Consider the following 72,089-nt stretch of genomic DNA (forward strand, 5'->3'; position numbering starts at 1 on the left):
GTACACAACAAATCAGGTTTTTAAATTAAGTTTTTTGCTAAAGGTTGTCTTAATATATGTAGTATTTCTGTATTCTAGCCCATGTGCAAAGTAATTTTCACATTAAGATTAAAAGTACTTTTCTTTGTTTTAAAAATCTAAAATTCTATTTGCATAATCTCTAAAACCTCCTAAATAAAGTTCAGAACTTTTTTTTTCAGTAAAACTATATCCTACTTGTTATTTTCTTTATTTTAAATTTGTCCAAGGTTGATCAATTTGACTGACCTCTTAACCACCAGTAAAAAAATTGAAATCTAAATACCCCTTTTGTTTATAGTGTGGCTTCAAATTGTAATATGGCCCTGTATTTGTGTATCATAAATAGCTTTAAAATCATACATATAATTACACTTACATCTTATTGATTTTTGCCTTTCAAATCCTGTTACTACTATTCATGTCATTGTAAGGTTTAATTCACTTGGCAAATGTGCAGCTTACATTACACTATTAAGTTACATTACAAACAAACAGTTTGGGAATATACCATTTGAAAACATTTTATTATTTTTTATTTTATCTGATTTAACCTTAATGAGCATAAAAAGTTTCCCATTTAATTAGTTTTATAATAACAAAGAAGGAATACACATGAAGAACAATAAAGTTCTTACCTGGGTTGTTCTTTTCTCTCAACTTTTGAGATATCAACGATATCATAATGAGTAGTTTATGTTACATTTTGTAATTCTTTGAGTGATGGTAAATGGAATTAGAGAAGAGGAGATGCCTAGAGAGTAAACGTCACAATTCACATACAAGGAGAAATCAAAGTTGTTTTCAATATTGTCTTATAAAAATAACAACTTAACACTCATATACTATTAAAATATGTATTTATTAGCTACATTTTTGTTATACTTATTGGCATGCCATGAAAACAGAAGTTTAAGTTTTGAATGTAACTCACTAAATCCTCACGAACTACAGAAAGTCATGCTGAGAAGGAAGGTTTAATGTTTAAAGTGAATTACATTCTGTTATTATTAATCTTTTTTTTTTTCTTTTTCATTCTTAATGAATCAGTGGTCAGTTTGAAGGCTTATAATGCTAAAACCCAGTTACTGATACCAGTGGTGGGCATAGATAATGCACTGGAATGTTCCCAGCTGTTGTAACCTGTTAAATGAATGTTTGTGTTATAAATGTTGGTTTTATAAAACACGACTGTTTATCTACTTTTACTGATACTTTCTTCTTTCTCTTTCAGGAAATCATAAACTTTGTGAATGAGTCATAAAAGAAGCTGAAGTGAAAACATATGTTATGATAAACGTACAGATAAAATTTGGGGTTGACCTTTCACTCAAATAAGAAATCAATTTATGTTTAATTATAAATTGTTTTTTGATTTATTGTGTTAACATTTGTGCTCTAATTTCTACCTTGCTGAATTAGAAGTTTGTAACACAAAAACAGTTTGTTAATTTCTGTCTGAAAGTAAAAATACAGAGTTTGATAATTTGAAGGATGTTACTACAACAGTCATAAGATGTGGGAAAAAACAAAATGGGTAACATTATTTTTCTAGTAAACTGTTTAGTTAGAAAGTTCTTAGACAATAATAAAGTACACCACACAGCTCACTGTAATTTAAGATCAGTTAATATAAACCTTTAGATATTTTAATATGAAACTGGTTGGAGAAATTACAGATAAGTGTTTGAAGAAACACTTATTTTGAATAACACTCAGGTTATTGTTCCTAAACATAAAGTATTTTCAAAATGTTTGTATTGTGATTTATAATTCAGAAATTTTTGTTAGATCATATCAAATTTAAATCATAGTTGAATAATGTCACAATATATGTATTACAATATAAAGTATTCTGAACTATAATTATCAGGTTTCTGAAGTTTTTCCTAAATTTAATACATTTTTATGTAGTTTTAAATTTCAGTACAATAATGAATTTATTTTTCATTAAATTGAAAATGAAGTCAATACTTTGTGTGGGATGAATACTTCCTGAATTATAAGATTATATTCTTATTTTTTTGCTGTTTTCTGGTTAACAGTATTTGAAATATAATCAAGTTGAAAGCTTTAGTAAATAAAAGGAAAACAAATCGAATTTATCTGCTTAATTTTTTTTACCATATTAGAAAATTATAGCATATGGATTTTTATGGTATAAGATTTTATTACACTTGGATCTCATTTAGAAGTTTCATATTTTACCACGACATGTTTTTTGAAACTTCAAGAGAAATGAATTTTTGTATGACAAATAGAGTATTTTTTCTAGAATAAAATATTTTCTCTAAATGCTGCTGTATGTTTGTGTTTTGAAATAAGTATTTGCTCAGTCTCATAAATTTAGGGTCCATCACAACTTGCTGATGTTATGATTCATAAACTATTACGCCAATCAAAGAAAATGTATTATATTTTTAATGTTATTTGAGAAATAACTATTGTTAATGTCATTTTTAATTATCAACAAGTTGCAACAGTAATTTATAAACAAAAATCCTAGACATAGAACATTGTTAAGCCTAATAGCTTAGGACTAGAATTATATAAATTAGTTGTTCTTGGTCCAAGTGTTTCATGTAAACCTGAGGATCACTTAAGTTCTGATCAAAGGAAGCTACAAACCCAGATCACAATTAAATTAAAAAATATACAATTCAGTAAAGATCACAGTTAATTAGATACAACATTCAAAGTACACTATTAATAAAGATTAGAATTTACTTGTTCATTAGTTGACTACATTCATCATTAAAGATATTTCTGGCCTCAAATACAATAATACATGTATCTCATAAGAGTTAGCCAGATCTGGAAGTTTAGCTGACAACGTATGATTTACAATAATACCTTTCTTGTGCTTTTACCTATCAAGATAAGAATGTGTTGTTTCATCAGTTGTGAACAATTATTGTTATGACATTTTCAACCATAAAAGATAAACATAAAACTTCATCCTACAATCTTGGTGCCCTTTTGTAGTCTAATGAATCATGTCTATCAGACAGGTCAAAACAGCTTCACACAAGACATGACAGTAAAGAAGACATCACATTAACACCTATATTATATATACTACACAACTGTGTTGTATTGCAAGGTTTGTGTTTGTAAACATCTGCAATTTACTACAGATAATTACAAGAATAAAATCACAGTGAACTGAAATAAAGTTTTGTTGTATAAAATTATACACAGACTGTTCTCTATGTTAAAATACTCTTATGTTATGGTTTTGACCCCATAACCTATGCCTTCATTGAGCAATACATAAAAGTCAATCTGTACCACTTGGTAAATTACTGCCTGGTGAAGAGTTGGGTAAGGTGGCTGAAACTGCCTATGTATAATTCTACATACTAAGTTGTGTATTGTGTGAGACAAACTACCTATGTATAATTCTACATACTAAGTTGTGTATTGTGTGAGACAAACTACCTATGTATAATTCTACATACTAAGTTGTGTATTGTGTGAGACAAACTATGTATAATTCTACATACTAAGTTGTGTATTGTGTGAGACAAACTACCTATGTATAATTCTACATACTAAGTTGTGTATTGTGTGAGACAAACTACCTATGTATAATTCTACATACTAAGTTGTGTATTGTGTGAGACAAACTACCTATGTATAATTCTACATACTAAGTTGTGTATTGTGAGAGACAAACCACCTACATATAATTCTACATACTAAGTTGTGTATTGTGTGAGACAAACTACCTATGTATAATTCTACATACTAAGTTGTGTATTGTGTGAGACAAACTACCTATGTATAATTCTACATACTAAGTTGTGTATTGTGAGAGACAAACTACCTACATATAATTCTACATACTAAGTTGTGTATTGTGTAAGACAAACTACCTATGTATAATTCTACATACTAAGTTGTGTATTGTGTGAGACAAACTATGTATAATTCTACATACTAAATTGTGTATTGTGTGAGACAAACTACCTATGTATAATTCTACATACTAAGTTGTGTATTGTGTGAGACAAACTGCCTATGTATAATTCTACATACTAAGTTGTGTATTGTGAGAGACAAACTACCTATGTATAATTCTACATACTAAGTTGTGTATTGTGTAAGACAAACTACCTACGTATAATTCTACATACTAAGTTGTGTATTGTGTAAGACAAACTACCTACGTATAATTCTACATACTAAGTTGTGTATTGTGTGAGACAAACTGCCTATGTATAATTCTACATACTAAGTTGTGTATTGTGTGAGACAAACTACCTATGTATAATTCTACATACTAAGTTGTGTATTGTGTGAGACAAACTACCTATGTATAATTCTACATACTAAGTTGTGTATTGTGTGAGACAAACTATGTATAATTCTACATACTAAGTTGTGTATTGTGTGAGACAAACTACCTATGTATAATTCTACATACTAAGTTGTGTATTGTGTGAGACAAACTACCTATGTATAATTCTACATACTAAGTTGTGTATTGTGAGAGACAAACTACCTACATATAATTCTACATACTAAGTTGTGTATTGTGTGAGACAAACTATGTATAATTCTACATACTAAGTTGTGTATTGTGTGAGACAAACTATGTATAATTCTACATACTAAGTTGTGTATTGTGAGAGACAAACTACCTACATATAATTCTACATACTAAGTTGTGTATTGTGTGAGACAAACTATGTATAATTCTACATACTAAGTTGTGTATTGTGTGAGACAAACTACCTACGTATAATTCTACATACTAAGTTGTGTATTGTGAGAGACAAACTGCCTACGTATAATTCTACATACTAAGTTGTGTATTGTGTGAGACAAACTACCTATGTATAATTCTACATACTAAGTTGTGTATTGTGTGAGACAAACTGCCTATGTATAATTCTACATACTAAGTTGTGTATTGTGTGAGACAAACTACCAATGTATAATTCTACATACTAAGTTGTGTATTGTGTGAGACAAACTACCTATGTATAATTCTACATACTAAGTTGTGTATTGTGAGAGACAAACTACCTACATATAATTCTACATACTAAGTTGTGTATTGTGTGAGACAAACTATGTATAATTCTACATACTAAGTTGTGTATTGTGTGAGACAAACTACCTACGTATAATTCTACATACTAAGTTGTGTATTGTGAGAGACAAACTACCTACATATAATTCTACATACTAAGTTGTGTATTGTGTGAGACAAACTATGTATAATTCTACATACTAAGTTGTGTATTGTGTGAGACAAACTACCCATGTATAATTCTACATACTAAGTTGTGTATTGTGAGAGACAAACTGCCTACGTATAATTCTACATACTAAGTTGTGTATTGTGTGAGACAAACTACCTATGTATAATTCTACATACTAAGTTGTGTATTGTGTGAGACAAACTGCCTATGTATAATTCTACATACTAAGTTGTGTATTGTGTAAGACAAACTACCAATGTATAATTCTACATACTAAGTTGTGTATTGTGTGAGACAAACTACTTACGTATAATTCTACATACTAAGTTGTGTATTGTGTGAGACAAACTGCCTATGTATAATTCTATATACTAAGTTGTGTATTGTGAGAGACAAACTACCTACATATAATTCTACATACTAAGTTGTGTATTGTGTGAGACAAACTATGTATAATTCTACATACTAAGTTGTGTATTGTGTGAGACAAACTATGTATAATTCTACATACTAAGTTGTGTATTGTGTGAGACAAACTACCTACATATAATTCTACATACTAAGTTGTGTATTGTGTGAGACAAACTATGTATAATTCTACATACTAAGTTGTGTATTGTGTGAGACAAACTACCTACGTATAATTCTACATACTAAGTTGTGTATTGTGAGAGACAAACTGCCTACGTATAATTCTACATACTAAGTTGTGTATTGTGTGAGACAAACTGCCTATGTATAATTCTACATACTAAGTTGTGTATTGTGTGAGACAAACTACCTACGTATAATTCTACATACTAAGTTGTGTATTGTGTGAGACAAACTACCTACGTATAATTCTACATACTAAGTTGTGTATTGTGTAAGACAAACTACCTACGTATAATTCTACATACTAAGTTGTGTATTGTGTAAGACAAACTACCAATGTATAATTCTACATACTAAGTTGTGTATTGTGTGAGACAAACTACCTACGTATAATTCTACATACTAAGTTGTGTATTGTGTGAGACAAACTGCCTATGTATAATTCTACATACTAAGTTGTGTATTGTGAGAGACAAACTACCTATGTATAATTCTACATACTAAGTTGTGTATTGTGTAAGACAAACTACCTATGTATAATTCTACATACTAAGTTGTGTATTGTGTGAGACAAACTACCTACGTATAATTCTACATACTAAGTTGTGTATTGTGTGAGACAAACTGCCTATGTATAATTCTACATACTAAGTTGTGTATTGTGTAAGACAAACTACCTACGTATAATTCTACATACTAAGTTGTGTATTGTGTAAGACAAACTACCTACGTATAATTCTACATACTAAGTTGTGTATTGTGTGAGACAAACTGCCTATGTATAATTCTACATACTAAGTTGTGTATTGTGTGAGACAAACTACCTACGTATAATTCTACATACTAAGTTGTGTATTGTGTAAGACAAACTACCTACGTATAATTCTACATACTAAGTTGTGTATTGTGTGAGACAAACTGCCTATGTATAATTCTACATACTAAGTTGTGTATTGTGAGAGACAAACTACCTATGTATAATTCTACATACTAAGTTGTGTATTGTGAGAGACAAACTACCTATGTATAATTCTACATACTAAGTTGTGTATTGTGAGAGACAAACTACCTATGTATAATTCTACATACTAAGTTGTGTATTGTGTGAGACAAACTGCCTATGTATAATTCTACATACTAAGTTGTGTATTGTGAGAGACAAACTGCCTATGTATAATTCTACATACTAAGTTGTGTATTGTGTAAGACAAACTACCTACGTATAATTCTACATACTAAGTTGTGTATTGTGTGAGACAAACTACCTACGTATAATTCTACATACTAAGTTGTGTATTGTGTGAGACAAACTGCCTATGTATAATTCTACATACTAAGTTGTGTATTGTGAGAGACAAACTACCTATGTATAATTCTACATACTAAGTTGTGTATTGTTGAGACAAACTACCTATGTATAATTCTACATACTAAGTTGTGTATTGTGAGAGACAAACTACCTATGTATAATTCTACATACTAAGTTGTGTATTGTGTGAGACAAACTACCTATGTATAATTCTACATACTAAGTTGTGTATTGTGAGAGACAAACTACCTACATATAATTCTACATACTAAGTTGTGTATTGTGTAAGACAAACTACCTATGTATAATTCTACATACTAAGTTGTGTATTGTGTGAGACAAACTATGTATAATTCTACATACTAAGTTGTGTATTGTGTGAGACAAACTACCTACGTATAATTCTACATACTAAGTTGTGTATTGTGAGAGACAAACTGCCTACGTATAATTCTACATACTAAGTTGTGTATTGTGTGAGACAAACTACCTATGTATAATTCTACATACTAAGTTGTGTATTGTGTGAGACAAACTGCCTATGTATAATTCTACATACTAAGTTGTGTATTGTGTAAGACAAACTACCAATGTATAATTCTACATACTAAGTTGTGTATTGTGTGAGACAAACTACTTACGTATAATTCTACATACTAAGTTGTGTATTGTGTGAGACAAACTGCCTATGTATAATTCTATATACTAAGTTGTGTATTGTGAGAGACAAACTACCTACATATAATTCTACATACTAAGTTGTGTATTGTGTGAGACAAACTATGTATAATTCTACATACTAAGTTGTGTATTGTGTGAGACAAACTATGTATAATTCTACATACTAAGTTGTGTATTGTGAGAGACAAACTACCTACATATAATTCTACATACTAAGTTGTGTATTGTGTGAGACAAACTATGTATAATTCTACATACTAAGTTGTGTATTGTGTGAGACAAACTACCTACGTATAATTCTACATACTAAGTTGTGTATTGTGAGAGACAAACTGCCTACGTATAATTCTACATACTAAGTTGTGTATTGTGTGAGACAAACTGCCTATGTATAATTCTACATACTAAGTTGTGTATTGTGTGAGACAAACTACCTACGTATAATTCTACATACTAAGTTGTGTATTGTGTGAGACAAACTACCTAATGTATAATTCTACATACTAAGTTGTGTATTGTGTAAGACAAACTACCTACGTATAATTCTACATACTAAGTTGTGTATTGTGTAAGACAAACTACCAATGTATAATTCTACATACTAAGTTGTGTATTGTGTGAGACAAACTACCTACGTATAATTCTACATACTAAGTTGTGTATTGTGTGAGACAAACTGCCTATGTATAATTCTATATACTAAGTTGTGTATTGTGAGAGACAAACTACCTATGTATAATTCTACATACTAAGTTGTGTATTGTGTAAGACAAACTACCTATGTATAATTCTACATACTAAGTTGTGTATTGTGTGAGACAAACTACCTACGTATAATTCTACATACTAAGTTGTGTATTGTGTGAGACAAACTGCCTATGTATAATTCTACATACTAAGTTGTGTATTGTGTAAGACAAACTACCTACGTATAATTCTACATACTAAGTTGTGTATTGTGTAAGACAAACTACCCATGTATAATTCTACATACTAAGTTGTGTATTGTGTGAGACAAACTGCCTATGTATAATTCTACATACTAAGTTGTGTATTGTGTGAGACAAACTACCTACGTATAATTCTACATACTAAGTTGTGTATTGTGTAAGACAAACTACCTACGTATAATTCTACATACTAAGTTGTGTATAGTGTAAGACAAACTGCCTATGTATAATTCTACATACTAAGTTGTGTATTGTGAGAGACAAACTACCTATGTATAATTCTACATACTAAGTTGTGTATTGTGAGAGACAAACTACCTATGTATAATTCTACATACTAAGTTGTGTATTGTGAGAGACAAACTACCTATGTATAATTCTACATACTAAGTTGTGTATTGTGTGAGACAAACTGCCTATGTATAATTCTACATACTAAGTTGTGTATTGTGAGAGACAAACTGCCTATGTATAATTCTACATACTAAGTTGTGTATTGTGTAAGACAAACTACCTACGTATAATTCTACATACTAAGTTGTGTATTGTGTGAGACAAACTACCTACGTATAATTCTACATACTAAGTTGTGTATTGTGTGAGACAAACTGCCTATGTATAATTCTACATACTAAGTTGTGTATTGTGAGAGACAAACTACCTATGTATAATTCTACATACTAAGTTGTGTATTGTGTGAGACAAACTACCTATGTATAATTCTACATACTAAGTTGTGTATTGTGAGAGACAAACTACCTATGTATAATTCTACATACTAAGTTGTGTATTGTGTGAGACAAACTACCTATGTATAATTCTACATACTAAGTTGTGTATTGTGAGAGACAAACTACCTACATATAATTCTACATACTAAGTTGTGTATTGTGTAAGACAAACTACCTATGTATAATTCTACATACTAAGTTGTGTATTGTGTGAGACAAACTATGTATAATTCTACATACTAAATTGTGTATTGTGTGAGACAAACTACCTATGTATAATTCTACATACTAAGTTGTGTATTGTGTGAGACAAACTGCCTATGTATAATTCTACATACTAAGTTGTGTATTGTGTGAGACAAACTACCTACGTATAATTCTTCATACTAAGTTGTGTATTGTGTGAGACAAACTACCTACATATAATTCTACATACTAAGTTGTGTATTGTGTAAGACAAACTACCTACGTATAATTCTACATACTAAGTTGTGTGAGACAAACTACCTATGTATAATTCTACATACTAAGTTGTGTATTGTGTGAGACAAACTGCCTATGTATAATTCTACATACTAAGTTGTGTATTGTGTGAGACAAACTGCCTATGTATAATTCTACATACTAAGTTGTGTATTGTGTGAGACAAACTACCTACGTATAATTCTTCATACTAAGTTGTGTATTGTGTGAGACAAACTACCTACATATAATTCTACATACTAAGTTGTGTATTGTGTGAGACAAACTACCTACATATAATTCTACATACTAAGTTGTGTATTGTTTAAGACTTAAAAATGTTTTTCTATTCTTGCACATTAACCCTTTTTTTCTTATACTGAAAAGATGTGTAAAATATTGATGAGGCCAGAAAGACATTTGAATAAGGGAACTTAGAAACATTAATGGCCATTTTCTTGGGAAATCAATTTGTTTTCAATATCTAGGAGTCTGGCATGTGAAACAACAAACAGATGCCTATCATATATTTGAAAGAGAATTGACAAACTGAAAAGTATAAATCATGAAAACATTTTTGTTGAGATTTTCCAAAATGAATAACTAGTCTTGCTTCTGGTAAGCAGATGGCCAATCAACTTGTTCTTCTCTGACAGATTTAATCACAACTAGTTTTGGAAACCAAGAATTCTTTACACCCAGGTGACAAGCCTAGGCAGCAGCCACATAGGACAAGCATAGTTGCTGACATCACTAGCCTTCAGCTAGCATTTCATAAAAGCTTCCACAGGAGACCTGTGTATATCTGTGACAAATGTATTACTCTTTCAACATAAAGTACTTTTGTCAAAGTGTTGTTCACCTACTGGGGTACATACTGAAAATTTAACTTCTATTTCTGGAATCTTGTTTTTGTCACTTGGTAATATCCAACATAGTCTGTGTGACCTAGAACTAATTTTTATTAAATATCCCTTTGTGAATGAATGTCCATAAGTTTTATGTTCTACATGTGTAAATTGTCATTCGCAAAACAATTATTGGTACATGCATTGGTTCTGAACTGTTCTAGCCTGGTGTCAACTTTCAGGGTTTATTTCTATAATTTCAAGACATAAATCAATCAACAGTTTGAATTAATTGTTACAGTTAAGCCTGAAATATAAGACACACAAAAGTCTGGAACTGTCACAGGTAATATGCAAGTTATGCATAAACTAAAGCCTCTAGGGATATGAAATCAGTGGTATTTGCTTATCAACGAGCCCATCAATCAGTTACATTCTATAAGTACAAAGTTCCTCAAATCAGTGACAGTAGCCAACAGCCTTAGCATCTGTCATAACAAAAATAGAATGAACAAGTTTAATGGTAATGAGAATCTGACCCAAGAGACATATCATGAAACTTCACCAAACCATCCTAAGATAGTTAGAGTAACTGAAAATAATGAAAACCCTAAATGTGATTAGTTAATTAATTCTGTGACAATTGGTTTAATTATAACATTGAATAATCAATTGTTAGAAGATTTGAAACAACTAATTTCAATTAGTTTATTTTCTTGGCTTTCAATTAATCTATTGTTGAAATAATTAAAAACACTATTAGGAAAATTTTGATTTAATTGGTTATTTTACAGAATATTGATTTAATAGCTGCTCACAGGTAACTGATTGTATAATTAAACTGCCCAGTTCTGAAAGCCACTAAACAATATTTGAATTTTCATCACATAACACAAAACATATACATCAGAACCTAGAATTTATATGTTCCATAGCAAGATTGGTTGTGCTGGTGTGTAGCAGTGATGTTCCATAGCATGTTTGGTTGTGCTGGTGTGTAGCAGTGATGTTCCATTGCAAGATTGGTTGTCCTGGTGTAGCAGTGATGTTCCATAACAAGTTCAGTGGTACTGGTGTATAGCAGTGATGTTCCATAGCAAGATTGGTTGTCCTGGTGTAGCAGTGATGTTCCATAACAAGTTCAGTGGTACTGGTGTATAGCAGTGATGTTCCATAGCAAGTTTGGTTGTCCTGGTGTAACAGTGATGTTCCATAACAAGTTCAGTGGTACTGGTGTGTAGCAGTGATGTTCCATAGCAAGATTGGTTGTCCTGGTGTGTAACAGTGATGTTCCATAACAAGTTCAGTAGTACTGGTGTGTAACAGTGATGTTCCATAACAAGTTCAGTGGTACTGGTGTGTAACAGTGATGTTCCATAGCAAGATTGGTTGTCCTGGTGTGTAACAGTGATGTTCCATAACAAGTTCAGTAGTACTGGTGTGTAACAGTGATGTTCCATAACAAGTTCAGTGGTACTGGTGTGTAACAGTGATGTTCCATAACAAGTTCAGTGGTACTGGTGTGTAACAGTGATGTTCCATAACAAGTTCAGTGGTACTGGTGTATAGCAGTGATGTTCCATAACAAGTTCAGTGGTACTGGTGTGTAACAGTGATGTTCCATAACAAGTTCAGTAGTACTGGTGTGTAACAGTGATGTTCCATAACAAGTTCAGTGGTACTGGTGTGTAACAGTGATGTTCCATAACAAGTTCAGTGGTACTGGTGTGTAACAGTGATGTTCCATAACAAGTTCAGTGGTACTGGTGTGTAGCAGTGATGTTCCATAACAAGTTCAGTGGTACTGGTGTGTAACAGTGATGTTCCATAACAAGTTCAGTGGTACTGGTGTGTAACAGTGATGTTCCATAACAAGTTGGTGGTACTGGTGTGTAACAGTGATGTTCCATAACAAGTTCAGTGGTACTGGTGTGTAACAGTGATGTTCCATAACAAGTTCAGTGGTACTGGTGTGTAGCAGTGATGTTCCATAACAAGTTCAGTGGTACTGGTGTGTAACAGTGATGTTCCATAACAAGTTCAGTGGTACTGGTGTGTAACAGTGATGTTCCATAACAAGTTCAGTGGTAGTGGTGTGTAACAGTGATGTTCCATAACAAGTTCAGTGGTACTGGTGTGTAACAGTGATGTTCCATAACAAGTTCAGTGGTACTGGTGTGTAACAGTGATGTTCCATAACAAGTTCAGTGGTACTGGTGTGTAACAGTGATGTTCCATAACAAGTTCAGTAGTACTGGTGTGTAACAGTGATGTTCCATAACAAGTTCAGTGGTACTGGTGTGTAACAGTGATGTTCCATAACAAGTTCAGTGGTACTGGTGTGTAACAGTGATGTTCCATAACAAGTTCAGTGGTACTGGTGTGTAGCAGTGATGTTCCATAACAAGTTCAGTGGTACTGGTGTGTAACAGTGATGTTCCATAACAAGTTCAGTGGTACTGGTGTGTAACAGTGATGTTCCATAACAAGTTCGGTGGTACTGGTGTGTAACAGTGATGTTCCATAACAAGTTCAGTGGTACTGGTGTGTAACAGTGATGTTCCATAACAAGTTCAGTGGTACTGGTGTGTAGCAGTGATGTTCCATAACAAGTTCAGTGGTACTGGTGTGTAACAGTGATGTTCCATAACAAGTTCAGTGGTACTGGTGTGTAACAGTGATGTTCCATAACAAGTTCAGTGGTAGTGGTGTGTAACAGTGATGTTCCATAACAAGTTCAGTGGTACTGGTGTGTAACAGTGATGTTCCATAACAAGTTCAGTGGTACTGGTGTGTAACAGTGATGTTCCATAACAAGTTCAGTGGTACTAGTGTGTAACAGTGATGTTCCATAACAAGTTCAGTAGTACTGGTGTGTAACAGTGATGTTCCATAACAAGTTCAGTGGTACTGGTGTGTAACAGTGATGTTCCATAACAAGTTCAGTGGTACTGGTGTGTAACAGTGATGTTCCATAACAAGTTCAGTGGTACTGGTGTGTAGCAGTGATGTTCCATAACAAGTTCAGTGGTACTGGTGTGTAACAGTGATGTTCCATAACAAGTTCAGTGGTACTGGTGTGTAACAGTGATGTTCCATAACAAGTTGGTGGTACTGGTGTGTAACAGTGATGTTCCATAACAAGTTCAGTGGTACTGGTGTGTAACAGTGATGTTCCATAACAAGTTCAGTGGTACTGGTGTGTAGCAGTGATGTTCCATAACAAGTTCAGTGGTACTGGTGTGTAACAGTGATGTTCCATAACAAGTTCAGTGGTACTGGTGTGTAACAGTGATGTTCCATAACAAGTTCAGTGGTAGTGGTGTGTAACAGTGATGTTCCATAACAAGTTCAGTGGTACTGGTGTGTAACAGTGATGTTCCATAACAAGTTCAGTGGTACTGGTGTGTAACAGTGATGTTCCATAACAAGTTCAGTGGTACTGGTGTGTAACAGTGATGTTCCATAACAAGTTCAGTAGTACTGGTGTGTAACAGTGATGTTCCATAACAAGTTCAGTGGTACTGGTGTGTAACAGTGCACAAGAAACAATGTTTCCAGTACTTTTAATTCTCAAACTTAGAAACAATAAAATCAGATTGTGAGCTAGTTATTTAATTTTAATATACTACCTAATGAGTTTTAATCACCTTTGTTATAAGATACACCATAAATGCATCACTTCATAATGATTCATAATGGATAACAAAAGGAATATTCATTGAACAATGTTTGGAAGACATTTACTTATCCATGTTCATTACTTGATAAAGAAGCTAACTGAACATGAAATCTTAACTTGACAAATGTTTTCAGATTTAACACTTGTACATACTTTTGATATTATAAAAGCACAGCAGCACCATTTGACATGAACTAACTGGTAATAGTGTTCTAAACAATTTCAATTATAATAGTTCTAACTACATTGATATAATTTTGTATTTTTTAAAAATAGATATAAACCTTCAAATATTGATGACTTGGGTGATGGATATAGACGTGTTTTTGTTTGTTTTTTTTACTTTTGACAAAAAACTTTAACCTAAGGCCAAATTCCCTGTACTGGTATTTCACAAAATTTTGATATGCTAACTCAAATTCTACAAAATATAAATAAAAGACATTCATTCTTTTTTTTCATATAAAGTATTAACAAATAATATTTTGAAATAAGACACTTGTTTGCTGAGTTCCGTGTTTAGTATCTTCACATACCACAAAATGGAATTGTTTTTTCTCACAGTTGATAAAATATGATAACAATTTTGGCAATAAAAGAAACAAAGAAATCACTGTGGAATAAGAAAATTATTTTGTAATTCAAATGATATTTTTAGAAATCTTGTTCCTGAAGTAAAGTATAATTCTGAATCTCAAAGATTATTACCAAATATTACTTGCAACAGCCACAAGGGATGACTTAATACAGAGAAGATTCAATATAAAAAATTGTATACATGATGCACACCTGAAAACTAAGATGCTTTTCTATACAAAATATTTCAATCTACAAACAAAGTCATGTCATAATATATTGCTACTTTTCCTAATTCACATCTCTAGTTTATTCATAAGTGTTTCCAATTCTTTCAACCCATGGGTCTCAATTACCAAAGCTGCACCACAATTCAAAAGCTGTTCTCGAGCACCGGGACAGTTCTGTAGTAAACAACAAAAAAGTCTTTGATAAGTTGACTGAACACTGCTTTCTACAGCATGAGAACTGATCTTCCCCAATGATGAGATAACGTGCTGTGGCCAACCACTTTCTAACAGGAATGTAGCAACCCACGTAGCAGATGAGGAAAGACTGGAAAGTGCTTGAATTCCCAGAAACCAGAGTTCCACAATGTCATTCCAAACTTCACTATATTCTTGCACTACTATTAGAGAAGGTACATCATGTGAATTATCCACCTGATGAGCATCCCAAAGAAATTTCACACTGGCTGACAGAAAGTGTTGAAAGCTTGTCTCACAACTTTGAATCTTTTGAGAATGATGGGTGGCAATGAAGAGTCCCAAAACTATAATATTTGCTTTTAGGGTTATGTGTTCAAATCCTCGAGGTATATGTGATATTGTATCAAGCAGAAATTTTAACAAAGAAAAGAATAGTGTACTTTCAGCCACCATCTTTGCTTCCAAAACCACAAAGTTCATAAAAATTCCACAGAGAGTAACAATGCATGTTTCGGAATCTTCATTTAAGCCTTTTCTCCACAACAACCACTGAAAATCCAGGTATTCAAAAAGAAGTTTGGGTGCGTTTTGATCTAGTAGAACCTTTCGAGTTTCATCATCTGCACTCATGTGACAGAGGGCAGGGGACAAAAAACGTATTACATCAACATCTTGTTTGTAGATAATATGGTCAACTTGTTCTGAAAGATTTACTTTAGTCTCCCTAAAAACAAGTTCTCCTATCTTTAAAAGACAAGGAATAACCATACACACCTCCTCTTTAAGTGCAAATGTTTCTTCTCCCAGCCACGATGAAAGCACCCTTACAGAGGCAAGTGTAACATACCATTTGTGATCACATGTCTCCAAAGGTTTATACCAATTGTCTGTATCTTTAGAAACCTCCAATAAAAATGATATAACGGCCTTAAATGCATCAGTAATTGCAATAAGTAACTGTTTTGTTGTGAATGATTCAAATTTCCACACAGATTCATCACACATTATGGTTATGGTTGCCTCCAGAACTGTGTAACATGCAGAAAGTACGTCCATATTTTCAATAATTTCTTCCACTGACCTGTCTTCCAGGATCATTCGTACTTCTATAGACACTAAATGAACCAAAAGGCTGAAATTTATTCTGGCTCTTTCTGTTTCATCTCCGTTGTTTAAAATCCAAAGAAATCCACACCTGTTTACCGTTGCACCTACCAGTTTTAAAGTGCTGTCATGTTGCATTTTTCCTAGTTTATTTTTTAGTAGGTCAAACAAACCTTCCCGTATAAACTCACTCCAACAACTGTGAGAACATGTTGAGCATGATGGATTATCAGTCAATAGCTTTGTTAATTTGTCACAAAGCTCAAATTTACGATATAGTAGTGTCTTCTTTAAACTCTTTAGCTACACAACACATGACTGCAGAAAACGACCCAGACTCTTGGGCCCACACCTCATTTTTGAAATAATGGTTCAGAATTATTAAAATCTCTAAAGCTTTTTCTTGATCCTGTGATGAATTAACGGCCACACTAACAAGGTAGCTAACAAACTGTTTAGAAATCACACTATTTCTTCCTTCTTCAGTAGAACAAACATTTAGTAAACACTGTAAAATATCTCTTCTAGTCAAATCATCTGGAGAATTTAATTCTTCTTTAGACTGTATGATATCTTTAAAAGTATCAAGGTGACTACAGACAAAACTGTATGCTGGAGATTCACAAGCAGTAGATAATGCAGCCAAAATGGCTAGGCCAACTGACTTATAAATTTCCTTCGGGCATCCATCTGGAACTTTTTGTGCACATAATAGTTTATTTAAAAATGAAACTCCAATTGCATCAAATATAATCTTTTGTTTAATATGATCCAAATCATTATCAGATCTCTTCATAAACTCTGCTACAACAAGAAGAGCAGCAACTTTTTCGGTGTCATTTTTTGCACAACGCAACTTCTCTATATATTTATGCATGTCCTCCATTACTTTTCGAAATGAAAACGAAATTAAACTTTTTTGTACTTGTATTCTGTTTCGTTACAAAATATTTCTTCAACAGATTTGTGATTTACTATTCATTTGATTGCGTTGTTGTTAAAATCGCATAATACAAATTCTTAATAAAACAGTGAACTATTACTAATAGTATTAAAACACGAGAAACAGTTTTCAAAAATATTCATACGTCAAAGGTCCACGTCTTCTTACACTTGTAATATTATATTTTAAAAACAAGCCCAATCAACAGTTAAAATGTAAAAAGAATTAAAAGAAAAACACCATAAATTACATCAGTATCTTACATGGAACTCTTATACACCCTAACTCTTTACGCCAAAAGTAGAATTAGGCTTACCACTTGTAGTGCAAAATATAAAAAAATCAGGTTTCATATATCAATTAAAAACGTGAAACACATTTTTATTTTATTTGTGAAATTTCTTCAGAAGAAATGTCTGTATTGTTTACATAAAATGAACTTAAACTTCTTTTGACATTTAATAATACAGGGGTCCCCAAAACATTTATGCACGCTTTGAATTATTATAATGTATTCAAACTTTCGTTTTTTACAGGTGCAACTGATTTGAAGTAATGGCAAAAGCAAGACTAAGCTTTGAGAAAAGGAAATTTATTTTAAAGTACTACTGGAAGTGCAAGAACGTAACTGAAGTGCAAAGACGGTTTAGAAGGAAGTTTCAAACAGATCCACTAATGCAACTCACTATTACTCGCATCAGAGATAAGTTTGAAACAAATGAAACTGTTCAAGACGTCCCACGCGAGAAACAGAGCTGTTGGAAAGTCTCCACCAATCTCCAAGAAAATCTGTTCGGCAAACAGTTCGTGAGACAGGAATCACAAAATCGAGAGTCCATCGCATGTTGAAGCGCGTTCATTGGAAAAGTTCTATTCCAGCATTAGTCTACTCTACGCCCTTAATAAAGATGATCTTGACCGGAGAGTTGAATTTTGTGAGTGACACCTGACAAAATTTGCAGAGGATGCATAGTTTCCAAACAAGATTGTCTGGAGTGATGAGGCCACATTTAAGTTGAATGGCTCATTTAATCGCCACAATTGTATCCCCTGGGCACCTCAGAACCCGCATGTTACGGTTGGACAACACGTAAACTTACCAGGGGTAACAGTGTGGTGTGGATTATCAGCGTTGGGCGTAATTGGACCATTCTTTTTCGAAAGTACAGTCACTGGTCTCGTTAATCTTAACTTGTAACAAGAATCTGTCGTGCCACGCATCCTCATACCTTCGTAATGTGAGGGCCTATCTTGACAAAAAATTGTCGAACAGATGGATTGGGCGAAGAGGTAGCACTGAATTTCCCCCATGTTTACAAGACCTCACACCTCTGGACTTTTTTTTTTATGGGGATACGTCAAAGATAAGGTATATAGCACAAAACCTGCGACAGTCAATGAGCTGAAAGCAGCAAGTATAAGAGAATACACTTAACTACCAAATGAAATGATTCATGAAGTTTGCAATTCCATCTGTCCGCGTTATCAGCATTTCCTGGATCAGAATGGTCATCAGTTCGAACACCTACGATAACTCAAACGATTCTACATTTGTCTTCTTAAAGTTGGGTTATAAAACCTAGATATATCTTAATAAACATTGTATTTATAATCATCTAAGTTGTGTATACATTTTTTGGGACACCCTGTATATTCATCTCAGTGGCAGATGACTATCTTTTTTCCTTTAAAATATTTAATTCATTATTAACATTTTGTCTGTGTATAGATTTTATACTAAGAATAATTATAATAATGAAATATTCATATGTTTGTACGACATTCAATAAAATAATCATAATATTTGGTAACACGTATAAAGTTTGAAAGATTTCCGCTTTAGACGCTGATCAATAGTCTGCATATCAATGTGACATCTTTCGTTTAAGTTTTACACAACTGGAATAACATCAAAATAAGTTTTCTTAAAGAAAAGTAATTTGGATAGGTACATTATTTAATCACGTACTTCATTTTAGCGTTTGTTGAATGGAAAACTGTAATAAACGCTCAGTATTTAACGACGGTAAGCAATCTCTTGGTGGTTTTACTTTTAACATTTTTTCTTCTAGCTTTTCTCTTATCTGTTTATCAGTTATGTGTTATACACGGTTAGTGCGAAAAATTCTTGTATAGCTTTATATGTGTAAAAACAGCTGGCTTGGGTTGAGAAAATCTTTTATGCAGAGGAGCGAGCGACGTATTGACCTTCTTCGGCTATCGTCAGGTTCACAAAGAAAGAGTGTGTGTTTTTCGTATAGCAAAGCTACAAAGGGCTATCTGCTCAGCCCACCGAGGGGATTCGAACCCCTGATTTTAGCGTTGTAAATCCGGAGACATACCGCTGTACTAGCGGGGGCACACAAAGAAAGAAAGAAAGAGGTAACTGCATAGCTTTGTGTGGATGCCAAAAACAAACAAATTCTTTTACTTTCAAGAAGATGCTTTATCTCATTAACCAGCTTTATTTTTTGTCGGTTTATTTCAATAGATTAAGGGCATTTTGGCCCTTTAACTGTTTCAGGCGAAATATTGGAAATACAGAGTATAATTATTATTCAAATTAAGTTTTATAGTTTAATTTTCTCTCTAAAACGCTTGACTTTGAGTGAAGAAATACATATTGAAGTTTTATGGATATTACTAATATATTTCTTTTTGTTTTACATTAAAAACGACTAATTTTATAAAACATTTTGTATTTCCTGGCATTTCAACATTATTCTATTTATTAACGTTTCACTATTTCTAAATTAAGCACTATTACCAAATATTTTTAACAATATTAAGGAATTTCGTTTCATAATAATATGTATAGCACCAGGTCTTCATTGTTAAAAAAAGAGAGAGAGAGAGAAGCAAACAAGTTACGATTAATCAGACTTTCAAAAAGGCGGGATATTTGGAAAGAAGTTTAAACATGTGTGACTTTTAATGACTTAATTTGTATCAAATGTCAGGTATAAATATAGTTTAATATATAACATTATAAGTTTAATCGTGCGTGGACAGTTCTTCCTATCTCACGTTGGTAAGAAGAGTACATTTTGTTGTAAAAAGAAAGGCTAGTGGTATTGATAAAACAGGCTACACGTAAGGTAAAAACTAATAGTAGTAACTAAAAGTTAACTTTGAGTTTGAACCAGCAGTTTATACTATTTTTGTACCATTAATACTAATAGTGATGCATTTTAATCCTATTATAAGTACTTAGCCTTAGGCCTTCTCAGATGTCGGAAATATAATACTACTAGTACTACCTGTGTTACTAATACTCATGTTAGGCATAGTTACAGTCGTAATTTATATAAAATAACGCGATTTTGCAACTACATTAAAACTTCGGACACATCAACTTATTTTATGCTCTGTATGATATTAGTAAAACGTAATATTTGTAATGATATTACGGATGGTAAGTGTGGATAGTAAAAAACAAAATAAACCTTTAATAATAAAAAACGTTTATCAAATTGTAGCTCGTGGGTTATTACTATAGGGTTTTGTTCAATTTTAAAATGTGGACAGTGTTGTATGAGAAACAAGAAAAATGTTTTAAAGTTAAATTAAAGTAATAAGTGATGAGGTGATTGTTTGTGTTGTAATGTTGTATATCCAAATAATTAGCATATGAGTGTAGATTAGTCTGTTAAATATGCTTGAGTTAAACATGTAGTTGTATATTGGTAAATGTAATGGTTATTAACAGAAATTTATGTTGGATATAAGATGTGATTTGCAATATTTAATATTGAAATAGTTAAAACTAATAATTCTCACTCTTAGTCTTAAGTTACTATGATTAATTTACTGCTTAAATAACAGGAATGTTCCTAAAAGAAATTTGTATTTTTTATTTTATCATCTTTAATTCAGAGTGCACTAACAACAACAAATCAGTATCTGTATATCTTTCACTCAGTTACAGAGAATCACTTATTTAAATTTACATGTGCATTAAGGGTGTGTTAAAACTCTGGTCATCCACAATATAGTTCAAAATATTATAAATGAAATTAATCATATAAACATTAAACACAGGTTTAAAATAAATAATAAACTTATCTGAAGTTAAAAGTATAAAATAAGATATCGGTACAATAATTATATTTGTTTTTAGCTTCATCAGAAAGTTTTATTTTTACTGTGTTTTAAAGTTATGAAGCATTTTAAAATTTATTGTGATTTTATACAGTTGAGGTTACCAGGGCTAATGTTTTATTTCAAAAAACAGTATGTACTGTATGTAAGTTCATTTTATGATGCTTTTTACATTGTTATCATATGATAGTTAAGTTGTGGAACATATATATACATTTTCATGTTGTAATTCATGCGAGATTTCTTTTTTACACAAGTTTTCAAGATGGCAATGGCTGTAGCTGACCAGAGTGAAGAGTTGGAAGAGAGTGTAGACTTTGGTCCACAGAAACTGAAGAAGTTAGAGGTAACTCGTTTATGTGACAATTATAATATTAACAGATTCATCACGAGTCTCGCGTTTATCGAAAACAATTTGTGCTATTGTGAAAGTGTCAGTGTTTGTTGCTACCAATGGACGACCAGTTAGTTCCTATACAAACATTTCACAAATGGTTTTTGAAGGTATTAACTTTTACCGTATGTTTAAATTACATTCTAAAGCAATATATTTCAGTAACAATATTTTAAGATACTTTATTTAACCATGCTCTGAATTGGTTGAAATCTGCTCGTAAACAACTGACTTCAGATACTGTAATTTGCAAATAATAACGCTACATGTGTTATTATATACTATTAAGCACATACTTACTACATTGTGTATTTAGTTTATGATTAACAGCAGCTTGTTGGAAGACTAAACTATGTTTTCCTGTTATTATGAAAATATGTTAAGACAAACTGTTGTCTTCTATGGAATAGTCTTGATCAAAATCAGATATATGAAACTTTCACTACATACAGTTGGTGAAAAGTATCATAGTGGAGTATAGGTTAATTTTATGGATTAGTTTGATAAAATTACTTTTTATTGCAATTTAACTGGAATGTTTGAAAAATATTTTTTAAGGAGGGAAAATGGTTTGAAGTGATATACTTTCATGTGAATTCAGTTTGTAACAACTAAAAAGATAAAAAACTGTTTCATGTTGTTTTTATAAATAACTTGCTTTTTAAAAGGGCAGTGGAATCAGTGCTATGGATATCAAGAAACTTGAAGAAAAAGGTTTTCATACTGTTGAATCTGTTGCATTTGCTCCAAAGAAAGAGTTGCTTTGTATAAAAGGAATTAGTGAAGCAAAAGCAGATAAAATATTGGTAAGCTTATAATAAGTAGGATGTCAAAAATCGTATGTTGGTATTAGATCTTAACATATAATGTAATATAAAAACACTGGACGTTTGTGTTATTCATTCCTAAACTTGTAATGGGATGGTTAAGAAAATAGTGTTAAAATTATACATTTTTTTTTACCATGTTTTTTCATGTTAATTTTATTGCTTTGTTAGTTTTAGTTTCATATCAAAATCTGTTTTGTAGAGAAACTTAGATAGTACATGTAACTCAATTTCACTGTAATACAGACAGTATAATTATGTGTGTGTGCTTTTGTTAAAATAAACTTTTCTTTAATGATAACTGAACAGTATTTCTGTTTATGCATAAAGACTTAAGTTTTCAGTATGGGACATGTTTAACTCCATAACAACACTATATCTTTGATGGTGGCACTTACAATGTGTTTATGGATTATGAATTTTTGAAATTTTCAATTGAACAATATGTGTATGGAACTGTTCTTGAAGAAATGTGTAGCTGAAACATTGTTGATATATATTAAGCCTTCAAATTATTTTTCAGTTGTAACTTTAAACTCATTACAAAAAATTATCTGTAGTGTTAGCACCCAAAAGTGTTGGGGATGCCTCGTCCATCAGACAAGGTCCAAATGCAGATGTGAAAAACTAGTTAGCAGTTGTGGAAAATCAAACAAGGGTGCAGGATTGAGCTCTTGTACCCATGACGTTTCAACTGTTATTGCTTTTCACTGTCTGCAGCCACTTGTGGGAAGACAAGTTACCCTTCAAAGTTATTCTAATATTAAAAGAAGAAGAAATAAGACTACCCTAAAAATGTTTCTACTGAAAGTTCCTTCCAACCTTCACCATAAACATTTCTAATAATACCTAAAGTAGAAAATAACAATAAAACAACCCTAAAAACCACAATAGATTAATCCTAACCTCTACTCTTTTCTTAAAAGTAGGTGATGAAAGTATTCAGTGAAGGTTTGGAAGTGAACAAGTGACAATTTTATTATAATTATGACTTACTGAGAAAATGGCAAGGAAAATTTAAAATAAAAATAATTTTAAGGCAAAATTTGTGTTAAATTCATTGTTGTTTTATAGTGCTGATTTTAAGTTATTATTTATAACTAATGTAATTAATATACTAATAGATTTAAAGCTGTTTTCTTAACTATGTGTTGTTGATTTAACACTAAAATAACCACATTTGTAAATAAACCTGAGGACTTTGAGTAGATCAGGTATGTAAGAATAATGTTTTAAAAGGCAAAAATAGTCACAATGCATGTTGCTTGACTGAAATATTGACCAGCAGTATTCCACCTTATTTCTATTGTTATTCTGTATATTCTTGAATTTATGGGTAATAAAGTTACATTATCAAACACTTGAGAGCAAAAAAGCTTATCATGAATTAGAATAAACTGCACAACTATTTTTTTTTTACTATAAAATATAAAATTTTATGAAAAATATTTCAGGCTGAAGCTACAAAACTGGTTCCCATGGGATTCACAACAGCTACTGAGTTTCATCAGAAGAGATCAGAAATTATACAAGTCACAACAGGCTCTAAAGAGCTAGATAAGTTACTTGGAGGTAAGATGTCAGAGACGGTACAGGTCACGACAGCTAGATAACTTGGAGGTAAGACGTCGGAGACGGTACAGGTAACGACAGCTAGATCAGTTAGTTGGAGGTAAGACGTCGGAGACGGTACAGGTAACGACAGCTAGATAAGTTAGTTGGAGGTAAGACGTCGGAGAGCGGTACAGGTCCGACAGCTAGATAAGTTAGTTGGAGGTAAGACGTCGGAGACGGTACAGGTAACGACAGCTAGATAAGTTAGTTGGAGGTAAGACGTCGGAGACGGTACAGGTCACGACAGCTAGATAAGTTAGTTGGAGGTAAGACGTCGGAGACAGTACAGGTAACGACAGCTAGATAAGTTAGTTGGAGGTAAGACGTCGGAGACAGTACAGGTCACGACAGCTAGATAAGTTAGTTGGAGGTAAGACGTCGGAGAGCAGTACAGTCACCGACAGCTAGATAAGTTAGTTGGAGGTAAGACGTCGGAGCGGTACAGGTAACGACAGCTAGATAAGTTAGTTGGAGGTAAAGACGTCGAGAGACAGTACAGGTAACGACAGCTAGATAAGTTAGTTGGAGGTAAGACGTCGGAGACGGTACAGGTCACGACAGCTAGATAAGTTAGTTGGAGGTAAGACGTCGGAGACGGTACAGGTAACGACAGCTAGATAAGTTAGTTGGAGGTAAGACGTCGGAGACAGTACAGGTCACGACAACTAGATAAGTTAGTTGAAGGTAAGACGTCGGAGAGCAGTACAGGTCACGACAGCTAGATAAGTTAGTTGGAGGTAAGACGTCGGAGACAGTACAGGTAACGACAGCTAGATAAGTTAGTTGGAGGTAAGACGTCGGAGACAGTACAGGTCCGACAGCTAGATAAGTTAGTTGGAGGTAAGACGTCGGAGGCAGTACAGATCACGACAGCTAGATAAGTTAGTTGGAGGTAAGACGTCGGAGAGCAGTACAGGTCACCGACAGCTAGATAAGTTAGTTGGAGGTAAGACGTCGGAGACGGTACAGGTCACGACAGCTAGATAAGTTAGTTGGAGGTAAGACGTCGGAGAGCAGTACAGGTAACGACAGCTAGATAAGTTAGTTGGAGGTAAGACGTCGGAGAGCAGTACAGGAAATGCTGACAGCTAGATCAGTTAGTTGGAGGTAAGACGTCGGAGACGGTACAGGTAACGACAGCTAGATCAGTTAGTTGGAGGTAAGACGTCGGAGACGGTACAGGTAACGACAGCTAGATCAGTTAGTTGGAGGTAAGACGTCGGAGACGGTACAGGTCACGACAGCTAGATAAGTTAGTTGGAGGTAAGACGTCGGAGACGGTACAGGTCACGACAGCTAGATAAGTTAGTTGGAGGTAAGACGTCGGAGACGGTACAGGTCACGACAGCTAGATCAGTTACTTGGAGGTGAGATGTTGGAGATTGTACAGATTGCCACAGTGAATACATTAGACTGTCTTGACATGTGAGATACTGTCACCTGTTATCACAAAAATGTTTTCATTTTTTGTATACAGAACTGTTAGACAGAGATTGTACAGATTGTAACAAGATGTAAGAATTGTACACTTTATAACTGATAGATAATTAACTTAGAGGTAAGACAGTGCAAAAGATTTTTAACAGCTAGATAATTTTCTTTGGCATAATATGTCGGATATACATGTCTAAATAGGATTTAAGTTACTCGGATATAAAACATCAGAAGAGATCATCCAGTTACTGACGTTTGGTTTCTGCCCCTATCCACCAGAAACGCCTGAACCATAGATAACAGTTCTAGATGGTGTTTCTCTAATTTCGTATCCAATGTTTTATTTCATTCATCCAATGTTATTTCATTGTTGACAATCTGATGGTGGTTAGACAAAGCTAAATGGATAGATTTACATCTGATCATGGATGTAAATCTGTTCATTTAGAGTGTGTGGATTGATCACCAGAAGGCTTCAGGTCATTGGTCTCAAGGGGAATGTTCTCTTCATATCAATGTTCTCAAACTCCTTGCTGTTTATTTGGCTTTGGATCATTTTCCTTCCATCTCCAGAGGCCATCTGGTTGTGATCTACTGCAACAGTTCAACAGTGGTGGCTCCTATCAGTAACCAAGGTGGCATGTGGTCAAGATTCCTTTTGATCTTCTCATTTGGGCCCACAATTACCATATTTGTTCAGTGGAATGTCATATATTGGGTGCTTTCAATCTTCCTTTTCCAATCCAACTGGGTTTACCAGATGAAATGGTCCCTTCATCCCCTTGATTTTTGATGACTTTGCAATTGAAGGAGTATTTCTCATATCAGTGAATTTGCCACTGCTCTCGGTCACTTTTGTTTTGGTAACTGGTTCCCCATTCTCAAGCTTTGGCTATAGATGTCTTCAGCCAGGATTGGTCAAATAAGTTCCTTTATGTTTATTCTCCTATCTGATAACTTTTTTTGCAGCTAGGCCTGGAATAAGGTATTCCATCTTGTCTCACATTTTCTAATATCTCTGAGTTTCTTGCATGGCATTCTGAGAAGGGGTCTTCAGTCTCCTTGATATCTGGATAGTGGGCAGCCATACCCATACTTTATTTTTGTTGTTACCACATGGTTTTTATGTCTCCTGTCCTTATCATTTTGATCCATTCTCTCCAGATATGTTGGCCATGTACATGTTGAATACTTCTGGATTGGGACATAAATGTTTTACTCCATTCCCTAACTTTACCTCTATTTGAGCCAACTGCTTCATGTTCTTTGGTTCACCTATGTCTTAAGGTGTATTTGCTTCTCCTCTTGTCCTGTTGACAGCATTGGTTGGATTTGTTTGCTGTTGACATGGCTTGCATATTGTACCACCAAACCTATCTTTTTCTTTATTTGGATTGTTCTTTTTTTTTTCAAGACCTTGGTAGATTCAGAAGTCAATTCCTTCTATTTGCTCATTTCCCTTCCCCATGTTTCTCATCTCTACCTTCATCCTGATTTGGAGAGATTTCCATTCTAAGTGAGTGCATTTTGTTGTTATATTTACTTGCACAGCTTCCTTCAGAGGTTCCCATCCTATCTCTTTATTCTTTGGCATTTCTCTTCCCCTAGGGATCTTTCTCCATTGGATTCATCATTTATTCCTCTTTGTCCCCTATCCAATGTTGTTTTTTTTCCACATTACCTCTCGTTAAGTCCGCCACCTCATCTTTTCCCTTGCCTTCCACCTTGGTCAGCTTTAAGAGGAGATTCTGCAGTTAGACATGTGGACCAATCCATCAGATTTTCATATCCCATTATCTAAATCATACCGTGGTTTCTGCTTCCTTATGGTATCGCCTGTTACTATACATCAGACTTCAGTGTGGCTGTGACGTTGGGTAAATCTTTATTAATACATTCCTTTCTCTAAGTAGCTCCTACTTAGAATTTAGTCTCTTGGATCCCACTCTGTGATGAGAGGTGCTTGACTGGGTGTTCTTTATATGCACACACAAATCTGTACTGTATGCCACATTGATTTGCACATTTTTTCCATGCCTCTGTATGTTCATCTTGGAGATGAGGTGTTTCACGAGATCCTGGAGGATCAATAACTTTTTGATATTTGTTTCATAAATAGGCCTGTCCCAGACTGTATCTCCGTAGATGGCATGGGTAAAACAGAAAGAGGATAGCTGCCCATCCATTCCATGCCTTGATTGAATAAATCAGTTTGGTATTTTGAAAATAGGGTTTTGTGATCACACATTACCATTTCTCTAGACTCTCTAAGTCTCTTTTTCTTCCAGTGCCATATGGATACCCTTACCACTTACATGCTGTTGGATGGTTGACCATGGAGGTATCCTGCTGGATGGCTTCCACATAGATGGTTATAAACATTCAGTTCAGAGTAGGACAGTGGTGTTCTACTATTGTAAAAGGTGCATCATTCCTCTGGACTGAATGACATATACAACAGAGTGAGATGTAACTGTAAAGTTCTCCTGTATGGGATGCCCTCATCCGACCCTCATGTAGAGGTCAGTAACCCATGGGCTGCTTTTGGATATTTATTGGACAAATCGACTAAAGTTCTTACACAGTTTTGGGGTTGTTCATTTTCATTCATTGATTCTTCTTTCTGTGTAATGTGTTGCAGATGGTATGTTTCTGTCTCTGTTCTGGGTATTCCTTGTTTTGTCTTGAGATGGGGATGTTATTGACTTTTGGACATTTCAGATCAGTCTTGCAGAAGTTGATTACATGAAATGGACTTCTTCAGGATGGTGGATGACATTTACTCTGATTCCTAGTACAATGCCATTCCTGTGTCATGCCCTGGAGTTGGTAGTTTTCTCACATCCACAATTTTAGGACTTGAGGTGAAGCCAGTATGATCTTCACTGGGCAATAACATTTGCATAAGGATAGAATGAGGATCATACCAGCTTCACCACAAGCTCTAAAATTGTGAATGTGAGATAAATACCAACTCCAGACCATGACACAGGAGTGTCTTTGTGCCAAGAATCGAAGAATGTGTCATCCAGCATCTAGAGTATGATCTGCTACACACTAACCATTCTACACCATGAGATGCATCCTACTTTACTTCTGTAGGATTGAGTTTTGTATTTATCTGGTTGGGATCACTCTCCTGCCTTTTCCTCACCTGCTTGGATGTGCTGCCTTCTTTTTCTGCCAAACTTCCCATCCACCTCCACACAATCTTATGTCATCTGCCAAACTTCAAAATGATGGTGGTACTCCTGTTGGTGGAGAGATAACACATGATGATTTTCACAAGAGACATGTTGGAATCTTTGGTTCCAATAGGGGGTAAAGAATGCTTGCGGTGTGGGTTATAAAAAAGTTTGCATATAGAGGGCAGCACAAAACAGGAAAAGCTGATCTTGTGAATGGAGGGAGGTACCTATGAGAAAATTGTATTGTCTGTTGTTAAATGAAGTAGAAATTATTGTCTCATGAAAACAGATTTCCATCAGAAATATTTTAATGCATTTATTTTTGGTCATTAGCTTCAAAAAGATTTGAATATTGTAGAAATTAGAATTTTTTATTACAAATATGCTAACAATATCAATTTTTATGCTTTTTGTTACATAAAAAAAATCCTATGAAATGAATGAAACCTCCTCTATAAGGCATTTTGTAACATTGAAATGAAACTAAGTCTGTGAACATATCTTTAAAAATAACTAAGTATTATCTATTTAAACTATCAAATCTATAATCAGTATACCACTGGGAGGGGAAAAAATGATAAGGTTCAACTTAGACTCTTCTTGGCCTCTTCAGTTGTAGGGATCTCATTGATGTCCAAATGAGAATCCTAGATAAAGCCTTGTGCTGTGAAGAACTGTATTAGATATTCTAAGGTGAAAGGTAACAATCAATATAAGTAGCAGATTCCAAAGAATTGGACAAATATACTTTGGTAAGAAGTTAAAAGTAATGCAAATAGCATCTGCTTGATGAAACAAATATAAAAAAATAGTTTTAGAGATTGTGTGGTTAAAGACGCTTCAGAGCAGGATAACATGATCCAAAGGAATATATGAGCTACTCAGAGGTGAGAAGTCTGAGTTTATACTGATAATATCAATGATTAAAACATACTGGACAGATGAATTAAAGGTGAGATTTCATGCTTCTGGGAAAAATATCCAGCTTTAAAGTCCTGATAGTTTTGTAGCTATGACTTGAATGATTTTACATTTTTTTTCATTCACAATGACGAATAAATTTTCAACAATAATCTCTAGTTTAATCCTAGGTGCCTTAAAGATTGCTAATGTGAATAAAGTATATTCTTTTTTGTTCTAGGAGGAATAGAAACGGGCTCCATTACTGAAATTTTTGGAGAATTCCGTACAGGCAAAACCCAGATATGTCACACTTTGGCTGTAACATGTCAGGTATATCTTTCTCATTGGTTGGTAATTGTTTACTGTGTTCTCAAATGAACCGAGTCCTTAACGTAATTAAGTGTAACTTGTGTCTGTTGTATGTATATATATATATATATGTAAAAATGTAAACCATATTCACATAGATAAGTCAAAAGCATTTGTAGCAGAATAAAATATTAAATACTGTGCATGTTGTTATATTTTCAGTCTGAATTCTGAAATAACTTGATTACAAATTGTCTGAACAGTTGTAGAAGTATATTAATAACTCTGCTTGTAAAGTTCAAGTTTGGAGGACATTTTGAAACTTCTGAATACATTTCAGCTTACATGATAATAGAGTGAAGTGTCCGATTTTATTACAATACATATTACTTTGCACTGTACTGTAGGCATTTGAAACTAACCTCAGCCTGTAATCTGCCTACAACTCCATGATAATGTCATTTAGTCACCTATACCATATGCTTTGCTGTTACCAGCAGAACCCTGACTTCCAACTGTATGAATTACATGCTTCTCATTTGGTGATGAAAGGTGCAGAGATTATGGTAGTTACAAGCAAATTGAAAATTGAACACAGTGCCGTGCCCTGTTCTTTTTTTGTTCCCAAATGGCATAACCAATAGTATCTCATACTGGATGACCAACCAATGTTGTATAGTAGCAGATCCACATAGAGTAGACACTTGATGCCTCATGCTGTGATTGGACTTCGATTGTAACAATTTGATGTCTTGCAGATATAGAACAGTACAGTACCAGGTTGTATAAGAGTCTTGGGTCTTCTTGTCGCACCATCTCATATTTTCTTTATGAAGCATGAATTCACTTTTTCCACAAATTCACATCTTAGTTTGCACATTTATTTCTGCATATATCAATTAACATAGAGGACTATATATATTCCAAATCTTATTATATTGTTTTTCAAATATTTGTTGTGGTAAAGGGAAACCTTGAAGCATTTAGTTTTCAGTAGCAGAAAAATGCTTCAAGGATTTATGTGTAGCAGACCAGGCAAGTGTGCACTGCTACTTCAGAGATGTAAGAGGATGTCCATACCATTTTACATAACAGATCACAAATCTATATTACAGTAATATAATGTTTAAATATTTCAATTTATGACATTGTTACACTACGAACTCATTTGGCACTGACGTTTAGAGTTGAAAGTGATTAAAATGAAGTAAAAATGTGTTTGTTGGGTGGGGTTTCTGTCCCATTGAGAGCTAATGGGGAAATAATCCAGAGAATCTATGGAGGATCAGAAATTTTGTTTTGTGTCCTGTGTGACTTTTTGCTTATTTTTCTGAAATATGTATGAACTTTTATCAGAAAAGATGTTGTACATTTTCAATGAAAATTTCAATCAGTAATAATTGGTCTTAATTATGAGTGACAGACAAACTACAAAAAGTCTTATCACTTAGCAGTTCTTGCTGTTAGTGTTTTAGATCCTGTTTGACCACTATCAGATGTTAACAGTTGGTTATTCTTGATGTTGTTACCAGTGATTTGACCCATTTTTGAACACTGCCATAGGTTATAAATTGCCTGTCCTTGGCAGTACCAGTGTCTCTGCATAGATGTTCTGTACATGGTGAGGGTGACTTCCCTGTGATGGTTCTGTGTTTTCAGTTTTCCTCTTCTGGGATATGAACATCAGCCCAATGCAGGGGAGAAGAGGATCCTCGTTGTTGATGGATCCAACCCCAACACATTTTGACCTTGAATTCCTGTAGACAGATGGCCTTTCTGTGACCCCTCAGGGTCAATTAGCTCATCTTGTTGGGCTATGTGCAGTCTCTCAACTAGCAAGAAGAGAAGTATGTTGCTGATTAGTGTCTTAATTTTGATGTTTACATTGCCATGCCCACTTGCCTCTGTCAAGGCAGGTTTTCTAAATTGTAAGGTACAACCATACATTTCTAATCCTCTCTGATGTTTCCAGTTACAGCAATTTGGACATCAAAAGGCATCATCTTATAGTTCTTTGGTACATGCTTGTTGTGGTGGCAAAGACCATGATGCCTATGAGTGCAAAGTGGAATCTCATTGTTTTAATAGTAGTGGTTCCAATTCCTCTTACTTTAGTTCTTGCCCTAATTGGGTGAAGAAGAAAGAGGTGCAGTGTTTAAAAAACATTAACAACATTTGTTAGTCTCAGACTTGGAAGTTTTTGTCCCTAACTCCATCCTGGACAGGATATGTGCTGCTGCACTGCATACCTCTGTTACAGTGAGAGTGCAGACAGATCTTTTCATGTCTTTGTCAGAGTTGTTCTCCAGCCATGTGAAGTACTTTGCCCTCTATGGACAAGTGAATTAACAAGTCAGTGTATTCTCCTGTCTCCGTAGCCACCATTCCTTCCAGTGATTGCCAGAAACCATTTCTTTCAGTCTCAGCTTTTGGGTCTACCTTCTTAGGTCCTGAGATATAGAATGACTATTTGTTTAGGCTCTCAGTCTCAGAAATCTATGTCTGCTGACAGAGACCTGCTGACTCGACCAAGAGCAGGATACATGGAGGTTAAAGACTTCCTCCTAAGAAAGAAATATGGCATAGCCATAAACTGAGGGCTTCTTCACCCATTTCTCCTTCTCCTTAGTATAAATGGCCACTTTGATGAGCAGAACTGTCAAGGTTTCTGTTTTAATCTGGATGACATTAAGGCCTTGATTGGTTCTTATCATGCTGTGTCTTTCCTTACAGGAAGTATTTTTGAAATCTGCTAATACAGTTACTTTTCAGCAGCTTTCTTATACCAGAATGAGAGGTTATGTAATGGAGGGGTAGCACTGCTGGATAACCTGCACGTTTGCCCCGTCTTTGCCATTTGATACACCCTTGTAAGCCACTGGAGATACTTGTGGTATATATGAGACCTTGTTTCTCTTGTTGACCTGTTGCCATCTCTCTTTTCAATCCCTAGAGTCCTTACTGAACACAATCCCCTCTTGGTAGTGCTCTTATTGATGGAAGGGGTTGTTCTGTAGAGCATATGCTCTTGGATCACAATCCTTCTCTCAACAAGACTGTTTCTTGTACTTATTATCATGCATCTAGTTAGTCTTTTACTGCCATTGACCTCTGTACCTGTTCCCTTCAGTTTTGTTAGAGGATTGACAGTGACATAATGAGCAGTGATAATTTTCTTATTGTTTTGAGGGAGATTGACTGTGCTCAGTGCCACTCAACCTGTGTACCTTGGTTGGACCTGGACTGTGCCCAACTGGTTCTCTTTCACTGCTCTGACAGAACTTGATCCTGACATCAATAGATGACTGCATGGTAGCTGTGACTGACTGTATCGTCCAGACAGCTGCTCAACCTGTTCATGAGATCTTGACACATTTTCCTTGGTATTCTTGTCCATGGTGGACTCCTGTCTGCCAGAAAACATGGAATCCTGGTGGTTGAGGGGTCCAACCCTAACACACCACTTTTGGTCTTGAATTCCTGTAGACAGGTGGCCTTGGGGTGGCCTCCCTTGGGTCAGTTGGCTGGTCCACTTAGGTTAGGGTAAACCCAGTACCAGTGTTGGATGTTCTCAACAGGTGTTGTGGATATTGTATCTGATGCCAGTGTTTGGGTATAGTGCTCATGAAACCCTGGTATTGCTGCAGTGTCCTTGTTTGACATTGTAGTGCATCCCTTTGTAGGGCTCCATAGTGGGTGGAGTCAGTGGGCACCAAAATATTCTTTTCTTTTACTATGGATTCTCCAAATAAAACCTTAAACAAAATAGTTAAAAACAGTCCATAGGTAAATGACCACATCTTGAAGATTCTGAGCAGCAATATTCAACATCTGTAACACCTGTTGTACCTCATATTCTTATCCTTCATTTTTTTTAGAGCAAATGTCTCCCTTTTTCATTCAGAAGAGACTAGAGGGACTTGCTGACTCTCCAAAGTTAGTAAAGAAGCTTTGCTCTGGTGACATATTGGTGGAAACATCTACATCTCAACACAGTGAACTCCTATTGCATTCACGGGCAGTTGGGAATATACCTATTGAGGTTACACCTCGTGCTACTTTGAATTTATCTCGAGGAGTTATTGTTGAGAAGGATTTGAAGAACATCCCGGAGTCAGAGATTCTTGCCGATTTCTCCACCCAAGGAGATTCTGCAGTGAGGTGTATCTCCATTCGCAAAGATGGAATTACGATGCCAACCAATATCCTCATTCTAACATTTACATCACCATGCCCACTTGCCATCGTCAAGGCAGGTTATCTTAATTGCAGGGTATGGCCATACATACCAAACCCTCTCCGATGTTTGCAGTGTCAGCAATAATACTGACTGTATTATACAAGCAGCTGCTCAATGTATTCTTAAAACCTCAACACATTTTCCAGGATATCCTTGTCTGTGATAGAATTCTGGCTGCCACATGGCACAGAAGGCTCAAAAATGGGCCTGGGATATTTTTGTAGGTATCCACACTCTCACACTGCATTGCTTTCCAGCAGGCCCGTGCACATACTCAGTGGGTGAGATGTCAAAGCCAGAAGGAATCTTAGATAAAGTTCACAATCAACATGTCTTCTACCACTAGTTCCAAAGTCATGTGGAACAAGATTCTAAAGGTCAGTGGACAATATAACTCTGTCCCCCTCTCGATCTTGCTCTCTGATGGCCAGGAAGTAGCTAATACCCAGAGCATCACTGATACTCTAGGTGAAAGCTTTTGTTGGGTATCTAGCACTTCCTCCACCTTCTTAACCATAAAGACTCGAGCAGAGCGATCACCTCTTTTCTTTTGAGCTGATTGCCTCTGTGACTATAATTGTCTATTTACACAGGTAAAACTCAAACTGGCCTTTCATCCATGTGGCAGTACATCGGTTGGACCTGATGATGTACACTATGAAATGCTATGTCATATATCTCCTGCTTCTCTTGCTATTCTTCTGACTGTTTTTATCCAAATCTGGTAGAAGAATGGTTTTCCTAATGCCTGGCACCAGACTATTGTCCTACCTTTTTCTAAGCCTGGGAAGGATTCCAAGATTCCTTCAAACTACCGTCGAATTGCTTTGATGAGTTATCTTTGTAAGACCTTAGAGAGAATGGTTATGTTCATTTTGTATGGGTTTTCAAATCAACCTCCTCTCGCCTACCCAGTGTGGGTTTCAACGACAGAGCTGTACCATGGACAACCTGATTCAACTTGAAACATCAATCAGAGAAGCCTTTCTCAAACAACATTTTGTATCAATATTCTTTCACATTGAGAAGGCTTATGATACAACATGTAGATATGGCATTTTATGAGACCTATATATATATATATATATGAGTTTCTTGGCCATTTTTATTAAACATTTCTTAATGGACAGGAGATTCCAAGTTCGTGTGGGTTCGACACTTTCCCATTCTTTTCTTCAGAATATGGAGTTCCTTAGGGCTGTGTTTTGTGTGTCACACTTTTCAGTGTGACACTCAGTGACAATGAATCAGTTGCAATCTAGGTTTAGTATCAGTTATAAATTTAAGGGGGAGTTAGCCTCAGAATCTATTGGCACATTGTAAATTAGAGCATATCGGAAGTAGGTGTCGAAAATGGTTTTTGAATTTTTATTGACTGCTTTTTAGCCTCATAAGATTGAATAAATATTGCTTCAGAATATCAGTGATGACATTATAGAAAATATTTTGTTACATTTCGTAGTCTTTTAAGTGGCAGACAAAAAAAAAATCCGAAAGATGAGATGGCTCAAGAACATGTGTCCAAATTTTCACATTAGGGGAATTTGAGGTTGTTTTTAAATATTTCCTTATACAACTTAAAGCTTATGTAATATTAAAACTTTGTTTATTATCTATAGTTTGATCTTAAGTTTGTTTGTGTACCATGATAATTAAAATGTGTAACTAAATCTTGAATGTAACATGCTAAAACATTGAAACATACACAGTTTAACCTGTCCACATGGTAAGGATTAATCACACACACCTTATGTGCAGTCAGTCACATGGGTGCAATCAGTTTCCCATATTTCATGCTATTGTAGATTTTCACAGTGGGATTTACTTACGACGTAAAGTAGGAACTCAAAAGTACCCAATCAAATATTTATAATTCAGTGAAAAGCATAGCTGAAGTTAAAGAGTGGGTGTTTGGTCCAAACATCAAAGAGGGGATGTGTGATAACAGATGTTACTCTAAACATGTAATATCCTATAAACCTGTACTGGTACTGACTACAAACCCTGGTTTCTAGTTCAATACTGAACATTTATTTTTCATATCTTATGAAATATTTTTGAAACCATTAAGTTTACTGAAATGTACATGTAAAGAAAGTATAAACTTTTACTGAAATGTACATGTAAATAAAGTATAATACACCTTTTACTAAAATGTACATGTAAAGAAAGTATAATACACCTTTTACTAAAATGTACATGTAAAGAAAGTAAATACACCTTTTACTAAAATGTACATGTAAATAAAGTATAATACACCTTTTACTAAAATGTACATGTAAAGAAAGTATAATACACCTTTTACTGAAATGTACATGTAAAGAAAGTATAATACAACTTTTACTGAAATGTACATGTAAATAAAGTATAATACACCTTTTACTGAAATGTACATGTAAAGAAAGTATAATACAACTTTTACTGAAATGTACATGTAAAGAAAGTATAATACAACTTTTACTGAAATGTACATGTAAAGAAAGTATAATACAACTTTTACTGAAATGTACATGTAAAGAAAGTATAATACACCTTTTACTGAAATGTACATGTAAAGAAAGTATAATACACCTTTTACTGAAATGTACATGTAAAGAAAGTATAATACAACTTTCAAATGTACATGTAAAGAAAGTTGAAATGTACATGTTAAAGTATAATACAACTTTTTACTGAAATGTACATGTAAAGAAAGTATAATACAACCTTTACTGAAATGTACATGTAAAGAAAGTATAATACAACTTTCATAATTTTTTTTTTAAAGAAAATAATGATATGGTAAAAGGTTTATGCTCTGAAAAGTCAGAGGAATTACAATAACTTCTTTGCTTTCTAGTTGCCCATTGACCATAATGGTGGTGAAGGCAAGTGTTTGTACATTGATACTGAAGGTACCTTCAGACCAGAGAGGTTACTAGCTGTTTCAGAAAGGTGAGTTCTCTTTATAAATTGATGAAGTCACACAGACTTATAGTGTTATTTGATGTTCATTGCCTTGCACTTTTAGTTCACATTCATATTTTCACTTTGATTTGTTTTCTGGTGTACACTTTACTCCTAAGGTTAATTTTTACATCTTGTTTTTTGTACAGGTACGGCTTGTCTGGAAGTGACGTATTGGATAACGTTGCGTATGCTCGAGCTTATAATACAGATCACCAGACCCAGCTGTTGATCCAAGCTGCTGCTATTATGTCAGAATCGAGGTAAACTTAAACTAGTATCACTTTCTAAATCATAATGTAACATTCTGAAGCAACATGGGACCTGTTCCTCCATCTTCTAAACTAAAACTATTATTGAACAAGTTGAAAAAAGTCTTAAAACCAGCCCTTATCATTCATGCATTTCTCAAGCCTTCTCTTAAACTCGCTTAAATGTGCTGCTTCCACAACATCCAAAAGCAACCCATTCCAAAGGCCAGTTATCTTGTTAGAAAAACATGTCTTAGCTGAAGATGACTCCTACCTTACCAAAATTTATATTTGTGTTTCCTAGTCCTACTGTTAAATATGTAAAAGTTAAGGTATCAACACTATTAATTCTCTTTATAATCTTAAACACTTCAATCAGATCCATTCTATTTTTTCTGCTTATTAAAAAGAAAACTATTTTGGAGATTTCAGTCTTTCCTGATATAATAAACCTTCTCTCAACCCATTCCAATGATTTAGTGTGTTTCCTAAGCCAAGGACTGAACACAATATTCCAAATGTGGCCTAACCACTGACCTGTACAATGAAATTATAACCTTTCTACACCCATTTTCCCTTCTGCTAGCAACAGCACACTCTTTGAATGTTTTTAAGAGTCTGATCAACTATTTCATCAAGATCTGTTTTCTTTTATGACACTGATAAAGTTATTCCCATCCAAGTTATACTTAATTCAAATTATGATAACTCACATGCATTACCTTGCATTTACTATAATTAAAACCCATCTGCCATTAACTTGCCCACCTCACTGAATAATATAAATCCTTTTGTAAATCAGCAGAATCCCGCTACAGTCAGCAACATCCAAGACCTTGACATTATCATCAAATATAAGTAGCTTATTGACCATTCCTTCATGTATGTCATTGATCTAAATCAAAAGAACAAAGGTCCTAAGATTGAGTCCTGCAGTACCCCACTTGTGACATTAATCCAGTTTGACTGAACACCATTTGTAACAACCATCTGCTTTCTTTCATCCAGCCACTCTTCTATCAAGTTTCCCATACCTGTAGAGATAAGTGTTTACAAGCCTTTTACATGGCACCTTGTCAAGTGCTTTCTGAAAATCTAGATGCACCATTACTTTCAGCTAAATAAACACTTTCAAAGAATGTTGAAATATTTGTAAGCAAGATTTTCCCCAGTGAAACAATGTTGACTATCCAGTAAAATTTTAAACTTTGTTAAGTTACTTTGTAAAATATCTTTTATAAGACATTCAAATATTTTCCCACAACTGATGTAAGATAATGAGTCTGTAATTACTAGTACAGTTTCTATTACCTCCCTTGCGATAGGAGTGACATTAGGTAATTTCCAATCCTCTGGTACCTGCCCACTATTCAAGGACTTACAAAAAAATAGTAGTAAGTGGCTTCAGTGAGAGAAAAGAATTGATAATATTTTACCTTTATCCAATTATGGGTTTGTATTGTGAATTTCAGCAACATTATTGTACAATTGTAACAAAGTGGAGTGCTGTTGAAAGTAGTTTTATGTATTGTATCAAACTTATAGTCATAATATTACAATTCAAACTCACCAGTTTAATTTTTTTTTGTGATCAAGACACGATGTATCAATATCTGTTAAGCCTATATGGTACTATAGCTTACAGAAAGCTTTACATCAGTCATACTCATCTGAATCAAATGAAGTGATATTAATGTGTCACATAATCCAGTGTCAAAAATATTTGTAATGAATTTGTTTTTTTACAGAATGTATTGCGCTACTAGTGTAATATATAATTTTTGTTCAAAATATCAGAAATATAATTGCCAACATGCTTTAGAACTTCGCGGACAATCAGTAATATTGCAGATAAATATTGGACAAACTTATTATGTAACACCTTAAATGTTTTGTAGGAGAATTGAAATTCCTTTAAAGAATTAAAAAAACAAAAACGTTAAAGTTTGATAAAACATAATTAAGTTTCATTTTCTTTCATAAACAAGGAAATAATTCTAAGCTGGTGTTGTGAATTTTTATATTTAACCTATATCTTTACAGGTATGCTTTATTAGTTGTGGACAGTGCTACGGCACTTTACAGAACTGACTACTCTGGGAGAGGAGAGCTGTCGGCACGACAGATGCATCTTGCAAGGTTTCTGCGTATGTTATTACGTTTAGCTGATGAGGTAAGCCAGCAGCCATTTCTTTCACTCACTTTGTATTTTTAGAAGCAGCAGCAAATGTAGGAAGGAATTATTTTCTGTCATATCTGATACAGAATCTTCATGCTTAGTTAACTGACAGTTTTATAGTATTCTTGCATTTTCAAAGGTTGTTTTTACACTTTAAAATTGAGTTTCACATTTTGAAGAAAGGTCCAAGGTTATATGACTAAGAAATGAGTAAAAGTATGGAAATACTTGAGTACAGTATTAGATATACATCACTGTTGAAATATAAAAGTGGTAATATAACAATTTCTTCACCAGGTATGTAAAGTTCACAACTAGTATTTATTAAGTTCAGTGAGGTTGATTATGTTGTAGTTCTGGTGAGCAAGGTTGATTATATTAGCTTGTTTGTCAGGTTGATTACATTGTAGTTTTGATTAGCAAGGTGTTGATCATACTAGTGTTTGTTTGTCAGGTTGTTTATGTTGTAGTTCTGGTGAGCAAGGTTAGTAACTAATAGGGTAAAATCTTCTATTGTTATTTAATTTTATTATGTGAATCCTGTATAAAAAAAAAAAAAAAAAAATTTTAGTTTAGCAAATATTCATGACATATTACATTGATGTAAACAACTCTACACTAGAATTATCACATCATTATATGCTGGATAGTAAAAACATTCAGTCATTTATTCTGTATTGCACAATGTTGTATCTTTTCAGTTTGGTGTTGCTGTGGTGATCACGAACCAGGTGGTGGCACAGGTTGATGGGGCAGCTATTTTTTCTTCTGATCCAAAGAAACCTATAGGAGGAAATATTATAGCCCATGCATCAACAACAAGGTAATGTTAGCTCTATTACTTCAGCCAGACCAAGGATTTTTGAATTAGAAATTTTGATGCTTGTGATGTAATCGCATGTTGACGACTGATGAACATACCTTGTTTCATGGTGTATTATAGTAATTGAACAACTCATAAAAACTGTTAAACCAATGCTGGCTTGTGTTGTTTCTACATGAAGGAATGTAGTGATGACATAACCTCTGATTATTATATGTATATTTTTGGTAATTAACTACTGTATTGTCATACTTTAGTTCAACCTGAGCTCAATTATAACATTTCATACTTTTTTCAAATCTCCAGATTGTATCTCCGGAAAGGCAGAGGGGAGACCAGGATCTGTAAAATCTATGATTCTCCTTGTTTGCCAGAAGCAGAAGCCATGTTTGCCATCAATGCTGATGGAATTGGGGATGCCCAAGATTAAGCAGTGGAGATGATGTTTGTCAGGTTCTGTAAGCTCTACAACTAAGGTGAAGATCACCATTTGTTTATGTACAGTTTTTCTGTTTTCCTGTCAAAATCCTCCATAAAACACCTTGCAGTAATTAAATCTCTATGTAAAATAATTCAAGTGATTGAATGTGTCATGTTTAATGTTTTCTGTCTTCAGAGTACTTTGAGGATTCTGACAACCACCTTGGATGTATAGATTTAATGTATATAAAATAAAATAATTGGATCAGCTCTATTTTGTATAAAATGTTTTTATGCTCAAAATCAAACAGTATAGATATATTAGTATGCAGCAAAAACTACAATGTACAATGCAGTAACACTTTTTGTTTTACTATAATTTACTTTATTTAATAATTACGTTACGATACCCTCTGTGGAAAACAATGTTCACTTTATGGACTCTATTTACCTTTCCAAAGAATGTGGAAATAGTCATAAATGAAAGCCTGAGCAGTCTTTATATTGTGAATTGTACCTGAACTAGATTTTAACAGATAGCTGGTGCAATGTTTTGTGATTATACTAGATGTTTCTCAAGTTGAAGTTCAGTGAAAATTACACGTTCTCCCTCTCGGCCCTTAAGATGGTCCCTGTATGGTGAAGAAACCTCCTCTGAAAGTGCTCATGGTCTACACAAGTAAACACTCTTCTAGTAGAACATCACATTGATATCTGGACAAAGACACAGCTTTTAGAATGTGGTAAGATGTTGATATAAACCAGTAGATAGACATGTACATTTTGCAGCTAGGACTGTTGCCTCTTTGCAGAATGTTGCTGCTGCAAGTCTTCAATGTTCAACCAGAACATTCAAACCCTCAAATTACTTGATCAGATTCAAGTCCTAATTAACTTTACAAAGCACAATGCTGTGATTTGTTCTGGTTTGTCCATAAAGCTTTGATGCCATGTCTCTTCACAGTGAATATAGTAGCATCACTGTTTGTATAAAAAGAACAAACCTTAATCACTTTGTACTCTTTCAGCAAATCTGTCCTTCAAATTTTCACCAGAGGTTTCTAAAGCATTTAAACCATCAAACATATCAGTTTCCCTTTATCATCCACACTTTCTTGTGTACCCTCAATCTTTTTCTTGTTTTTACCGAGTGAGAGCGAAGTGACATGAAAATATATATAGTTCATTTTCATTGATAAACAATTATTAAAATCACACTTTTATCTGTTATGATGGCTCATGCTGCAGTTTCCTGTACCACCCCTCATGTTGATGACATATCTTTGACATCATTGATCTAAGTATCCAGAATGTCTGTGTTAATATTCAGATTCTTTGTAAAGCATGTTGGTTGGCACATAGTTTATATTCACTGCTCTTCCAGCAGTACGTACAGTTACGACAGAAAGTGTTTGTACCCCTGTGTCCTGAGTGGTTTTTTGCTCATAACTTAAAATGTATCACAAGTAGGCTAATAGAAGTATAATATATTATAAATATTAAAATAACACACATCTACATAAATTTTTATGTAAATCAAACGACAAAAACTCTTTTTATAACCAAACATAGGAAGGGCAGAAGGTGTTCATGTATCTACTTTAATGGTTAGTTGTGTAGCCTTTCAGTTGAATTATGAGGAGAGATTGAACCAAGTAGCCCTCCATGATTGGTATTTTCTTCCATTCTTCTTTACAGAATGCCTTCAACTCTTGCAAGTTTTTCAGATGACACTGATGAACCCTGGTCTTTAACTCATGCCAAACGTTTTCAATTGGGTTGAGACTGGGTGACTGTGATGGCCACTCCAGAATGCTTATATGGTTCCTCTGCAACCAGGATTGCACGTATTTAGATGTGTTCTTAGGGTCATTGTTGTGCTGGAAGATCCAGTGGCACCCAAGCCACAAGTTCTGAGCATCATTCTTGATACAAGTGCTTAATATATCAACGTACTCTCCTTTTCACATGATTCCGTTGACGCGGTGAAGGCTGCTTACACCAGAAGAGCTGAAGGAACCCCCTCTGTGTTTAACTGTAGGGACAGTGTTCTTTGGAAGATTTCATTCCCCCTTCTTACAGAAAATATTGCGAACATCATTGTGACCAAAGAATACTCTTCCAATAGGTAAAGGGTTTATCTACATGCTTTCTTGCATACCTCAATCATGTTTCTAAATGAACAGGCTTTAAATATGGAGTTCTGCGAGGATGGCATGCTTTGAACCTAGAAGAGCGTAACATGTTCGTAACTGTAGAGGTGCTTACTTCAACCCCAGTTTCTGTATGTCATTACGTGTTAAATGAGGGTTCCAACTAACTTCTCTGAGAACCTTCTTGGTTCGATCTGGAATTTTGATGAAGTGTCTGGAACAAGGGAGGTTAGCAGTTGATCCTGTAAGCTTAAACTTGGCAATTATGCTTTGAACAGTAGATTTCGGCACATTAAGTTGTGTAGCAATACCAGAAAGAAACACACGAGATTTGTATTTTACAATAATTTGGTTTTTTAAATCACTGGACAGTTGTTTCCTGTTCACCATGATGACCAAGGAGATGGCATAGAGTTTCGATGTTATATCCCTCTTTACAGAACTTCCAACCACTGAAGCCTGTAAGATAGCCTTAGAACTCTATATCCGAGACCCTAACCCAACTACAGACATTCCCAGCAAACAATTAGCAACCCTCATAGAATTCACCAAGATAAAGACAAACTTCATGTTCAACAACCACAACTATATACAAACAAATGGCCTAAGCATGAACAACCTAGTATCACCAGTTCTAGCTAATATTTTTATGACACAAGTTGAAACACAAGCAATTAACACAGCATTACATCCACCACTATACTGGTACAGATATGTAGATGACGCGATTGCAGGATTCAAATCTACAGAACACACACTTAATTTTTTCAATCACATTAACACTATACATCCCAACAAGAAGGAAGCAATCAAATATCATTTCTTAACCTCAAAATTACATGAACCGACACACAATTCAAAACAGAAATCCACCGAAAAATCACCCATACTGGACTATACATTCCTTGGGACTCAGCACATGAAACAAAACAAAAACTCAACATACTAAGAAACCAAATAAACACAGCCTTAAAACTATGTTCACCAGATAAAATTAACGATGAATAAGACAAAATAAAACAATACTTCATCAACATCAGTAAGTTTCCTCCACACTCTGTAGAAAACGTTACATGCACACACTTAGACAGAAAGCAAAATCAACTAACAAAAGTAAATATATCTCACGAATCAAAAAATCACGAAACCATATACTGCTGTATATCATATATTCCCAATATCAGCAGACAAATAACCAACATTTAGCAAAAACTAGTAACAAAATATGACATTCCAGTTAATACCAAATTTATTCAAAAACCAGGCACAAAACTGAGGTCTATACTGTGTAAAAACTACACTGACAAACACCACACCAACATTATTTATAAAATATAATGTGATAACTGCCACAACTTCTATATTGGAGAAACCAGATTTAAAGAACATAAAAGTCACCTTCACGTGTTTTCGAACACTGCAAGTCAAATAAACACAACATAACCATAGCAAACACTCCATAAAGAAACAAACATAAACAAATGCGAAATTTAAGAAGCCTTACTTATACAACAACTTAAGCCCAAAATAAACCAATACAAAGGAACACCTTTATATCTATATTAAAAAATAATATAATAAAATAAATATACAATTATATATTCAAACATCTAAGCCCACCTTCTACATTCCGACACTCAGTTACGCAACCCCTTTCAAACATGTGGTCAGCTTCTGGTCAGTTACCTCTCTCTTTCTTTGTGAACCTGACAATGACAGAAGAAGATCAAAACATTGTTCACTCCTCTATGTAAAAAAACTTTCTCAACCCAAACGAGCCATTTTACATATATACAACAAGCAACCAGAATTACACAGAGGAATTTGGCATGCAGCCACAACCAGCTAAAGAGCAAGAAATACAACAAACCAAACTTGGCATTATGGGGTAGCATCATTGTCCCAATTTAACCATAGGAACCGAGCAGTATCTATAACCAGTGTTAACAGCAGAAGTCTAAACTAACCCAACTGTAAATGCAGGTAAGCGACATTCTGAATTACAGTAGGAACAGAGTAGGTATGTCTTGTTGCTAGTATTATGAGGCATACAAAGTTCTCCAAACTACAGGGTCAGGGAAAGAACCAAATGAAAAGGGGAGCCTCTACTGTACAAAACTATAGGAACAGGGCAGCGTCACTCCAAATCTAGTATTATCAGGAGGTGTTGTGAGTAGTCCCCATTCCAGTCTGGATGATCTACTACAAAGAGCAGAAGCAAGAATCCAAAGACATGGCGACATGACAAAACTGATGAGAAGAAACACTACCCAACAATTAGTCTGAAAGGGTATAAATTACAGGAAACAGATGGATTCCAAGGAAGGAATAGTCAGGAACATGAGCCCTGAAAGGAGTTAATAAGTGCCACATAGCACCATAAGGAGCGAGTCAAATAAACTGATCTAGATTAGAATGGGAGATTGAAGGTAAAGAGAGGGGTGTAAAAGCCAAATAGGCTTCATGGGCAACAAAGGTCTTGGGAAGGAAGGGCTGGTCTGCACACAAAATGATGTAAGTGGAATAGTAGAGGATGCAGGTAATATTAATGGCATAACTGTCTAATGGACAATGTCTACAAGTGAGGGAGAGATGGTATATTTAATATGTAGACAAAGGTTTAAAGGACAACAGGAAGATTCCAATTCAGCAATTCAAAGGAGCATGAAGGATACATGACACAAAAGGAGGGGAGATGAAACTTGGAGAAACAAAAAGTGTTAAACTAGGCCATCTGATACCTAGGCACAGTTTAAGTGGACAAGCCTTTGTTAACCACATGAACAATTGGGAAAAATAAGGCCTGGAAGAATGGAAATCACATCAATGAGACCATCCCCTCTGGTAAAAAGAATGGAAAAGGTTACATGGATTTGAAAAGACGTCAGTCCTTGGATTGAGATGACGGACTTGACACAAGCCATGTGTGAGGATGGAGACATCAGGATTGAAGTTAACAGAGCAGACCAAGACAGAGGTAAGAGTATGGGAGGCTGTGCAAATATTTAGAACCATGATTATTCCAAACAAAACGTAGGGGTTTGGATTACAAATAGAACTCTGAGGGTAAGTCAAATAGAAGGGTAAGACACAGATGTGATTACTACTCCAATTTTCATTAAATCTATACATTCCCAAAGATAGTGGGTGTAGAACAGGAAATGAAAAGGAAGGGAATTTATTGTTCCAGTGGGTGGCAAAAGTATCTATGTAGAGACCTGTGCTGAGTGAAAATTCACCAAAAAACCCTGTGGGTTGATGGAAAAGTCTGTAGGAATAATCTTGGGTCAAGATAAGTTGCAACTAGAATCAGGGTGTCAGGAATATGGCAAGCTAAGACCACCATATAGTGACTTTGGGCCAAGAAAAAAATTCATGTCCCCTTCCTTGGTGATTATAAGTGACTACTTTGCATTTGTTGGAGTGTACTATAACCACTCTTCCCTGCAGGAGAAGAAGGAAGTGGGAAAATGCTTGATGAACAGCCATAAGTTTGAGAATGTTGATGTGAATACTCTTCAACTAACCAGACTCTGGAACTGTCCTGAGAATTAATGTAAGTACCTCAACCTTGTAAAGTGGTCTGGTCCCTGTCTAATCCACAAGCCAGGAAGGGGAACAGGATGATCCAATGGATCCAAGTAGAAGTTCCATTAATCAAGGAGTATCAACTGAGAGGAATGCATATGAGCTCAACCCATGGGAATAAGAACTTTCAAGGAAGCCCACATTCCCAAAATAGACAGAAGCCTAATGGACTACTTGCTCCATATCACAGAAACAAAGAGGAGAAGGCGGGACTCAACTGAGATATGAATTGAAGAAAAACTGCAAACGAGCAAGGTATTATTGGTGGTAAGAATGGATTTCTCAACCTTTATCAGGAGTCCCACCTATCCTGCTACTTGGAGGAGTAGATAAATGTGGTTTCTAGATTGTGAAAAGGAAGAAGCAAGCAAGAACACTAACACCTATCCAGTGAAGATATTTGGAAAAAGTTTGTTCCCTTCAAAAAACACAAAATAAGCCAAGGATGGTCCAAAAGGCATGGCCATCAACTGGAACACCTGACCCTTGTGGACGAAATGAATATAACAATATGACTTGGGAGCAACTGGAATGTGAAGAAAGACATCATTCACATCAAATTAAGTCATTCATAGTCCTGGAATAAACACCAACGAAAGTGTGAGATGAGACTTTATAGTGAGGTGAAGGAAGGGATCCAGAAACAAATTCAACTGAGATAGATCAATGATAAATCTATATTTTTGGGGATCTTCATGAGAGAGAAGTAATACCTCAGTTGTACAGGGCACACCCATTTGATAGTCTCTCTGCAAAACAGGTGGTGGTTGCTCTTGGTGAGATGGCCAAGGGATGTAGGATCCTGTGAGGGAGGGAAAGAGATAGGAGAATGTTAAAGGGGAGGTAGGGATCGAAATTGAAGGCAGAGACCCCTGACAGAACTTGTAGCACCCTTAAATCTGTTGTAAAATGCCATCACACAGCAAAAGTAGAGGAATATGGCTCCTACCAGTCTAGAAACCTATATAATGTTACCTATGTTGCTGGCATCAGTCAATCTGGTGTGGGAATAACAAGCAAGAGGTTGGGAATGTTGAGAGGAAGACAAGGATGGATGACTCCTCAGAGGTAGAGAGAGGGTGAAATAAATATGGGGCCAGAGAAGACAAAAAAAATGTGATCTAGCCACATCAATCCTGGATACCAAGGAATAAAGAAACCTCTAAATATGGTACTACAATTAATACATCTCTCTCCAACAAGTTACAACAGCTTATGAACCAGATATTAAGAGAAAGGACAGATACTGACAAAACTATCATAGTGGGCCAATGGAGGGACCCAAGTTCAACTGAAAAAAATTTAGACCAGCAACAAAAAGCCTCTGACAATAATTGGAGAGAAGACAAGTAATATAAATAGGGAAATGCAAATTCCTAAGAATTGAGTCTGATTAAAATGAACAGTTGCTCAGAGATTCAAACCCCAACAAGAAGTAGAGGATCTAATTGTTAAGAATCAAAGTGTGGGTATGAAGAGTGATAGTCCACCAAAGTATGTTGGTACAATAATCAAGGAAGTTGTGGCATACCAACAACTGATTGTAGTGGGACCAAAAAATCTATGAACATGAACCCTAATTCTGGGTAAAGGGGTAAAAATATAATATTCAGAACAAGGAATTTCACCCAGTAAGGAAAGCAAAATGGGAAATGTATAAAATACTACATACACAATTATCAAGCTGAATATGGGGTGGAAGGCAAAATCTTTTAAAGAAATGTAGACTGACTGATCAAAGTCAGGAGGTGATGGAAAACGATATTTCAGATTGTCTTCTCCTTGATTGTATTCTTTCTTAAAAATATGTCAGATTGAAAAGAAGTTGTTGCTGGCCAAACTTTTGAATATTTCTCCCTGCAGATTAACTGTTGTCATACATAGGTTGTACGTAACATAAGTGAGAGAAGTTAAACTGTCAAATTTGTCCAGTTTCTTTTGCCAACATGTTCCCCCAGCAAACAATTAAAAATGGAGTAATATCCACCACAGATATAAAACCCAGGTTTGAAGTATTATAATTCTATAGACATGCCACTGGGAAGCACCCTGCAGATTAAGACCTGTACCTTTTCTGCATATGAAGTCAAACCAAAGTCCTGGGAAGTGGTACCAGTAGCATTCTCAAGTGTAATGGAAACTTCCATTTTTAATGTATTTAATTATTTTAATTTTCTTTTTTGTTCCCAAATAAAAGAAAATTAAAATAATTAGATGCAAACAGAAACCGTTATGATGTCAAGAAAAAATAAATGAATAAAAATTATATGGCAAAGAAACTTAAACAGGAAAAACATCTGAATGATGCAATGCCTATCCACAAAGAAAATATTAAGCAGCAGAGGGAGCTAACTGCACCAATATGGGTGGAACAATACTATTGGTGCAGAGTAATCACATGATCTGTACATGTTTAATACTGGCATAAAATTGTGAATATATAGACTAGTGTGTTTTCAGTAATGCTTATAAAAGACAAAAAGAAGATTAAGATAGATTTGTGTGAGAGGAGATAATACTCTATTGAAACAAAAGAGATGTGGATGACATATTTTCAACAAATGAAAACTTCTAAAGTATCACTTTTAGATGAGTTTGGTTTGTTTTGAATTTTGTGCAAAGCTACATGAGAGCTATCTGTGCTAGCCGTCCCTAATTTAGCAGTGTAAGACTAGAGGGAAGGCAGCTAATCATTACCACCAACTCTTAGGCTACTCTTTTACCAATGAATAGCGGGATTGACCGTCACATTATGATGCCCTCAAGGCTGAAAGAGCGAGCATGTTTGGTGCGATGGGGATTCAAACCTGCGACCCTCAGATTACGAGTTGAGTGCCTTAACTACCTGGCCATGGCAGGGCCACTTTACGTGATACCCTTCCAATCTGCACAAATCTGGTCAAGTGATTGGCAGGTAGAACCCTGTGTAAATACAGTATGTGAACTTGTAGTGCATCAGAAAGACTTTATAGATACACTACTACACCCTTAGCTGATGGAAAAAATACTTTATTAGCAATATACACAGTATATAGAAATAAGCTGTTGGTTAAAACTTTTCTATTGCACATATACACTTAGTGAGAACAATTGTACCTCTCAGCTGTCTTATTTTAGTATTGTAAATTTGGCATTTCTTACTTTACCCACTATTTAATGACAGTAATTTGGGATCAAGTTGACTGTAAGCAGTACATTGTTGCTACCGGAGACAACTCTACCTATAAGGGTTTGATGACCTGTGTCATATTCCTGATTTTGGGGGGAAGGGGGACATTGTTTAAGTGTCACTATTTAGCTTTATTGATAAAGTTTAAAGTAAACTTTGCATTTAAAATGAAGTTTACTGTGTGTACCTGTGGTAGTTATTCAGAGTTATATTTGTAAAGTAAAGCTTGTTTGTGTGCAACTATATTTTTTGTTTGTTTTTCCATTTTGACTTTAGTCCCATTGAATTATGGGTCAGGCAGTAATTTTGTAACCCAAGAGTTTTTACATTCGGGTGGCTAGTTCAGTCAGTAGCTATGTAGAATAAGCATGTTTAGTGGTGGAGATTAAACCTTGGACCTTAAGATTGTAAGTTGAGTACCCTAACCACCAGGCTCACAACTACATAAGCTGTCACACTCAATGTGATGGATATCTCAGGTTGGCAGTTAAAAGAATACAGAAATATTGTAAAAAAAATATTTTATTAAAAAACAAACATTGTATACAAATGTGAAAAGGAAAACATACGGACAGTATATTACTGTTATACGAAGCTTTCCTCACATCAAACAACTCCAAAATGAACAAACTTCACCCTGGCTCCTTCCTATATAAAATAATGTGTTAAGAAAGAGAACATTACATACACTTTCTGATTTCAGACCCTGAATGTGAAATGTCGGGCAATACTGTCATAAAAAATGTAGGACAATACTGTCATAAAAAATGTAGGACAATACTGTCATAAAAAATGTAGGACAATACTGTCATAAAAATGTAGGACAATACTGTCATAAAAATGTAGGACAATACTGTCATAAAAAAAGTCGTATCCAAGTTACATAACATACAAATAAAAACACACGAGGAGCATTTTACGTGTAGCATAAGCAGCTGAGTCAGTATTTTATTACTTACATAGCAACACTTGAATAATGTTTGAAATTAATTTATGATTTTTTGTAAAAGAATAAAATATTCTAATATATATCAACAGCCTTAGGTGTATAATATAACTGGTAGTTTGATTCTGACATTCATGTAGCAGTACATAATAAAACTCAGAGCTTGGTTTTAATATTCACTTGACACAGTATGCCTGACTCACTTTGAAATAAATAATAGTGTAGCTTGAAACGATAAAGACTTATTATGTATTTATTTATAACATGTAACAAATAAATTTTGATCTATTATGTTACACCCATAATTACACCTTTTGAAGAACTATTTTTATATAAGAAAATACAAATATTTTGGTAAGATGTGTAAAATGATATATAAATTTATATAAATTAGTAAAATACACTTCAGTTCTTACCAAATCTTCCTCTTCAGAATGTTCTGGAAAGAGAAAACATTTTTTATATGTAACTATAGGAGCATAACACCCGTACTCTCTAAAGTAAAATCTGTATAGTTACAGAATGACATGACGCAAGAGTTGCTGTCAAACTGTTGAAAGTGTGACAAACCAGTTACAAAATAAACATTTTGATTGAGTATTATCAGTGTGTTATACTATAATTAGCATGCTTTCAGAAAATTAAAATTGTTGACTGTGTGTGTTAATAGTATGTTATACACACACACACATATATATATATATATATATATATATATATTAGTGATGTATTAAAAACAGCAAATACAAACTTCTCACAAATCACACACACACACATACTGGACTTACTATACTATTAAACTAAAACTTATGAGTATTAATTACATGTCAAAAACTTCCTACACTTATGAAAGAGTTGTGTTTCTCGTACGTTTACTAAATTGTTTGTTTTTAAGCACAGGTTAAATTAAATTTAAAATGTTTGACAATGCACGACATAGACTGGTTGAGATGTGATGTTCTCTTAAATAAAGCTCCCTGTACTGAAAGAATAAAAGATTTGTTGATTCTTCAATAATGCATGACATCATAAATATTAAACTTAGCAGAAATAGTTGTTGGATTAAATTCTGTTTATAAAAAACTTTTGAAATCTATAGGGTTAAGTGATAAAATAAACTATGTAGTGAGAGGTACATGAAAACTCACCAATTATTTAACAAACATTTCTTGATCCCTGTATCTTAAGCTGCATCTCTGAGTTTTTATGAGTAAAAGTAAGTACATGTATACACCACCAACATGACCCACCTTGTTCGTCTTCTTGCATATTTTTCTCAAGTGTCTTTTCTTCAGAATTTTGCTTTGTTTGTATTTCATCACTGAAATAAATGAAACAAGTTTTGGTGTTTTCAAGAATTTAACAGTTTTTACTGATAGCTGTAACAATGGATATCCTAATATACGTGCCTGTTTGTATTTTATTTAGCGTAACTCTTCACATTGTGAGTTTTGATTTAGTAATTATCAAAATCTGTGCAACTCCATTATTATTTGTTTTAGTATCGAATGGGCTTTTAAATTATTTGTTGGGTTTTGCACAATGCTATGTGTGGGCTATCTGTATTATACATCTCTAACTTCACATACATCTATTTTTTGTACTTTTGCTTGTTCTGTCTCCGTGGTTCATAAAAACTCTTTCTTCACTTGCACAGTCGAAATAAAGCTTATAGACTGAAGAATTATTGAAGAAAGATGTAGACATCTTGGAAAACCTTTTTATACTAGAAGTAAAACCATCTGTTTCATAATTCATATTATCTGCTTTTTGTAACAATTCACAAACTTTCCAACTTTAAACATGGGCTTAGTATCAGTCCAAATATACGGAGAAACATAAAGCTATGTAACTCTTAAGTACGGGGAAAACTTGTATTTTGTTTATCAAAAACAAAAACCTAATATTCATGGTATAAAACTGTTAAATACAGTGTAGTGCCGTTAAGCCGCGGTATTTGGGGGGTCAACCTGCTTAACTGCGGCTTAAACCTTTGTGACTGAAAAGCCGAAAGTCGCCAACAGCTCCGCTGAGGAGCCTCATCCGGCCATTGCGTGATCATTATATCGGATTATCAAATTAAAAATAATACTTTAATTATTGATCACTTTTTTCACGGATTTACCGCGGATTAACTTTAATGTATGGAGAGGTGTGATTTGGTAACAATGGCGGCTTCCATAAAGCTGACATAGAGAGCGGATAAGGTAGATTAACAGTCGATTTATATTGTAATATATTTTATTTATTTCCCAAATTAAAGCAAATCCTTTTTAAATATCCCATTGAAGTTATAAAGCCAGGATTAAATTCGTAAGCCGCGTTTTTACACGTTCTTAAAGTAGCGGTGAGCCGCAATAATCCTCGCTCACAAGACATGCTATAGCGGCTTAAGCGATTTCAAGGTTTACTGGTACGCGGCTTAATGGGGCTCCACTGTATATAGCATTCAGAAATGGAATAATGCAAAAATAATTTAAATCTTAACTTTCCTATCTATACATGTCAAATCAGCTTACAGGGGTAAAATTAAAACTGTATGGGTCACATAAACTTACAGGAATAAAAGTTATAACTTTCCTATACTGAAAATATATTTCCAATAAGTACTTACATGCTCTCACAAGATTAGTTATTTTATATCAGTGCTGCCCTCTATATGCAAACTTTTTATGTATGCCACAAGCCTTCTCTCCTCATCATGCATCACTGCATATCCAATAAAGCATGACATGCTCATGGAACTTGAATGGCTGCCTCTACATTTTTTCTGGACCAAGCTATCACTTTGAAGTTTGACAGAGAAATGGTGAAATGTACAAATGTATAAAAATATTATACCTTCTAATACTGTAGTTACCCCATCTCACAAGACTAGCTAGAATCACACATTCATACAGAGGAGAGACCAGATGCAAGGGAATGATAGAAGTATCCTCCTAAAACATCTATATGATACCCATGGAAGTGAGAGAATCAGATTCAAAAATTAGAAGAGTCAGATATAGTCTTTGCCCAACTGTGGAATGTGAGAGAGATAAGGGCAGAAAATGTGAGGAGTGCATCCAAGTGGGAGAGAATGTGGCAGGAAGATGATCTTAACCATAGAAATATACTGTAACTCAATCCTGTAATGAGAAAGATGGGTAAACAAAGGATGGACTCCTAGGCATAAAGCAGCTAGGGCATATCAGACTGTACTTGGTAAGTCAACTAAATCCAAAATCTACCCACGTGGTACTGATATCTGTGTAAGGATCATACCAGTGTTATACCTGGGATTATTCTCAGCTATTGATCTGAGAACCTGACATCCAGTTTCAAAAGGATGTCTATCATGTGCAATTAACTCCCTCTAACCAACAGGCCAGGACCACATAATTGGCAATATCCTTGCAAGAGGACAGAGGAAGTGAAAGCCAAGGAGAACTGGAGCAATCCCATGAACCTCTTCTGTGACACACAACATAGGAAGAGGAAATCAAGAGAGGAAGATAGACAACCCAAAATCTAGTGAGGACTTATGTTGATTAGTTCACTCTGAATCCAAAGCCAGCCCATAAGGTATTGACATCCCTGTGAGGTAGAATAAGGGCTCCCAACTGAAGGGGTGAAATGCATTTTGATGTCTTCCTCCAATTGTCATTATTTATCAAAAAAAGGAAAATATCATGTCATTTACACCTACAGAACACCACTGTCCTATCCTGTAACTGAATGATTATTGTGAGGAACTCATTCAACAGGGTACTTTCATGGTCAACCACCACAGTGGCTTGGAACTAGAAAGTGTTAATGACTCCCACACTACACTCTTAGAAAGGAGGGTGTTAATGCAGAGGAGAGTCCAGAGGAATGTCAACACCCGAGACAGTGCAGCGGGTGACTAAGAAACCTTATTTTGAAAAGCAGATCATACTGAGTTATTTATTCTAGGCAATGTAGGAATGAGAAATAAACCCTTTCTATTTTACCTGAACAGTCCATAGATGGTACTGGCCTGGGACAGGCATGCCTATGAAGCAAAATATCACAAGATCATGAACAGTCCATAGGTGGTACTGGCCTGGGACAGGCATGCCTATGAAGCAAAATATCACAAGATCATGAACAGTCCATAGGTGGTACTGGCCTGGGACAGGCATGCCTATGAAGCAAAATATCACAAGATCATGAACCTATAAGTGAGCATTGAGGAATACCCCATCTCAATGGTGAGCCATGGAAATAAAGTGCAAATCATCATGGCTGTACAGTTCAGATTTCAAGTTAAAGAATAACTGATGAAGCATCACTTGCTAAAGACCAGGTTTCAATTAATGATGAGTGATGAGAAGGCCAGTGAAAAGAAAAGAAAGTATGAATAGAAACATACCAATCAAAATCTAATGAATGGGTACAGGTGGTAGATGAAACTCTGATGAAGAGGAAATCACTATACGATGGAGATAGTGGGCAATGAATGCACTGGATTTGGTCAGCATGCTGGATCACAGAATCTCCTCCAGTAGACAACAAAGATGAGAAGCAAGGGAAAAGGTGAGGTGTCATATTTGATGGGAGGACACCAGAAACAAATTCTGGAGGAAAAAGCTAATCAAACTAAATGATAGACAAACTGGTAAGGGTAAAAAGTGAAAGATCATGAAAGGTTAAGAACTGCTAGGGTATAGAGAGTTTGGAAGGTACACCCTGGAATGAAGCAGTACAGGCAATATAATAAATGAAGTACCCTTACTGGGCACAGAAGCTTATCCAGATTCAGTGGAGTGTAAAAATGGGAAATAGAAGGAAGGGAGACAGGAAAAAATTAGGAACCACCTTCCTGAGGTCTTCAGGAGAAAGAAATGATCTGGATAAAGAAGATAGGTAGGATGATGAAGGGTAAGTGAAATATCTACAGCAAACAGATGTGACCATCAGGATAAGAGAATAAAGAAATACATTTTAAAAGAATGATGAAACATGAAACAGAATGAAAGTAATTCAAATGGAGGATCACATTAATATCCCAACCTGGAAGTGTAGGCTGCCTGGGAGGGTGATGTGTCCAAAAGGAACACACAAACATGGTAAATTTAGACAGGGGAAGTAAAAACTTTATAGTGTCAGGATAAACAAAATGTATGAGATAAAGCAGCCTGACATTCCAAAAGCAAGAAGTTCAAAGGCCAGTGGTCAAAGAGCCTGGTAAGAAATTCCACCACATAAGCCACAGTAGGCTGGTCAGCAGAAAACTATTAGTTGTAGACCAATTGTAAAATACCTTCCACTTGTGAAACCAGAACTCATCACCAACAGCTGGAGAAAAGCCAGGCATGAAGACAAAGGACACGAAGAGTGAAATGTGGGGCACATGACTGAGGTTGATGAAGAAAGTGAAAGAGGGACAGGAGGAGAAAGGAACAGTCATTGTAACTGAGACTGAGCTGGCTAAAGAGCAATCAGGAGGACCCAATAAGGAGTGAAGTGGATGACAGAAATTACTCAAAGTAATCGGAGGGTGGGTACACATAAAGATATCTGTATGATCAGTTCTGACATTGCCTGCCAGAGCCTGGGGATAAAGTACAGGCAACCAAAAGAGAGGTAGCAAAAGGCTTCCACATGGGGAAAACCCTACCAATGGCAAAGATCCCTGAAACCTATGGAATCTAATGCCCTCACTGTGAGATATAGCTGGTCTAGGCACAAAAGATGATCTGTGACAAGATTGAAAGCATCTGTTACATGACACAGAATAAGATTAATTCAATGTGCTTTGTTTAGACCCAATTTAAGAGATCCAACATCCCCCCCCCAAGAGATTTCTGGATTGGGTGCCCTCTTCAAAAGATGTAAATCTGAATACAGGGGTGGAAATGGTATGCCCTCCAAAATATGGGATTTGTCTAGCCACCAGAGTATATTGTCCCACAGGGAAAAGGGAAGAGAAATGGGATGGAACAGGAATCCCAAACAAAGTTCTATTAATTGTGAAGTGTCCACAGAAAGGACAACCAAGAATGTCCAGTGATGTCCTTAATAACCAGATCCCCAAAAGCAATAGAATCTCACAAGCATTAAGTGACTGAGCCAAGAGAGTATGGCAAAATGACTGTTTCATTGAGCGAAAGTGTAATGAAGAAGGCTGGGCTAACTTATATAAGTGTAAATAAAGATCCCCAAATGAACAAGATATTGAGTGGGTCTGAAGAATGACTTCTCTGGTTTGATTAATGGGCCTATTCAACCTGTCATTGAAAGGAGTTATCTAGTATAACTAGTTGATTCCTGTTCAGAATAAGCCATATGAAGCCAGTTGTATATGTAATAATGAAATTGCAGCTCCTGAACATGGAGATGCCAAACAAATGCTCAGACTATTTGGCAAAATAAGTAAGGTGCTGAAGGGAGTGCTCAAAATTGATAAACCACTCTAAGATGGACAAAGCAAAGATAAGGACAAGACTGGTGTGATACTGGTATATGTAGGTAGGCACTGGAGATATCCATTTTTATTATTCACAACCTTCAGTGTGAGAAAAATCTCCATGGTGAACCAGGGCAGGGAAATGGAGTAGTTGAGACAAGATTAATCAATTACTAACTACCAATATACAATGTAAAAGCAAGAATAGATGGAGGACAGGTTCAATGGCAATTCCCAATTGCTTCCAACAGGTGCTAGCTGGTTACCAGATTTACAGGAAAGAAAGAGACGTAGGATGTGGGGAAAGACACAGGACAATGAACAGGTGCTAGCTGGTTACCAGATTTACAGGAAAGAAAGAGACGTAGGATGTGGGGAAAGACACAGGACAATGAACAGGTGCTAGCTGGTTACCAGTTTTACAGGAAAGAAAGAGACGTAGGATGTGGGGAGAGACACAGGACAATGAACAGGTGCTAGCTGGTTACCAGATTTACAGGAAAGAAAGAGACATAGGATGTGGGGAAAGACACAGGACAATGAACAGGTGCTAGCTGGTTACCAGATTTACAGGAAAGAAAGAGACGTAGGATGTGGGGAAAGACACAGGACGATGAACAGGTGCTAACTGGTTACCAGATTTACAGGAAAGAAAGAGACGTAGGATGTGGGGAAAGACACAGGACAATGAATCCTTCTGACAGAATCCAAAGCAGCCATTGATCACCAATGAAGGAATGTCAGCAATAAAAGAACTTGAACAGTAAAGCTTCTATTGGACCTAAATCCACTAGATAATCAGTGATATTGATGCTAATGATGGGGCAGTAGCATCATTAAGGTAAGCAAGAAGTGTAAGTAACAGTTAAGGGTTGGAAAGAGGAAGGGTGTGAAACTTTAGTTTCTAAACTAGATCATCTGACAAAGAGCATTAGCGAAACATCTTCGAATAGAAAAATGTAAAAAAACTTAGCAACTGTTCAACTTATTATTCATTTATTTCTTTTATTGATTCTTTAACCAAAGACCAACTTTAGGTAATTTGTTACCATCTACACAACTGTTTTACATTGATTTCCAACAACCTTACCTGCCAACAAAGTGTTCATTTGGATCACAAGTGTAGTTGTAGCCTGGTGAATGGGACTGCTGATTACCCAGCTTTGACAATCCTTCAGATGTACCACAATTTTGACCAGAACCATCACCTGTGTGTACCAGTGGCTGTTTATCCTGCCACACTGGGTGATAAAAAGATTGAGGATAATGTCCAGAAGAAGGTCCAACCAATACTGATCTTGCTGGTGTGAAACCACTGCTGTAACACTGTGGCCACTGGTATGCACCAGGTTGACCACCTGATGTTAAGTAGTGTTGCTGAAAAAAAAAAATCATGTAAGAAAATTTTTACATTGGATTAGAAAAATAAACTTCTACACCTAACCATTCTTTCAATTTTAACCAACATTATTATTTTTTTGAGTTCAAGGACAAGAATTTTGTTAATAACAGTACACAATTTACGTGTTTCTTAGCAACTTGTCCAGCAAAAGTTCCAACTTTTGAAATCTAATGCTCTGCTTGATTTTCAAAAGTGTCTTGAACTGCTTGCTCAAATTGCTGTACTATGTTCATTTTGATAAGGACTTCTGGTGATGAATGGCTGCACTATGAATAGCAAAACATTATGTTTCAGTATAAGAAAACAGAACTCACTTGAGATGGTGTCCATGTGCTTCTCGTTAGCATCTGACATGTGGCTATGCCTCTATATAATGGCTGAGACCTTATTTCTCTTTGTATAGCTGTCCTATTGAAATGACCATGACTAGGCTGACCTTGCCTAAGATTCATGTTGTAAGATCTAGCAGTGTTCTGGAAACCAATCCATGAGCTATTAGCTACATTGTGGGAAATAGTTGGATGTGGAGGCTGTAAAAGAACCTGAGTATTCCTGGTGTTTACATAAGGTTGTGGTTGACGGAGTGAAGTGATAGCTTTGGTACCCATAAGAGCGTTGGAACATTCTACTTGGCCAGAGATTCTTGTCTGATGAAGTCCAAAACTCTGATTATTGCCACTGTGTTCTATAAATGATGAAGCTAACAAATTATGGGTTTGTGGCAACACAGTCTTTGTTGTAACAGAGGAAGCAAGACATACTTGTGCTGGGTTCACCGTTGCTGGCAACTGTGGATGTTCTGTTCTTGCCATAGGTTTATAAGTCATCACATTTTTAAACTGTGGAGATTGTACTGGATACTGTACTACAGTCCTTATTGGAACAAAAGGTTCAGGACCTGTCGATACTGAAGACTGTGGTGCATGTTGAGTTAAGTTCTTCACTGGACTGAAAATTTCAGAGCCTGTTGAAGCTGTGTATACAAGTGTTTGTTGTGCTTGTTCAGTTAAAATCCTTTTTGGACTGAAAGGTCCAAAGTCTTCTGGGGCTCTGGATACTGAAGACTGTGTGGTTTGTTCAGTTAAAGTCCTTGTTGGACTTAAAGGTCCAGTGTCTGTTAGAGCTCTGGATATTGAAGATTGTGAAGCCTGTTGTGTTAGAGTCTTTGTTGGACTGAAAGGTCCAGAGTCTGCTGGAGTTCTGGATGCTGGAGATTGTGGGGTTTGTTCAGTTAAAGTCCTTGTTGGATGGAAAGGTCCAGAGTCTGCTGGGGCTCTGAATACTGGAGGTTGCGTGGTTTGTTCAGTTAAAGTCCTCGTCGTACTGAAAAGTCCAAAACCTGCTGGGGCTGTAGGTACTGATGTATCAGGATTCTTGTTTTCAATATTTGGTGATTGTTTTATGTGATGAGTGAAGTTCCTTCTTGAAGTAGAAGATTCCAGACTTTCTTCTGCTGTGCCTGTTGGTGCTTGTAGGTCCTGACATGTTAAGGTTTGAGGTGAAACAAAAAGGCAAGGATTTCTTTGGGTTGTGACTAATGGTGAGCAGAGCTCAGTTGGAAATGCTTGTGTTGGAGAACCTATATAAGATGACTGAGGGTGTGAACGGCAAGGGGCTTTTGAAGGTGGTACAGTAACCTCAAGTGTAGAATGCTGGTTGTTATTTCTGTCATCTTGACAATCTGAGGAGCTACAGTCTGAAAATTCTGTTGTTTCATCATCACAGCTGACAGATTCTCCAGTATCTGATAAACAGAGTAAAACCAGTTGTAATTACCTATCAATTTAAATAGCTTTCAACAAAGCTGTTAACATTAAGAACATCTTTAATAATCAGAGCATACCAAAGAAAGCATAATTTTATATTTAGAATTATAAAGTTTGAAATTAAATACACTCATTATATAAATTTTCTTTTAAAAAATGCACAGATCAAATGGAAAACTCAGAACTACAAAAGAGAAAATTGTTATTACATACATTAAATACAGATCTTATATGCAGATTAACATTACAGTAAGGAACATTATCATTTCTATTATGAACTGGTCCAGCATCAAAGATAACATAAAAGGAAACAACTAATCTTAGAGCTTCCAGTAACTATAGATCCAGTATTACATGATAGAAAGAAACAAACCTTATCACTTTCTGTAAGTATAGATTCCCTGCCACATGACAGAAAGAAACAAACCTTACCTCTTCTAGTAAGTACAGATCTAGTATAACATGACAGAAACAGGTCTTACCACATTTAATGAGTATAGATCTAGTTTAACATGACAGAAAGAAACAAACCTTACCTCTTCTAGTAAGTACAGATCTAGTATAACATGACAGAAACAGGTCTTACCACATTTAATGAGTATAGATCTAGTTTAACATGACAGAAAGAAACGAGCCTTACCTCTTCTAGTAAGTACAGATCTAGTACAACATGACAGAAACAGGTCTTACCACATTTAATGAGTATAGATCTAGTTTAACATGACAGAAAGAAACGAGCCTTACCTCTTCTAGTAAGTACAGATCTAGTACAACATGACAGAAACAGGTCTTACCACATTTAATGAGTATAGATCTAGTTTAACATGACAGAAAGAAACAAACCTTACCTCTTCTAGTTAGTACAGATCTAGTACAACATGACAGAAACAGGTCTTACCACATTTAATGAGTATAGATCTAGTTTAACATGACAGAAAGAAACGAGCCTTACCTCTTCTAGTAAGTACAGATCTAGTACAACATGACAGAAACAGGTCTTACCACATTTAATGAGTATAGATCTAGTTTAACATGACAGAAAGAAACAAACCTTACCTCTTCTAGTAAGTACAGATCTAGTATAACATGACAGAAACAGTTCTTACCACATTTAATGAGTATAGATCTAGTTTAACATGACAGAAAGAAACAAACCTTACCTCTTCTAGTAAGTACAGATCTAGTATAACGTGACAGAAACAGGTCTTACCACATTTAATGAGTATAGATTTAGTTTAACATGACAGAAAGAAACAAACCTTACCTCTTCTAGTAAGTACAGATCTAGTACAACATGACAGAAAATGTGGTAAGACCTGTTTCTGTCATGTTATACTAAAATTGTACTTACTAGAAGAGGTAAGGCTGAAACAAAATCTAGTGGTGCATATCTGCAATGCTGAAGTACATTAACATTTAACGTATTTAAACTGGTGGAAAAATGTACTGAGATTGTACTTACTAGTACAACATAACAGAAACAAACCTTACCACTTCCAGTAAGTACAGAGCCAACGTCCAAGCGGTCTGCATGTTGAAGTGCCACCTCAGCTAGGGCCATTTGTCCTTTCATCTCAGCCACATAATGTAAATCCTAAGTTGTTTTTTTATTAAAGTAAAAGATATTTATAAATAAATATTTTTCTTTGCCAAACACAACTGTTTGTAATGGAGAAAGAATGCAAGAAAAATATCATTTTTTCCATGTAAACATACAAATCTGCTGAAGAGACAATCAGTTGAACTCTCTGAAGGTTATTTTCTTTTTACGTCAACTTGTATATCAAAACTGATAGCTTCATAACCCCCAAAAAAAAAACTTTGAATAGCTTTTTTTTAAGAGTCTCAAATAACTATATTAGGTATCAGATCCTTATTTTTTAAAATAAATCAGAAATGAATAATAATTTTGAATATTACATTAAACTGGTATTAGAAATGGGAAACAAAGTACACGTATAGAAATAATTTTAAAATTATTATTAAATTAAAATTTCTTTCAGAGATCACTAATGTTCTTACATAAAATACAAATAAAAATCAAATGTGCAACAATATACATTTATCAAGTATACAATATACTGTTGAATTCATAGGAAATCAAGATTACCTAAAAAGTTAACTTCTAGAAACAAACAAAAACAAAACATCAAAAATCTTGTTCTGAATGTTTGTTTGTTTTTTGAATTTCATGCAAAACTATATGAGGGCTATCTGCACTAATTTGGCAGTGTAAGACTAGAGAAAAGACAGCTAGTCATTACCAACTACCGTCAACTCTTGGGCTACTCTTTTACCAACGACTAGTGGGATTGACCATGACATTATAATACCTTCATGGCTGAAAGGGCAAGCATGTTTGGTGCAATGGGGATTCAAACCCACAACCCTCAGATTATGAGTCAAATGCCTTAACCCAACTGGCCATGCCTGGTTGTTCTGAATGTAAATATTAATATTACTTTATTAACAGGTGTTTGTCCATGCCATGTACCAAAACTTCTAAAATTACCTAGTATGAACAAATAATATATTTTGTTGTAGCAAAAAATTTCGGACTTTCTCCCCCCCCCACTTTATCCTATGAATGTATGCATAATTAATAAGCTATTTCTAACAAAGACTTCAATTTAAACTTACCAAGAACAAATCTTGGCAGTCTAAATCAACAGCCAATAGGAATGCTTTCTCAAAACGCTGATATCTGTGAAAAGAAAAACAAAATTTAATACATTTTTTTGACTGATAATTCTTCACTTGTACACTTAATGACAGATCATAAATCAATTCATCACCGGAAAACAAATTAAAAGATCGAATTATTGTGAAATGAAACACCTGGAGAAGTGATAATGAAAATGTTAACTTGTAGTACACACACTTGTGATCGTTAAAAATTAAACAGGATTTCATGGAATTCATTCTTTTGATTTAAGCCCTCAATCACAGGTGTTAAAATCCACCATATCTTTGTATTTTTCAAACTGAATTTGGTAAAAACTTTCTAAAATCAAAACAATTAATAAATTAGCCAACCACTATTCTTATAACTTAGAGCTATTTGGGTAACATTTCCAGCTGTGTTGTTTGAGTATTTAACTTGTGTGACAATTGAATACCTTGGGTTTTAACCTAGGGTTACTTATCGAGTTGCATGGGTTTTTCAGTTTGGGTTACATGGTAAGTTTAAGCTTGGATAAACTTTATTAAAAACAGGGTAAGAGATCACACAGGCATGTATCTTAACACCCCCAAAGGTTGGACGGTATTCTATGTAGCTTTGGAAAATATGACTTACAAAACAGCACACTGTATCTTAACTACTTTAAGAAGAGACAAAATCAACAATGTTTTTCCCTCTCTAGGGCTTTCGGAATATTTTTCAGTTCACAGAAAGGGCTGACCTGAGGAGATGGTGAAAGAATCTACGAGCAAGATGTCCTACTTGGTCACGATATTCCAGAATTATGACTTCTGAAAGTGGTTCATTTGGACCATAAAAACTCCCAAGAGCTGCTTCTAGTTGAACTACAGAAAATTGAATAAATGTAAATCCACAATACGTTTCCTACTACCCAAAAATAACAAACGTTTAGTCAGGATATTGTCACACATCACACGTGTATTTTATACATTATTACGGAGATCTATTAAAAAAACGTTATATTAATGAGAACAACTAAAAATGCCCGGTAAAAATCCCAACATCAACATTACTATGTAAAGTGACTTTATTCTTATGATATTAATATAAAAACATGCTTTACATTTTTTGGTGGACAAAATGACCCAATATCTCCAGAAGACAAAGAAGAACAGGCGATCTTCTTCTCTGTATGTATACAAAGAGCATATTATAAATAGTATCATTGGACAATATTTACCGTAGTATAAACTCCACACATCTCCTAACAATTGGGACTTGGTTTGAAATGGTACACAGCAGTACAGTGTACTGGCATCATTTTTTCATATTGAAAGGGAAAGGTGACAAAACCTGAATGTGTGAATTTTCCCCTTTAAACAAATCTTTTGTTCACAAGAAAACCAAAAGGATATCAAACTAGAAGTGGTACAAATGAATATGTGATTCATCAGTGTAGCATGAGGTGTGAATAGAGACCATCAATGGTCACCTTGTTTTAAGAAAACCAAAAGGATATCAAACTAGAAGTGGTGCAAATGAATATGTGATTCATCAGTGTAGCATGAGGGGTGAATAGAGACCATCAATGGTCACCTTGTTTTAAGAAAACCAAAAGGATATCAAACTAGAAGTGGTACAAATGAATATGTGATTCATCAGTGTAGCATGAGGTGTGAATAGAGACCATCAATGGTCACCTTGTTTTAAGAAAACCAAAAGGATATCAAACTAGAAGTGGTACAAATGAATATGTGATTCATCAGTGTAGCATGAGGTGTGAATAAAGACCATCAATGGTCACCTTGTTTTAAGAAAACCAAAAGGATATCAAACTAGAAGTGGTACAAATGAATATGTGATTCATCAGTGTAGCATGAGGTGTGAATAGAGACCATCAATGGTCACCTTGTTTTAACACCCATAAGACTTGACCACCATCAGTTAGTATGGTTATGACCTCATTTTGACTTACAAGACTCAACTGGGCAGTGGCAGATGAGAGCCAGCCTGGGTGGTTGTAATACTGAGTTCAGAGACCACTTGGGACTGAGGAACAGGTAACCAAAAGCCAAACTGACTGGTATGCAGGTTTGGACTATACATTTGTTAAAATGAAATAAGTCACAAGGTAGACACATGAAGTAATTGATTGCACAGCGCCTTCTCAGCCAAGACAAAACATATGCATGCACGTGAATCTCGGGTATAAGTTGTTTTGGTCTGACATGCTCAGTTGAGGTGATGTTACCAGTCTGAGTGTGTGTGTGTGTTTTTATCTTCTACTGTGCTTTGATTTTATTGTGGCCAGAAGTGTATATCCTTTTTACTGTGTCTTCAGAAAACACTCCAACATAAAAATGAAACCAATTACAAGTTTCTTCTGATATTCTATAAATAAAAAAGCTAGAATACGTGAGGAACCAACCCAAGAACAGGAATTAATAGTGTTAGTGACAGTTTCTGTTCTTGGTCCATTTGGTGTCCACAAGCTACCTGACAACAACTGGCCTAGCAACTGGACTGCCAACAACAAAAAAAAAAGATTTTTGCAGGAAATACAGTTGGTTGAATACTAGAAATAATAAAATTAGTAGTACACCTTGCCATAAAACTGGAACGTTTATAGTGGAAATGAAGGCAGGAATGAATGTTTTTAAAGAATGGGTCAACAATGAAAAAAACTTGTTTTTGTTAAAGTCAACAGAAAGAACTCTGACTTTGTGGAACCAAACATTTCAATTACAAAGAAACTGTGGTAAAATTGATGGCTGAAGCTGAAAAAGAGACCATTGAAAATGTTTATGTGAAAGATTATCTCATAAAAAGATGATTAATACATGAATGTTTCACACAGAATATAAGGTAGCAAAAGAAAAGCTATCATTTCATAATTTTGATTCTGAATCACAAAAACTAAATGGATCTGACCAGGACCAAATCCTTCACTCAGTGAACACATGTATTAACATCGTGAATCATGTAAGTGGTGAAATAAAAAAACAACAACTAATTAACATACTTACTATATCTACATTAATAGTGTAGAATTGAACCTGTATCCCAGATAATGGAATGAATTCACTGGTAAATGTATTTCTGGACTTGACTGAACTTGAAAACCTTGCTGCAAAAAGTAATTTCCGATTCTTTACTTGGTTGTCTTTAGTCTTACAGAATGAATGAAGACTACCTGAAAAGTTATTTGAGAGACATGTGAAGATCCAACCATGATGTTATGGATTAAAAGTGGAATAAAGAAACTTATGAAAGATAAAGTTCTTTTTTAACTGTGTGGTGCTGTACTAATCACAGATTAGAACTTTTGGGCCAGTATCACTGTAAAATCAGTCTCAGGGATCAACAGATTTAAAGAGTTTATTGATAAACTTTATGTCTTCTATCAGACGTCACCTGAAAATAACAGTGAAAGTGTGTGTGGGAGCTTGCTAGAGATTCAACTTTTGAAAACTGTCTAAATATTAAGCACTCGATGGATGGTATCTAGTTTCCAGTCAGTTTCAGCAATCTGAGAACGCTATGAAGTGCCAGTGCAACATTTGTGAAGAAGTGAAGCATGATTTAACAAGAGACATAAAAGAGAAATGTGTATTTGAAAGCTTACAGTGAAAAATTACAACTACAAAATTTCTATTGGATTTAGGATTGATGTGTGATGCTTTCCAAGAATTATCAAAATTCGGTTTGGACTTACAAGAGTGTGATACTGACTTGTACAAGGCAGATCAAAAGATAAAAGCTCTTGTTCAAACATTTAAAGGACGGATGATTCCAAACCTATATTATAAAAATACTGCCAAAAATCTTAATTTCCTGGCAGTTTCACTCCACAACAGATTGTAAAAACAATTAATCTGGAAACTTTTTACAGAACTGTGAAAAAAACTGATTAAAAATAGGTTACTTGATAGTGAAGATGGAGATAACACAGTGTGCAAGAGTGCTGGATAAAATCTCTGGCCTAAAAATATTGATGCTCATTTAACATTTGGTGAGATGGAGCTCAGAAAATTATAAGTGAGATTTCAGCTAAGTTTAAGATACAATGTGCAGATTTCTTCAGTATTTCACTGAAAAAAAGGTTCCAGAAAACTTACATTTGGAACACACCCTGTTCCCATTTCTTCCAGTGAATGTGAACCAAGGTTTCTGGAGATTAATTTCATTGTCACCCCAACCACAGCTTTGTTGATGACAAAAACCGTTTTTGTTGGCCCATCCCTTCCATGCTTTGACCCAAGATAATGCTAAAAGTTATGGTTGCTCCAAAAATGTCCCTTAGCAGTAGACACCATAAGCAAGGAATGAAGTTGGAATACTGCATAGGATGAGAACATAAATATAGAATTTTCTATGAAGAAAGAGAGGTCATTCAATACATTTTCATCTCTTAATTGATGATGGATCGCACTGTCCACAGAAAAATGTAAGGAATGTTTTTCTTTTAAAATTATAAAAATAAAGCAATTGTGCACAAGGAAGTGTTGGTGTCATGATTTCTACTGAAAGTAGGTTCATGTTTTGTTAGTCTAACATACTTAACTGAGAATAATGTTCACAATTTTTAAACCCTTTTAACTTATAGTGATGTTTAGTTAAAAAAAGAATTAATCTTGAAATAAAACAGAATTTTCAAGATTCTAATTTAATTGTGAAAAGCAGTTCTAGGTAAACTAAATATTCCATATTTTAATTAAATGGTTTCTATAGCAATCAATTAATAATACAATTCAAACATATTTTCCATACCTTCACACAAGCTAAACATCTCAGATGCAACACACCTTCCCTGTCTTGACACAAGTTCCCATAGTAACCAGTTAACAATACAATTTAACATCACACACACAACATACCTTCTATGTCTTGACACAAGTTCATATAGTAACCAGTTAACAATACAATTTAAACATGTCACACACAACAAACCTTCCCTGTCTTGACACAAGTTCCCATAGTAACCAGTTAACAATACAATTTAAACATCTCACACATAACATACCTTCTATGTCTTGACACAAGTTCCCATAGTAACCAGTTCACAATACAATTTAAACATCACACACACAACATACCTTCTATGTCTTGACACAAGTTCCCATAGTAACCAGTTAACAATACAATTTAAACATCTCACACACAACACACCTTCCATGTCTTGACACAAGTTCCCATAGTAACCAGTTAACAATACAATTTAAACATGTCACACACAACATACCTTCCCTAACTTGACACAAGTTCCCATAGTAACCAGTTAACAATACAATTTAAACATCTCACACACAACATACCTTCTATGTCTTGACAAAAGTTCCTATAGTAACCAGTTAACAATACAATTTAAACATGTCACACACAACAAACCTTCCCTGTCTTGACACAAGTTCCCATAGTAACCAGTTAACAATACAATTTAAACATGTCACACAAAACATACTTTCCCTGTCTTGACAAAAGTTCCTATAGTAACCAGTTAACAATACAATTTAAACATCTCACAAACAACATACCTTCTATGTCTTGACACAAGTTCCTATAGTAACCAGTTAACAATACAATTTAAACATCTCAGACACAACATACCTTCTATTTCTTGACACAAGTTCCCATAGTAACCAGTTAACAATACAATTTAAACATCTCACACACAACATACCTTCTCTGTCTTGACACAAGTTCCCATAGTAACCAGTTAACAATACAATTTAAACATCTCAGACACAACATACCTTCTATTTCTTGACACAAGTTCCCATAGTAACCAGTTAACAATACAATTTAAACATGTCACACACAACATACCTTCTATTTCTTGACACAAGTTCCCATAGTAACCAGTTAACAATACAATTTAAACATCTCAGACACAACAAACCTTCCCTGTCTTGACACAAGTTCCCATAGTAACCAGTTAACAATACAATTTAAACATCTCAGACACAACATACCTTCTATTTCTTGACACAAGTTCCCATAGTAACCAGTTAACAATACAATTTAAACATCTCACACACAACATACCTTCTCTGTCTTGACACAAGTTCCCATAGTAACCAGTTAACAATACAATTTAAACATCTCAGACACAACATACCTCACACACAACATTCTATTTCTTGACACAAGTTCCCATAGTAACCAGTTAACAATACAATTTAAACATCTCACACACAACATACCTTCTCTGTCTTGACACAAGTTTCCATAGTAACCAGTTAACAATACAATTTAAACATCTCAGACACAACATACCTTCTATTTCTTGACACAAGTTCCCATAGTAACCAGTTAACAATACAATTTAAACATCTCACACACAACAAACCTTCCCTGTCTTGACACAAGTTCCCATAGTAACCAGTTAACAATACAATTTAAACATCTCACACACAACATACCTTCTCTGTCTTGACACAAGTTCCCATAGTAACCAGTTAACAATACAATTTAAACATCTCACACACAACACACCTTCTATTTCTTGACACAAGTTCCCATAGTAACCAGTTAACAATACAATTTAAACATCTCAGACACAACATACCTTCTATTTCTTGACACAAGTTCCCATAGTAACCAGTTAACAATACAATTTAAACATGTCACACACAACATACCTTCTATTTCTTGACACAAGTTCCCATAGTAACCAGTTAACAATACAATTTAAACATCTCAGACACAACATACCTTCTATTTCTTGACACAAGTTCCCATAGTAACCAGTTAACAATACAATTTAAACATCTCACACACAACATACCTTCTCTGTCTTGACACAAGTTCCCATAGTAACTAGTTAACAATACAATTTAAACATCTCACACACAACAAACCTTCCCTGTCTTGACACAAGTTCCCATAGTAACCAGTTAACAATACAATTTAAACATCTCACACACAACATACCTTCCCTGTCTTGACACAAGTTCCCATAGTAACCAGTTAACAATACAATTTAAACATCTCACACACAACATACCTTCCCTGTCTTGATTCAAAGGTTTTCGTAGCAACCAGTTGCAAATGCAGTTCAAACATTTCAGGCACAATTCCCCTTTTCTGTTCCAGTCTAAGCTCAATAACAGACAAACAGCCTGTAGGGAATAGTTATAATGGTTAAAAAACCAAAGATTTCATAATAAATTTATAAATAACCCCATTATTTATTGGAAACCAGTAACAAAACATCTGGTGGTCTAGAAACAAAACAGATCATATTTTACAAATCTTTTGTTTCTTGCTAACAAATCTTATGAAGGATAGTAAGTCATCAGTCTTTTAAGAACTTTATTGAATATTTATCTGTTAACAAAAGAAATGTAATATAAAGCAAGTTTTAACCCTTTGGCCTAGGTATCCTTTACTATGCATGACAGAAGGTTCTATGTCCAAAATTTTATTAAACTATTATTTGTTTATGTTATACCAATTAATATAACAAAATCTTAAAGAATAATCCACATTTTGATAACAAATTTTAGTTCCTAATTCTACAAGGAAATATTTTTAAAAGTCCTGAATTTCCCCTACTATGACACATACATGTAACATAGTTATCTTGTCTTCTCTACTTTTAATCACCACCCCTTGAAAAAGTAATTAAATTACTCATATTGGTGATACTGACAAAACCCGTGTTGAGAGAGTTGATTAATTAATGGATGAATGGTAATAGTTCTTAAAGACGGAAATGATTTCACTACCCTTAAAGTAACGCTTGAAGTTAGTACGGACAGTTAAATAAAATAAAAGCACATAGGGAATGTTTATATTTGGACTATAATTTCATTTATTGTTAGTACAGAAAAAATTACTTTTTCTATTGTGTAATTTTTTTCAGAACAGGAAACATTGCTTAAGTTGATTCTAATAGTTGCATCATAAATGTATTAGTCTATGAAAGACGAATCACATGATTTATAAACAATTCATAACGTATGAGATTTTACATCTTGAACACAGAACTAAAAGTGAACCAAGTCATTTGTATCTTACTAGTTGACCAACTTATGATATAAGATGCATTATCTAATTGAACTCAAATCTATCTTGGTTCTGCACCAATGCCCTAACAATGATATTTGGTCATGGTCAGTTACAGAAAGACCAAACCAAACAAGGTGTCATGAGAAGAGCAGTAGTTTGTTTATGTTATCAGTAAGAAGTCCACTAGGTAATAAATCTGCCCAAGAGCTCACCGGCCAGTCAGCAAAGTCTAGCTCTGCCAAACCGTGTTGTCATAACAAGTTTGTTTTTCATCTTTGTAAACTGTTACTTGTATATAATACTGAACTTGAAAACTTGTTCACATAATTGAATGTTTTATGGCAAATAAATAATACATTACAAATTTATAATAATTTGTAATAGTAGTATAAGTGTTTTATTTCTTGTTCTTCACGCTTACTCTTTATGCATACTTTTAAAAGCAATTAAAATGTAAATATCAGGATATTTTTAGGTTAGTTAAGATTAAGTTCAGTAAAATAAATAAAAATGTTTAAAGAGGCATGCATGGAAGCTGCTTGCACTAATTGTAATAGCTCATGGGTAATGTAATTCAATAGCATACCTTGAGCTACAAATTCCTTGAGTGATTTACAACTTACAAGTGCACAGACAGTAGTTAGTCATGGTTCAAAGGGCAATAAAACAATAATATTTAATTATAAATAAATGTATATTGTTACAAACTTAGAGCTAATTAAGATATACAAATGTGTTTTATTTTAAAGTGCAAAGTCATTATGGAAAGAGAAAAAGGGTAATTTAGATTTTTATTTTGGTGGTTACAAGGTCGGTCAGATTTACCAA

General features: G+C 34.8%; 4 protein-coding genes across 10 annotated transcripts in view; 2 read left to right on the forward strand and 2 right to left on the reverse strand.

The window, feature by feature from the left end:
• Positions 1-2,313, forward strand: part of LOC143226673 (kynurenine formamidase-like) — a 29,498-nt gene extending 27,185 nt beyond the window's left edge. For all 3 annotated transcript variants that reach the window (XM_076457954.1, XM_076457956.1, XM_076457955.1), the window contains one exon: positions 1,253-2,313. In XM_076457954.1, coding sequence (XP_076314069.1) covers positions 1,253-1,282 — 30 coding nt within the window. In that variant the 3' untranslated portion in view covers positions 1,283-2,313. The remainder of the gene's footprint in view (positions 1-1,252) is intronic.
• A 12,106-nt stretch (positions 2,314-14,419) lies between these two features.
• LOC143226675 (neurochondrin-like) lies at positions 14,420-17,869 on the reverse strand. The gene is given in 2 exon segments (XM_076457957.1): positions 14,420-16,872; positions 16,874-17,869. Coding segments are annotated over 2 exon segments (2,121 nt in total). The 5' UTR covers positions 17,483-17,869; the 3' UTR covers positions 14,420-15,360.
• A 2,497-nt stretch (positions 17,870-20,366) lies between these two features.
• Positions 20,367-41,442, forward strand: spn-A (RAD51 recombinase homolog spn-A). Of its 4 annotated transcripts, none has more exons than XM_076457961.1 (10): positions 20,367-20,637; positions 21,898-21,986; positions 22,703-22,840; positions 24,316-24,433; positions 30,239-30,330; positions 37,389-37,483; positions 37,645-37,758; positions 39,790-39,919; positions 40,627-40,748; positions 41,055-41,442. In XM_076457961.1, the coding sequence occupies exons 2-10, from the start codon at positions 21,906-21,908 to the stop codon at positions 41,176-41,178; spliced, it is 1,014 nt and encodes a 337-aa protein (XP_076314076.1). In that variant the 5' UTR covers positions 20,367-20,637; positions 21,898-21,905; the 3' UTR covers positions 41,179-41,442. The 4 variants fall into 4 exon arrangements, with proteins under 4 accessions (XP_076314076.1, XP_076314075.1, XP_076314074.1 ...); XM_076457960.1 differs by having other exon boundaries at positions 20,367-20,570; XM_076457959.1 differs by having other exon boundaries at positions 20,381-20,499.
• Positions 41,443-50,582: 9,140 nt separating this feature from the next.
• LOC143226677 (uncharacterized) overlaps positions 50,583-72,089 on the reverse strand; it is a 77,193-nt gene continuing 55,686 nt past the window's right edge. For both annotated transcript variants that reach the window (XM_076457962.1, XM_076457963.1), the window contains exons 19-27: positions 70,255-70,369; positions 64,009-64,132; positions 63,245-63,308; positions 62,096-62,198; positions 59,153-60,582; positions 58,527-58,813; positions 52,275-52,345; positions 51,441-51,463; positions 50,583-50,726 (exon numbers count right to left, since the gene is read on the reverse strand). In XM_076457962.1, coding sequence (XP_076314077.1) covers positions 50,685-50,726; positions 51,441-51,463; positions 52,275-52,345; positions 58,527-58,813; positions 59,153-60,582; positions 62,096-62,198; positions 63,245-63,308; positions 64,009-64,132; positions 70,255-70,369 — 2,259 coding nt within the window. In that variant the 3' untranslated portion in view covers positions 50,583-50,684. The remainder of the gene's footprint in view (positions 50,727-51,440; positions 51,464-52,274; positions 52,346-58,526; positions 58,814-59,152; positions 60,583-62,095; positions 62,199-63,244; positions 63,309-64,008; positions 64,133-70,254; positions 70,370-72,089) is intronic.

This window comes from Tachypleus tridentatus, chromosome 9 (genome assembly GCF_004210375.1).
Source record: "Tachypleus tridentatus isolate NWPU-2018 chromosome 9, ASM421037v1, whole genome shotgun sequence".
Taxonomy (NCBI): domain Eukaryota; kingdom Metazoa; phylum Arthropoda; class Merostomata; order Xiphosura; family Limulidae; genus Tachypleus; species Tachypleus tridentatus.

Bases quoted from the DNA above. Each gene is read 5' to 3' on its own strand.
- spn-A (XM_076457958.1), top strand. From the start codon at position 20,903: ATGCTCTGTATGATATTAGTAAAACGTAATATTTGTAATGATATTACG. The intron at 22,841-24,315 runs GTAAGCTTATAA...AAAATATTTCAG, and splicing joins CAAAAGCAGATAAAATATTG to GCTGAAGCTACAAAACTGGT. The intron at 37,484-37,644 runs GTGAGTTCTCTT...TTTTTTGTACAG, and splicing joins TTACTAGCTGTTTCAGAAAG to GTACGGCTTGTCTGGAAGTG.